Genomic DNA, 72,089 nt, shown 5'->3' on the forward strand with positions numbered 1-72,089 from the left:
AAGGAACCCAGTAGTAAACTCACCCGTTGGCGGTTAAATCTCCTGGACTACGACTTCGAAGTAGTCTACAAAAAAGGGAAACAAAACTGTAATGCTGATGCTTTATCTCGTATTAAAATTAACGCATTATCCGATAAAGAATCCATGAAAGTAAACTGTGATAACAAGGAGATACAAAAACGATTGCGTCGCGATTCACAAGAGTCAAGAACAATTTCAATTACTGACTCTGAACATACAATCACTATTTCAGACATAGATTCGCAAAAATCCAATGAATCTTTTGAAAAAGATACAAACCCGATTCCATCTCTTTCGAGTAAATCAGAAACTATACATTCAGCACAAGACCTTGAGTCACACGGTATTCCTATTTTAAACGAAGCAATTGATTCGAAGCCTAACCAAATATTAGTTTTCCAATGGTATAAAAACAGCATTCAAGTTCGTGACGTGTCCCGTGAAAAACAAAGAATCTTAGAAGTTTTTCTACCCATAGATAATGAAAATTTAATCAAACAATTCCTGAAAGAATACATAAAACCCAAAAAGAAATATTTTATATATTTCGAAAATACGGAACATCGCAAACAATTCAGCAACATGGTAATTAGGCTTTTTAAAGGTGGATCAATTCAATTTTATGAGTGTACGGAAAGAATCGTTTTTATTGACGATGAAAATGAACAGAAAGCCGTTATTCTGAAATTTCATCTCGGAAAAACCTGTCACAGAGGTATTCAAGAAACTTTTACACACATCAGGCGACACTTCTTTTGGAATAACATGAAAGAAACTATATCAGCAGTAATTAATTCTTGTGAAGCCTGTAAACAAATGAAATATGACCGAAAGCCTTTGAAACCATATTTACAGTTAACTCAAACGCAAGATGCCCCATTCCAGGAATTATTTATAGATATATTTAGTATCGAAGGAAAAACATACCTCACCTTAGTTGACGCTTTTAGCAAACTAGGACAGGCGATTGAAATTCCTAGTAAAGGCACACCTGACGTTATCCGCGCACTAATAAAATACTTTTCATTTTACGGTATACCTAAGAAAATAAGCTGCGACCCTGGTACTGAATTCAACAACGATCTATTGAAAGAAATGATGTCACTCTATAAAATCCAAATACATATCGGCACGCCTAGGAACCCTAATTCAATGGGAATAGTTGAACGTTTTCATTCCACCTTAATCGAAATTTACAGACTGGCAAAATACGAACAACAATGTACCGACGCCGCATCTATTATGACCTACTCTATCATGGCATATAATAATGCGATTCATAGTGTAACAACTTTAACACCGTTTGAAGTAGTGTTTGGCCATGTAGATTCTGAAAACCCATTCAATATAGACTTCGAGAAACAATACTTGCAAAAATTAATTAAAGACCACGCCAAAAGAATAAAAGTTTTATACAAATACATATCTGATAAAATGTTAACGTTTAAGGAAAACTCTAGAGAAAAACGCGGTGGCGAATCCGACGTCCCGTTACCAGAAGGGAAAACCATTTTCACAAAATTAATAAACACTCGTAGAAGTAAGGACAAACCTTGTTTTGAAAAGGCCATAGTTACAGGAAAACCTGAAAGAAACACCATCCCTATTACAATTAGAGGTAAACACAAAAAGGTAACAATTAAAAACATAAAACGACCTTCAAAGGTGGTGCTTAGTGATCATGATGACACTCACGAGCCCCAGCTTGGGCCTTCAACTTCAAAAGGTTGAAAACAATTCAGGGATCCGTAAGACAGGGAACAGCCTTCATCCAACAGGATAACTGGCTTATTTTTAAGGTATTAGATTTAAATGGCCTACTGATGGAATTAGAATAAATCAATAGGAAATATAGTAATTTTAGTAAGATAGTAAGTGATGATAAGCCTTAGTTTAAAGAATTTTTAGGAATTAGGGAACAAGTAGAGTATTTGGAAAGAATAACTACTGAAAAAAAAATTAGGCAAATAATCCCTTCACACCGAGTACGAAGAGGAATATTGAACCCTCTAGGCTCTATTATTAAAATTATAACTGGAAACTTAGATCAGGAAGATGCTCAACGATATGAACAGTTAATAAATCAATTAGGTAATCAACAAAATTTCCACAAACAAGCGTTTAACGGTTTCCAAAATGTTAGATGGACTCAACTAATTCATCAGAAATATTACACAATAACTCAAAAATTATGGACGAAAGACTAAAACGTGTAGAAAAAAAAAATGTTAAAAGACATTAGTACCAAAGAAAATAATGCAGTATACTCTACATATGTTTTAAGTTTATATAATCTTTTTGTAAGTAATTTTAGAACGCTTTATATAAAAATAAGCGAATTAGAAACTGCTTTGGCTTTCACGAAAACCAATGTTTTACACATTTATTACAGGTTTTAATTATTATATCACAGTCAGAAAATCTTATGTATCCACCCACTTGGGATAATTTAGTTAAATTAGAAGACGATTAATGTTAAATCATACATGATAGACAGGAAAATAACTTTTGTATTAGAGGTAGCTTTAATAACCAATTCAACTTATAGTTATAATAAAATGTATCCCTTACCTATCTTTCATGACCCTAAAAACCTAACCTTAATAATCATTCCTAAATATCCCTATATCCTGGTGAAAGGTGTAACATACTTACCGCTTATACAGCCTTGCAAACAAGTCTCTGAGGAAAATTATCTCTGCACACAAGAAAACAGGGGCACCGTTTTCTGAAACGACATGCATTGAGGAGCTGATGACCTTCAAGGACAACCCATCCAACTGTGACCAGAATACAGTAATTATAGAAGAGGTAAAGGTACAAAAATATCAACTAATAGATGAATATTATACAGCCGTAATCAAATCATTATTCAAAATAATTGCAAAAATGAGATAAGCCAAATAAAGGGAACATAATATATCATTACTATAGATTAACCCTGCGATCTCAACATCAATAACATCCAATTACATCATCAGCGTTCATAAACAGAAAATATGTCATCAGAACGTATCCCATCCATTAAGCTGCTGGAGTTACAGTCAACAGTGAACTCTAAGGAAAATCAGAATCCAGTAAACTTACAAGGAATGGAGCTCAGTGACCTGCAACACATGTCTTACATGCTGTAACAACTTAACAGAGATAGTGATAGTGAAATGGGCAATTCAGTGAAAGTGAAAAGCATTAGTTTAGGCACTCTTTTATTGTATTTTGCTAATTGTTGTGTTTTTTATAAAAATAAGATTATTAATATGTTGCAGTGGCGAAATAATCAGAATTTGCATGTGCAATCCCCTGATAATTTCGCTCTTAAGGAGGGAGGAGTTATATAATCCCGTGTGTCACCACCATAGGATAATTATATTTTATATAAACAAAAGCCATTGCAACATAGTAGTACAAAGATCCTTTATATTTCAATAGCCTAAGTGCTGTTACATGATTTACGAACCACTCTTACATGATTTACGAACCACTCTTAGTTCTTACTAAGTAACGTTTCCTTGTAGAGCGTGAGAACAATGTGTCAGCACAACGGTCACGTAGGCCTTTAAGAATAGGATATAAATATAATAGAATACTTGTAATATTTAGTATTAAACGGACCTCAAATCGGACCGGTTGTATTCATTTTAACTTTAAGTTTTTAAAAACCCTTTTTTCGCGGACCCACTACTTGACTAGGTACTAAACATTGATACTGATTATTTATAAACAATGGTAGGCAGCGGATGTTCTTCTAACAACGTCCCTTCGTAACATTACGCAAATCGCAATATAACTACTACTGACTCATTCAATCCAAAGGAAGGGCTCAAATTAGGCGCGTAAGAGATAGTTTAATAATTGATATATAAAATACAGGCATGCTAAAGCAATAATGTCACCAGGTATGTCCATAACACCGTATTATTAATACGTAAAAGTAATATATTTATTTGTAGATTTTTCTTTGTTAGTCGCTGAACTGTTCGCTGTTCACGCTTGTTGCTTAATATGACGTTACGTTTCGGCTCCAAATATTAGTATGCTTTTTTCTTAAACTATATTACTTCAATTATATTTGTTTGATAGTGACGCCATTTTCAAATTCGGATGGCGCTGTCCAGTCACGCTTGTTGCACAGTATTCAATATGACTCCCGACCCCTGTACGCTAAAGAATATATTTTGGCCGTATTTGTTGAGTGTTATGCCTGTAACTTGAACCACCGTTGTTGGTAGTACCGGGTCGATGTCAGTGCATTTAGTACACGCGCACTTAAGCCGCTTTGTGAAACAAAGTGAACGATTAGTAATATTATATTGAGTAACTTAAATATAGGTTGAGTGCATAAGTTAAACATGTATCTGTGTCAATTTAAGAGATATTCTATGATGAAACCTACGATTTAAAATGTCAAATCATAAACAAATTGTTATTGGTGTCATTAATAATGACTACTTCTAATAGCCAAGGAGCTATATTAAATAGGGGTTCAAGTTTTTCACAAACCTATATTTACTGGTTAATTTTTTTTTATTCACACAAGTTATGTTACGAGTAAATTTCAATAGAAAAAATAGTATATAATAAAATTTAAAATACTTCTAGAAATCTTTTTTGGGCGATAGAAATAATTATTTCATAAGAAGTGTTCATTTTGAGATAAATATTTAATTTTTTTAATGCTTATTACAGATTTAATGTCTAACAGGAAATAAAGTCAATTTACAACAGGTTATTTCGTAAGAAGTTACATTGTTTACATGCGTCATAAGTCATGCATTGTTGACAATAATGATTTGTATAAAAGCGTCAGAATAATTCCGTTGTTTGTTAGGTTTCTATGTTCTTGAACTTAGAAATAGCGCTATATATTTTACGATTCAGGTGTTTGTGTTTCTTTTCACTAACTAAAAAAAAAAGAGAGAAGTACAGTTATGAAATACTTTCATTTTAGTACTAAGTTCATTGAAAGGTAAATGAAACAAAGTTTCAAAAGGATTTTAATTACATTTCCTTAAACAGCCGTTAGGTACTTCTGACACTTTTTATTCCGTTAATCGCTTGACTGCGTAAAAATAATCACTTTTCTCAACCTCAATTAATTATTAATTATGACATTTTAAAATTCGTCGTTAAAACTTTAAACTTTATCGAAATGGGTTGACTGGAACAAGTCTCATATTTTGATAATTGTATTGTGTAGTTTTCAACTTCTAAAGCCATCGATTTTGATGCTAAATATAAGTGAAGAAACTTTAAGCCTTTCTAAAACTCAAAGAAACAAAGATTTTTTATTATTAGCCAGTAATACAGTTGACGACAGATCTTCAGTAAGTCACAGTCAACATTTTTAGTTATTTCAGTGCGGGCTCGACTCCTTTGTTCTTCGATGTATGAGTTATGACTACCATTCTGCATTGTTCCCCTTTAGGCCGAGACAAGCACTTGTTATATTTTTTTCTTTTTCAATGCATATACGGGTAACTTGTTTTCATATGACAAGAGTTACTTTTGTCTAGTGTTATTTATATCTGATATCTCCATATATATGTTTATGAAGACTTCTTGAGTGCAACCCCGTTAGTATATGTTAGATAGATGAAGATTCCTGAAAATACAGATTATATTAACGAGGTTTTTCAATATCCCAATCCCTAAAATAGTAACTTGATCTAATCACAAGTCAAAATTCAAATTGCAATATAATATCGACATAGACGTCCAAAAAGGCCTTTGTTCGGATTACTGTGATAACCATAATAAAAAAAATATCACAGTCCAGTATAAAGTGGTATATTAGTCTGTTAGCTACATATCAATTGGAGCTAACTGATACTAAAGCATGCTAACAAGGAGCAATTGCTCCAATTGGTGTCAGCGGCCGCGATTCAATACGATGCATTCTTTATAGAAGGTACATGCCACGTTTGTGATTTATGGTCAAAGTATGCATATATTGTACTTAAGGTTATTATAGGCATAGATATATTTTGTAATTATAATAAAGGTTACGTATTTATCCAGTTTTTAGATATAAATTGGGGCTGTAATCGTGAATTTTAGGCTTTTAATTTATGTTGATCGTGTTAAATTTCTTAATGCGCATACTTTTATTAGGACACATAAGGCACATACTAATTATACTTAAATAATTTGATACCACATGGATCACCGTTTGTTCCCACTTTACATTAAAACAGTCGTGGATGTTGACGATCGCCCCAAAGTCTGGAAATGCAGTCGAGAGATTAAGTCGCGTTACCTCTTTATACTGGAGCAATTCATATCCAAGCACTAGGATCGTTTAAACATTCATTTATATTATATAATAGGCCTCAGCAAGCAGTTTTACTTTAATGTACGATTTAAATTTATTTATTGACAAAACTTGTATCACGCTAGGGATTTTGTTGAAAAAACGTATACAATTGCTTTGGAAAGAATTCCTCGTTTTATGCAGCCTTGTGGTTGGTGCGCTAATTTTGTCTTTATTACGAGTACTATAATTATGGAAGCTACAATTCTTTTTAAAGATATCTATATTTTTCCGCACATACAAAATATTCTCATAAATGTATTGACTTGCCAAAGTCAAAATATGTGATTCCTTCGTGTATGTACTCGTATTATGTTATAGGGTTAACGATTAAAAATAGGACGTTTTATATTAGGTACTCAATTACAATTACAGTAATGTACAGATGTCTTTCTGTGTCTCGTTTGTACTTTATTAATCCTAATAGATTAATATTGCTCGTGTACAACATTGTTGCAACTTGCAAGCCGTGTTCTGTATTGAACATAATATATAGATAGTAGTTTCAAAGGGTGTTTTCTTTGTTCGTTTAAAGTCTACCCGCTTAGCAACAACAAGCAATTACATAATAAACCTGTTTTTAAAATAGTGTATATGTATCTAATATAGCAATTTTATTATCTTAATATATAAATGTTTCTATAAATTACGTGTCACGTTGTTTGTCCGCTATGGACTCCTAAACTACCGAACCGATTTCAACTAAATTTGCACACCGTGTGCAGTTTGATCTAACTTAAAAGATAGGATAGCTTACATCTCAATTTATACGCGCAATATTATTTTATTGCAAAATATTTGTTTATTATTTGATAGTCACAATTCTAACAGATGGCGCTGTGTTGAAATTACCAACGTTTCGAATAAGCTACAATTTAACATAACCATATGCCATAGGCATAACCACCAAAAAAGCATGGTGGTCCCCATGATTGGTGTTCTCCTACCGTTTCCTTTGAATAGTTTGCTACTATGTATGTGATATAACAAAAACCTTAGCCACAGCAACGCTTGGCCGGTCTGCTAGTTTAATATAAAAATGCTAACAATATTTATTGTAATAAAATAAACTTTACTAGTTTTTTGTTCTAATACTTATCCTGCTTGGTTTAAAATGTGTTAGACAAGGTTACGACCAAAACTAATGAAACAAAAACGAATGCCACACAAATCTTAGTTATTAGCGAAGTCTGACACCCATACGTCAAAAATGTATTGGATTTTGACATGAGAGTTCGCGCTAAGTCTCGTTTCTGAATCTCACTCAAACCGCTCTCTTTCACTCCGTCTTGCTGCAGATACCCATTCTAAAAGTGTTTGTATGTAGAGTGAAATCGATCGATTATCTAAAGATTGACATCTATGTAGCAAAATATTATTTATGTGCATTATTAATATTCCACAAACTGATATATAAGTAATACATACATGGGGTTTACTCGTGCATGCTAGGTTCAAAGGTTTTTCTTTGTGCTGTAAGTATGATTGCAATGAATCATTAGTTGACGCTTGCTGTAAAATATGATTGCTTTTACAACAAACTGCATTCTTAGTAAAGTAGTGTAAGGTGTTTATATGTTATGGAAACAGGTTGGTTTGATTGAATTCTCAACATTTAGTTATCAAGAAGCAACGCTAGACCTCTATAACTTTACACATATGGAATAGTGGCATAGGTAAGTAAAGGACACATGATTTATATATTGGCCTGAATTTATATTATTCTTTAGGTTTATACATATATATTTAGTATAAAAATGATTACAATAATTGTATGATTACATTAAAACACAAAAACTATTTGTGTTCCTATGTGTGCAGTGCCTGTGCCTGTGTGCATCCGCCAAATACTCTCAGTATAACGAGTCTATAAGTCCCCCATAAAGGGCAGTCATCGTATGGATCCCCATTTTTGTGGGTGCGTTGCCGGAGGTGTATGCTCTCTTTTTTAAACAATCGGAGGTCGTATCTCCCAGATAGGACCTCCACCGGGAGTAGATTCACTACAATGCATTGCTAGAGGAGGTTTTGATTACTAATCTGTAAATAAATAAAAAAAATATTGCTTAAGAACGTGTACTGAAGAAAAGAATCTGAAAAAATACTCTGTAAATATAGTAACAAGCAACATTAGTCCATGTTTGTGATGCGTATTGTGTTTATGATGACGTACCGTGCTTACTTGTTTATGGAATGTCGTATCACTCATTAAGTTCTATTTTATTTCAAATAAATTACTCACTGAAACAGCTGAGCTGTAGAATATTTACCGTGCCTATTTAATTAACATTTTTTCCATCTGGTAATACGATTTACTATCACACGAAACCTAGTCGACCGATTTAAATGAAATCCAATATAGGCGTGTTTGCAATCTGATCTCAATCTTGTATAAAAACCCTAATCTACCTATATATCTTTTTGCGTGTACATTACATTTTCTGCTGTACAGTACCTAAAAAAACGTTTGGAGCTCGCTGTTGGCCTTAACGGCCTTAACTGCTCAGCTCGGACTGTTTTGGCGAGCGTAGCTCGACCGGACTGGGCTTTTTCCCGCCACTAGCTTATTTTTCTTGGAAATTAAATCAGTCTATAACATTTTGACACTAAATTTTGTTTAATATAAATTTGTACTTTTTCATCAACATCAATCAAAGCGCATAACAATATGACAAAGACTGGCCATGCGCTGATGATGATATTATTAAGATGATGAACAGATTAATTTGAGTATCTATTAAATAGTTATCAATGTAATGTACATTCTCAAACGTAGTTGTTTGACGAATTATTTGAATGCTGCCATTTTTACATATTTTTTGTCTTGTCTAATATTCTGTTTAATCTCTTATGTCTGTGTGTTTAATAAAGTCATATTTTGATAAATAATTGTATAAAACGTACCTTTTTAAGTGCTTCTACTTGAATTTAATTATCCATATTACAGAAAAATAACTGCTTAGATTACAGATTTAACAAAATTTCAAGAATTATAGACAAGTTTTTTGTTATCATGAAACTTAATTTAGATTAAACTGTGTGTATCGTAATTAAGAACATTTTATAAATCAGACCTAATAAAACCTTTTTTACCTCTTTTACACTAGTCATTGTCCAGTGGCCTTGGTGCTATGCCTTAGTGGGCCGGCCACATTTGAGTTCATGCCTTCAGGGACCTTCTTGGAACAGAGATCTTGGGAAAGTGTTTCCGCTATTATCTGGCCTCAATTCATCTTAGATGGTAGCAAATCATTATAGATGGTAGTAAATAAATGAACTTTTCTTTACTCTTAAATAAAAAGATCTTGTGATCGGATGAGAAGTAAAAAGCTTACATAATTTTTTTTTGTTTTCGAAGCTCTCAATAAACTTTTTTTGCGACATTCTTGAAAAAGTTGCTTCCTTAAAGTTAATATTTTTACATTCGTAATTATCATTAAAATTAAATATAATGTTATGCTGACAACTTTCTGAAAGCAAATGAACCTTTTCAATCAGATCAAATTTAATGTTTTAAGTTTATCAGTTTTAAACAATTAAACAATATCTTTTAAAACATCCAATGGAAGGAATGTTCGTGATGTTTCTAAAGCAAACAAACAATTTAACATGTGAAAAACAATTCATGATATTCTCTGTTTCTTCTGATTCGTCCTATAGCGTGGTATTTTATAAGTATTAACAACCATTCGATGTGACTTTGTAATGGTTATAAAAATAATATCGACCTTTACATAATATATAGACTACAATCGCTGGTAACAATTCAACGGATACTGCTGATACATACCAACCGTTTTTGTACTAGTAGTTTTGTTATTTGTAACTAGGATAGTACAAATACTAGAGGCGAGAGTACTATTGAGTACTGACGACTACTGAGTGCACAACGCTACTACGTAATTTGATTATATGTATTAATGTTTTTAGGGTAGGGCGTTAGCTTTAAGCTCGATTTGGCATTCCCAATTTAATTTCATGTGTCAAATCCGTCAGTCCTCTTGCTATTGGGTACATACATGTCTGACTCTGTTTCTTTAAGCAAGCGATTGGTTAGCTGTGGAATTGATGTATGGAACCTAAACTACACAATGATATCACTAGGCAATTGGCTGTAATGTATTCACTGAAATATTAGGAATATTCAATTTCTGTTTAGTAGTATCTGTAGGTACACGACGGTAGATAAAGTGTGAAACATATATGTTGCAAATATGGTTTCAAATTACAAAGATAAAAAATAGGTTATCATAATATGTATGTTCTAATTGCAATGTCAATACTGGATATATTATAATAATGAGAATGTAAACAAATGTTTTTGTTTCAACAAGCATCACATGCTTGTTTAATTGTCAGTTTCGCAAATTCGCATTTATTTATTGTATATTGAACTTATAACATTATCTTAGAATATTGTGATCACAGCTAATCATATTATCCGATAAAACACAACTAAAATACGGCAGTTATGATCGTAAGCCTAGTATAGGGATATTTAGATATTGGGAAACTCAAAACAAATATCACTACGTCTTGAGATGACTGGATGTTCCCAAACTAAATTGAAATATTCAACGTAATGTGTATATCAATTAACACGGTGCCCTAATAAATAATAATAATTTTTTTCTTTGTGCTACGAGTGCTACGCTTATATATTGATCCGTAGGCCGAGGTACCTCGATCGGTCAGTGACCTTTACGGGAAACGCTGCTATCGGCTCACTGAATCTTCCACTAGTGCAGGCTCAGGAGTAAACTCACGAGACTGCATCTTATGTTGACTTTTCTGATGTTAATTTATAACATCTGGTTTCCGGTTGGAAAATACAATACTGCAATACACTTTCAACTTTCGTTTCTTTCTTTTTACTTTCGTGTTTATAAATTATTATAGGTTTGAGATTTGTTTGAAAAAGATAAGTTACTTTAACTTTCTCAATGTATAACGATACAGAAAACGAACGAATATTTTTTTTAGAGCCGAGTGTCTGTACTTCAAAATGGTATTTTATAGTGTCCAACAAATAAGGCGGCAGTGTTATTAGATGCGACATTACATGGTCCAACACCACGCAAAACCTAGCTTAGTTACGCGCCATAACACTAGTAACATATGTGATATTCCATGACTATATGAAAGAATTATTTTAATTATAAAAATATTTCCATCTCCTTTATACCTACAACTACTATAACTAAAGGTAAAACAGCTGATAGTTTAATCTATCTTTGCCTTATTTATTTCATTAGTCACACCGGCTAACAAAGAATAATAATAAGAGTACTGATGACTCACAAGAACAAAATATATGCAAATTTAAATTATCTACCCTACTAAACGATTGATAGGAAATAAAAACATAGTTAATGTTTTGTTTAAAAGGTAGCATTAAAATAGGACAAATATTTACTGAATCCCATCATTATAAACACCTATGCCCGCAATGCGCGAATGAATTAAGAGTAATAGTGAACCACAGAGTGTAGATTGACCGAATCAATGTTAGAAGAGAGCGCACAAGATTAGCTATCTCTTTCTCCGCCAGTACACACGCACCGAGAATGCACCGGCGTGTTTTGTCAATCGGTACTTTCGCGTTCTGTTTTTGAACCAGTAGTTAGTAGTTTCTTCTGAACTAAAAGTAAGAAAACTACATAATAACATATTTTTGTTGTTGATATAAATAACATTCATTTTCAGCACTGTCATAAAAATAATTTAAAAAGTTAGTAATAATCTTTACAGGAATAGCCCTTCTGTTTACTATGATAACTTTGACATTTAAATGTACTATTTAATAATTATAATTAATTAAAAACAAAAAATAAATGAGCAATCCTTCAATGCGGATTTATTTTTTCATTGGATTCTAGGAACATTGACATTAAAATATGTATGTATTACAAAATCTTTAAATATTTCATAAATAAAAGGCTTGGCCTTTCAAAAATAAAAAGCACCAATAACCAGATTTGTTACATACAATCGGCAACAGTTTGTAAGTGCTCATTACGTCACATAATTAAAATCGATTTGCAATTGTCTTACTAGCTAGACGATGTCGAAACAGGCTATGTATTGTATGCATTATAATAGTGTACGATGGTCGATGATGTCGTCTTCCACCGAAACTCGAATGAAGATGCGCTGACTGCCGAGTTCGTTGATACTTTGATCTGTCTATAGAGTATAGAGTACTGAAATATCTACATGTCTATCTATAGCTTGCTACACAAGAGCGAGAGACCGCTGTTTCTACTTTCTGCAATCTGTTCATTGTTCACGCCTGTCTTCACGTCAGTAAAACAGAAACGTTGTTAGGGTGTAGACGTTTTTTGTTTCGTCCTTTACAAAACAATAAGCAAAATCTGGTATCCAGTGTGTAACTTCGTTAGATTTCTTGTGTTTTTGTACTGTGTTGGTGATTTATCATCGCATATTGTGGATTAAATTTTTTTGTAAGGTGAGTTGGATAAATTAATGCTTGTTCTTAGAATAAACTTTGCTATAATTTTATTATTAATTAAAATTGTATATTTACGATATATTATACACAGGAATCAAATCGATTATATTTGAAACATTAACTATAATTTTGTACTAAAATAAAAGCAATTAAAATAAATGATTATTATAGTGATATTATTATACTAATTCATTGGCAGACTACTAAATTATCTAATAGTATTTAATACAATATTGGATTTATTTTATTTCTTGTTACATGCAATGTAATAAGTGCCAAAAAACAACAGAAAATGTAATTAATGAAATTATGATGATGGTGCTTATGTTTATTTATGCTACAAATATAATATTAATACATCTACATGCATATTAGATACTGTCTATAAATCCCAGTTTAATAAGTAGCAAGGTAGTAAAATCTTTGTACTCAAACTGGTTTATGTTGAATAAAATATTCCTACAAGAGCATTGAACAACAACAAAAGGTATGATAAAGGACAGTTGAAGGATAATTTGAGTTAAATTTTTTTGCCTTTACAAACATCTAAACAGGACCCTAACCTTATACAAGTACATACATTAGGGCTTCTTTACTCTTTTATTAGAATGTCCTTATTACATCAATTTCTGTACTGGTTTCTTAACACACTGTATTATTAGCAAAAAAATATAAAAATAATACATATTTCGCTAAAATATTGTAGTACCTTAATTTTTGGGTTTAATTAAAAATGAAGTTACTATTACTGAATTTTACATTCTATTATCTATCTACCTATCTATTAATATAATAATATTATTTAGAAATTAGAATTTGGCCGGCAACTTCACTGAGCACAAAAGTAACAAATTTTATTTACAAATATATATGTGAAAATATAATTAATAATCTAATATAGTACATAAGTAGTATTTTTTATTCTCATAGCAACAACTTTCAGCCAATAAGACTAAAATACCAAATAGATAACTATCTGTTATGTTGTACCATATAATCAATTATGATTTTTTAATTATCCTAAACAATTTTTTTTATGATATAATGCATAATGATCATCTTAAATTGCCCAGTTTTGCCATCTTTTTGAGATAATTTGCTAGCAAATTGACTTGAAAAACAACATTTAAATTTTATAGTACCCAAAATTAACAGCCATTTTTTATGATGGATGATCAAAATTTACTATTACCAGTTATGTTTCATGTTTTTCATAATATTTTCATGAAATGTTTATATTTTAGTATCAAATCTTACTTCAACCTAACAATATCAGTTTTTGAAATAATTATTTATGTTTATGTATTTTCCATTTAAAACATTTCTCTCCGAATCTCATCATTAGAAAATATATGCTTACGTTATCTGACTAACCTAATTAATACGTTGATCGTCATTTGTTTTGCAATAGCAGTATTAATATTACTGAATGACACAGTACGATGCGTTATCCCTAACATTATAGTTCCCTCGATTGATTCAAAATTCCTAAAAACAGATTCGTGGGAACGTAACGTAAATTCTGGTCTATTTTCGATTCTTTTTATAAATGTAGTCTTGTTGATGCATAACTTTCTAAACTAGAATGGAACATTTCTAATTTGGAGACGTGTTTTAGGTAAATTGCTATAATTACATTCCTGTTAAATATTTTATTTTCAGCACATTTTGTCACTCTTAAAAAGTTATAAAACTATTTAATATAGTCAATTTATTTTATAGTTAACGTGAGCGTATCTTATATATATCCGTCTATCTAACCTCAAGGAAAATAGAATATTGTAAAACATAATAATATACATATATTATAATTATATATTACATTAGGATTTATATTAAAATCCGATCCAAACACTATTTTAACGAAATAAATGTGTAGTTCTTGAAAAAATGTTTTTATAAAACTCGTTGGAAAACCCATGACGCCTCAATGTTTTCGTTAGTTGTTTGGTCTAAAAATATAATGGTGTAAAGGTGTCATCTATTTCAGTCGAAGTTAATCCATTTGGGAATTTAATACTATTGATTAGATTTACTTATTCTCAACACTTGCTAGAGGTTTAAGTTAAATTATTCAAGAATTAAAGTTCAAAGAAACAAGTTTCAAATTATTATTAGAAATGATTATCTTACAATCTCTGAATTTTTATACGTTTCTATATAAAAAAGAGTAAAATATCACTATATGTAGAAGGCACTTTCAATTTAGAAGTATAATTGTGGGAATACCTTTTATTCCGTAAATTAATTGATTGCTATTAATCAATGTTCAAAAGATTGTTATAGCAAATATACTAGACTATTTTTATGTAGAATATTAAGTTCAAAGAAAGAAATCCGCATGCAGCATATTCATGGTTTTCTTCTTTGAATTATACAAATTAAATTAAATGTAAAATAATAACATATTAATTACCATACACTATTGTTTATTTCATGTACTTTGATAATTTATAATCTAATATATAAAATTCCCGTGTCACAATGTTCATTCCTATACTCCTCCGAAACGGCTCCGAACCGATACCTATGATTTTTTTATGCATATTTAGTAAGTCTGAGAATCGGCTACTATCTATCTTTCAAACCCCTAAGTGATAAGGGGTGTCCACCCCAAAAAATGTTTTTTGTTTTTATATTTTTATGATACCTGCAGCATACACAAATAGATACAACCCTTAATATTCACCCCCTTACGATCTACCCCTATTTTTTTATAGCAGATGGTTATTTTTATTGAACCAAAACAATGTTTCTTAGAAACAATATGTACATAGCAAAACAACGTTTGTCGGGTCAGCTAGTAATATATATTATTCTATGCGCTATTTTTTAAAGTAATTCTCATTCAATAAATCGCGATAGTAATTTGCATGTGACATAATCAAAGTTCATTATGGTCACGGACCGTTATAAATGACTCGGAGATTATCCAGTTATATGCGGAAGCGAATTGCGTTGCTAAACAGAGGCTTAACAGGTTTCATGTTATTTCTTTGTTACGTAAACGAATGCCTCATACAAGGTTTCTCTGTGCTGGAGACATTACTTAAAGAATGGTTAAGTCGCATTGAGATCTCATACTAACTAATGGACCTAAGTGCAATTAATACTTGCTCAAACGTAAAGGAAAACAACGTGAAGGGCTAGTAGGCTGACCTACTTGACTGTAAAGAAAAATTGTCAAGGATGTACAGAAATCTGACGCCCATACCAAGGGTTGTAGCGCCTATAAATTTTGATGCAGTCTGTGCTTTCCGATACAGATTTTTAATAAGTGAACGACAAGAGTATAATTGAATTTTCTATACTAATATTATGAAGAGGAAAGTTTTTTTTTGTTTGTTTGAAATGAATAGGCTCCGAAACTACTGGACCGTTTTCAAAAATTCTTTCACCGTTGGCAAGCTACACTATTCCCGAGTGACATAGGCGACATTTTCAAAAAAATTAGGGATGCTTACTAAAACTTGAATAATCTAACCCAAGGTGTAAAAAAATAATCAAAAAACTTCCTTCAATCGTGTGCGCTGCGAAAACTATTAATGATAGAACAAAATGATGTATTACAATTTTTTAGGACACATTACTATCTATAAAAATTGTCGCGACAGCATGTCTCTATCTTTTATAGTTACGTCACAATAAGCGTCCTTTTATTAATTTTTTTTAATTAAAATACCACCGCTAGAAAAGGCTCTTTATTCGTACCTAGGTATTGATCCTTATCAAAATAATTACCAACTTTTCACATAAGCTACAATTTAATGGCATAACCACCAAAAAAGCATGGTGGATTGGTGTTCTCCTGCCTATACTCTTGAATAGTTTACTAGTTACTACTATGTAATACATATAACAAAAATCTTAGTCACAACAACGCTTGGCCGAGTATACTAGTTGTAAATAAAATTATTCCTATGAAATATCAATGCCCTTCAAGGCTTCAGGTTTTGTGTATCGTGACACAATGAAATTTTAATAATAACTTAATTTTTAAATTTGACTATCGACTTTATGCCATCTAATTACAAATGAATTATCATTGTTAGATTAAAGAATAATTAAGTAGCAAACTGATATTTTTTTAATCTACCAGATAACATGATTACGTACACAGTTACATGAATTTTTTTGGTCTATCGTGATATATTACCTTACATAAATTCCTTTGGCTAAGAGTTGTTGCCAACGGTGATTTAAATAATTAATTTTACTTACCATAGTTCGTTTGTATAAAGACACCTGATTAATGATAGTCACAAAATTTATTTGTAACTACATATAAGCTTATTTTTTGACAATCTGACCTAGCAAACGATTTTCCATATGAATAATATAACTTAACTTTTCTCTAGTACTCAATCATATATAGTTGTTGCTAAGTAGCGTTTGTTAAAGTTTTTTCTCAGTCTAATGGCTTGCTTAAATAATCAAAATCAGTTCAGTAGATTCAGAGATTACCTCAATTTCACAAAAATTACCTCTTTGTTATAATATTATACGTACCCATCTAATAATTTATTCGAAATATAAACAACTGTATTTTTAAACTCTTATGGCATTCGGAAGTAACCTTATATGTTAACAAAGCTTTTTAATCACCTTAGCCTTAATAACCATACAGAGACGTTCGTGTTTTATATAAGATTTATTAAATTTAAGGTTTATTAAATTCAGTTTCGCAGCCTCTTAAGCCTATGATCGACGGGCGAGTAAGACCGCGGTTTTAAATACCGACGAACCTGGCTCGCGGCTCGTTGGTGCTGATCGATTAGCAAGCAAAACAGTCGCAAACATGTCTTGTTCTCTTTCCGACACACGGTTTTGCATGGCGAGCCGAGTAAAAAATATAGCACGACGACGAGCCGCGAGCCAGGCTCGGCGGTATTTAAAACCGTGGTTTTGCAATGATACACCGGCGAGCTTTACCGACGAGCCATAAAACCGCGGTCTTACTCGTCCGTCGATCAGGCCCTGTATAGAGCGAATTGCGTCCCAATAAAATTGACCTACTTCATCGCTTGCACTCTTAACCTAAATGCCAATTAAAAGCTCTATGTAACTTTTATTTTCGATTATTATTAATTATACCTTTTATACATAGTTATAAAAATTTCCCCTTTCTGCATTAATGGTGGTAGCTTACTTCGCATATATTGTTTTTCGTTTGAATGGTATGAAAACGATAACTCTTTAGATAGGTGTATAGACTAAGTCTTAATAAGTCTAAAATGTATACACCCACGTACAAAATAAGCTTACCAGCTTTAATATAAGATTAATATTCAAGAATAATAAACGATTGTATAAACGAATAGTCTCATATTTTCTAATATCTTTTGACGCATAACAATAGTTTTTAATTTAAAAATTACTTTACAAGACAACACTTGTTCAATGTATCTATATATATAAAAGAAAGTCGTGTTTGTTACAACACTTATAACTCGAGAACCGCTGTACCGATTGCCATGGTTTTTGATTTGTTGGATTTGTTTCCGTCCCGAATAGCAGAATAAGCAATAAAATATCGGATAAGTTATCGAATAACAATAAATTAATTAATTAATTTTACGAATGCAAAAACCATATGGTGCCATCTGTTGATAAAACTACGCATCATTTTACGTCGAATTCGTGTCAGTTCAAGAAATTCCGATCTTGAGGTGAATGAGGAGATGCATAACCATGCTTTGATCCTGATCAAAAGATGTTGGATATCAGAAAGTGCTTAACATGCAGTATCGCCATATTAACGCTAGAGATGCCTAATGTGTAAAACTGCCATTCTTCTTTCGCAATGGCAAGCAATAAAACATTTCTGTATTTGCAAAAAAGTTGTATTAATGTAATACTTAACATTAATGAAATCCTAAAATAAGTTAAATTAAAGTAACAACGATATTATAAGGTTGTAGGGCGGAACGAAGTTAGCCAGGTCAGCTAGTAGTTTATAAAATAACCTTTTAGAAAATACACAAAAAACACAAAATGGATAGATCCAACTCTAAGCTAAAACCAACTTTAACTATTTCTTCCTTCAATTAATATCTCGAGCATTATAGCTTGGTTATAGCGTTCTTTAGATATACATACCTATCATAATTAAAAAAAAAATATGTCCCGTACCTGGACACGAAATTGTAATTTATTATGACAAAAATTAATTTACTTGGGTTTGTAGTATCTGTTTCCTCTCAAAGGAATATTACATACGTAAACATTACTCACAGTTTATCGTTAGACAAATATTTTTGTATGAAAGTGTTTGTACATGTGGAATTTGTTCAGTCAAGGTTTCAAACATATTTTTATCGACGCACAATAGTTTACATCTAATGTTGTTTATATTACCGGGCTCCTTTTATGAATATATATTTAAACACGGTGACTCTTTGGTTCGTATTATAATCTACAAAATCAATGCGTTCGAGATCCCGTAGGAATCTGGTGGCAATTTTTTAAAGATATAATTGGTTACAGAAACGATATAATCACCACATATGTTTTAATAGCTTTGTTTTGTTCCATTATTTATGTCTTAGTAATTGTACATATATGTATTATGTAGTTTGCACTACTTGCGCTCGCCTTATTTTATTATTATATTTTCCATCACAGTGGTTGCCTGAAAGAGATCGCCCGAAAGCGTTAAGGCCGACAGTTGCCCTCAATTTTATTTAATTGCACTATTTCTTGTAACGAAGTGTAAATAGTAAATAAAATAATTTTTTACTGGTTTTCTTTTACCACCAGCTCCTAGCTATCAGGAATCAGCATCAGATACTCGAAAACGTACTGAAGCTGAACGGAAACCATACTAAATTGAAACAGGTTAAATAAGGTTAACACGGTAAGAACCTTTACATTGCATATTAACATTCGAATGGTAAAATTAACGGCGGTGGCAAAATATTTTGATCACGATTTTACCAATGAATCACATTCATTATGCGTTTTAAATGTGGATAAATAAAATGAGCAGAGCGTAGTGTTGGCCTAGTGGCTTCAGCGTGCGACTCTCATCCCTGAGGTCGTAGGTTCGATCCCCGGCTGTGCACCAATTGAATTTTTTCTATGTGCGCATTTAACATTCGCTCGAACGGTGAAGGAAAACATAGTGGGGAAACCGACATGTCTTAGACCCAAAAATAAAGTCGACGGCATGTGTCAAGTACAGGAGGCTGATCACCTACTTGCCTGATAGATAAACAAATGATCATGAAACAGATTCAGAAATCTGAGGCCCAGACCTAAAGAGGTTGTAGCGCTACTGATTATATTTTAAATGAAATGAGCTTGCTAGGTGCGCATTATATGACTACCATAAACTGGATAGTAACGCTACAGAGATCATCTGCGTATTAAGGATTTAGTATTGGTTAATGATGGACGCTTTTCATACAGCACATGTCTTTGTAATAAAGTTTATTTATAGTAGAATTTTCTATAGTAAAATCCTGTAGAACCAAAGTGCATTGCGAAAAAAAAACTTCAATTAATCTTTTGTCCTCGTTTTATAAAACGGCCGTATCATGTTTTCAGTCACAGCTGCCACTTATTTTAAATGTATATCGTGTAATTTGAAATATGTATGTGTAATGTTGCCAGAATAAAATACAATTACTAATTGTAAAGAGTTTTGAGTATAACAATGACATCTGAGAAAACAATGAGTGTCATTAAACCATTGTTAACTGTTTAATCATATTAATATTTCTTTATGTAGATATATTTAAACACCTATTTAAATTGCCTTTATTAGAAAGTTATATCTATGTGTAGGAAAACATGATACGTCAAGTTGTTATTCATAATTTTGAATTGACTAAACAAATTAAATCCATGACTACGACTTAGGTGCCTTCAAGAGAAGAAAAACACAACCTTAAAGGCCGGCATCACACTCGCAAACCTCCTGGTGTTGGCGGTGGTAAGCACTTAACTTTAAGCGACCCGCCTGATAGCTTGCCTAATAAAAAAAAAACACTGAAGAAATATTTTCCACTCATTGTAATGACAATGAATTTATCTAAATCTGTTGATGTATACTACACTTTTGATATTTCATAACTTCGCAATCACGTATAAAGCAGATACATATAGCTGATTTACTAATCATTTCAGGCCAGTTTGATAGTTAAACTAAAAAGTGAAACAAGTATGTCCTTCGCCCTATGAGTTGAGGCTTATATCTAGATATTGGTACAAAACAGTAGTTACAACAGTTGTCTTATCATCATTATCATAAAGCAGCTGCATGTAATTAGATCATATATATATATTAAAATGAATACTTTGTTGTAATTATAAATATTATCAGACAACGGATAAATCCTTTGACTTTATTCTGACCGATTATTTCTTTATATGATCCCAATCTCTGATAGTGTTCTAACCTCTACTACGTGAGCATTTCTGTTTTCTTGGTAACGTTCCGTGCATTTCAAATTAAGAATATTTTTTTTCTAATAAATTTTGTATTTTGACAGCTGGTCCACTGGATGTCTCGTTCGATTCCTGGTCAGAGCGCAATTTTTTGTTTTTGACAGGGCTACAATTTCTAGGGCAATTGTACTGTGGTAAAAATTACACTGTTTGTTACTTGTACGAGTCTTGTCCCCTTCAGAGACTGAACTGCCTAGAGCCACTCCAAAGGGCCCTTAGAGAAGCTAGTGCGAACAATTTTTACTAATAAGTTGTATGGTAGATTATAATTTAACTTCCTAAATCATAAATTATGTATTTGCAAAGTGCTATGTCGTGATATTGTTGCTTCTCCACTTCTCCATTTACTTAAGTAAATGTTTAAGAAACGAACAAAACAGATATTATTTGAATTCATAATTAATGTATGCAAAAAATTCTTGCGTAATCGATAATGTATGGCAGACCGAAATAAAACTATGCAAATCGTAATAAAAAGGAAGTTGCTGCTGTCGAGACTTTTGACCTTGAAACATGGTACCTGACATGGCAAAGATAAAACACGAATACTTATAGGATAATTTGATTTAACATACTTTGAAGATATTTTTATATAATATATTTATGCTATATTCTTTTACAAGGCGCACCACGTACATATAAACATTTTATACCAGCAATATGATATAGCTTCAAAGTGTGATGTATATTATATATAGTTTTGTCAGCTAGAAAATGTTCCATCAACTAATCTAATCTAAAACAGGATTTCTTGACGTTCCAAAAAATAGAACTGAAAAGTATTGAAATTTTAAACACGGTTCTGTTGCTAAAAACCTAATGTTTTGTGAGAGATAAAAGACGCCCTAATTTACGATTCTTTAAACAGCCTTAGTTTGACCTAAAAACCTGAAAAGTACTGAAAAATTTACATTTAATACTTTGCAACCCATGTCTAAATATAAGAAGTTCTTAACAGTATTACTTATAGACCTGTAAGTACACAAAGTGATGTTCATCCTTCTGACAAGAAAAGGCCTCAATTACGTTAACGAGGACAAATTCGTCTTCCTAATATGCAAAGGTTCAATGTTTGTTATTCTAATCGAGTAAGCCGATAGTGACAATTGTTTATTAGGAGGATAATACTGATATTCAACTACTAGAAGGTATTTGATCGTTAAAGCTTACGAAGTATATATTTGAATACGTAAGTATATAATTAATACGTGTTTATATAACAGGGTGCAACGCGCTCATCTGATGTTAACTGACATAGATACTCACATTTCAAATCAAAATCATTTATTCATATAGGTAACACAATGTACACTTATGAACGTTAAAAAAAGAAATACGTATTAAATGCTTCTAATTTAAGATTTACTGCCAGTTTTCAAATCAAGGGCGTGGAACGGAAGAGAACTGGCAATAAACTCTCCGCCACTCTTTTTAATCGCCAAATTTTTTGTTTTACACAATGTTTGTAAGGAGCTGCAACCATTACTGCATGACATCTTAAGTAAGTGCGGCCTTTTAAGTGTGTCGTGCACATACGAATGTTCGTGTCCAAAACTACCAAATTTGACAAATAAATAATTACATTGGGGCAAAAGTTTACTAAAGATATTTCATATATTTTTGCACGAGTATAGATTTTCACGTTAAAACTACATCGTAATAAAATTTTCATGAGAATATTGTAACTCTTTGTTAACTGTAGAGCCTAGTAACAATTTATTCGTAGGCTGATCTGTATCGATCGGGTTAATACTATTATACCAGGGTGGATCTTTAGGTACGCGAGTACTGGTTACATCACTGTTGTATAGGGGTTGACAATATGCTAATTAAGCTGTTGTATAATATACAACACGGCATATTTTCCAAAAATATATGTTTGTCTTTCAATAGTTTTTGGATGATTAAGTCGTAACTAAGGATTTCAATTCTTGGAATAATCTGGCCTAGAGAACCTCTAATCATCAGCTATGAGGGCTATAAGGGTGCCAATTGACAGAACCAAACATCGCCGAAAGTGGAAGTGGGTGGGCCATACGCCTCGGAGGGATTCAAGTCACATGGCCAACATAGACCAGGCCGAATAGACCTGGCAACGAAGCATCATTACAGAGGTGAAGGAAGTTGGAATGACGTGGACTGAAATTAAGAAAGCTGAGCCAATCAGTATGGTTTTCTACGCTGGTAGCCCTCTGCCCCTCTCCCCCCCCACCTGCGGGCACATAGGAGCTCAAGTCAAGTCAAGAATATGTATATAAACATTATAATTGTAAGTGATTGTTGAATCCACGTATGGCTGTAACATCAGCTATAACTACGTACTAACTACCGTACAAGTTTGAATTAACAATTCTTTGTTACCATGGCAACGGATCCGCAACTTGTAAGTCACTGATATTAATTGACTTTTAAGGTGGGAACTGACCAACGTTACGAGGTGTAATGTAACATGTAATGTAATGTTACACAGCGAGCATTCGTGCAGTCAGTACGTCGTATTACGTCGTGTTTCCCCGTAACACGACGTACTGACTGCACGAATGCTCGCTGTGTACATGTTACATTACATGTTACATTACACCTCGTAACGTTGGTCAGTTCCCACCTTAATAGAAATTCCGTTCTATTACGTTCAATTCACTTACAATGATCGCGTTCTTAGAACACTTCATTAATTTTGTTGCAATGAGAATTGAATATTCCATTACGTGTTTATGGATATTACAATGAGTAATTTTAATATTCAATTATTATTGCACTATTGATAAAAAACAATACCTATTTCTACACTATCAATCCTTTGTTTTTTACTCTAAGATTCATTGTCGAGACTTATGCGCTAAGTAAGACTCCCGAAACACCGATCCACAGAGAATACGCTTTTGACAAATGGGATGTATATTGTACGTATATTAAATGAAATGATACAGAAGTTAAATCATCACTTTTGTAGCGATCTTAAGTTTACCATCTTTGATATATATTTAGTGTATCTGGTAATGATACCCGGCCCTGGTTTCTATAGTAAAATATATCAGAATTTTTAGGGTGTACAAAAATAACATTATTGTAATATATTTAATAACACACAATTATAGAGTATTTACAATATTATTAAAAATTGATAAATTGAAAACTATCTTTAATGCTGGCAGGATTTCCTCGGTTCCTTTATCCCTCGCATTCTGATAAACAATAAACTACAATCTCCCTCCTTATCAGAATGCCAAATCGTAAAATGACTGCTTCACGACTGATTTGAGCGCGACCGCCGCTGCGAAAACAGAATCGCAAGGCTGGTCTGGTCTCGTCGGTTCTATCTACCTGGTGCCAAATTAATTTTTTAATTAGCGCCTGTGTAATTCCAAAGGAAACAAAATCAAAGTTGTAGTAAAGTATTTTTTTTGCGCCTGCATTGCGTACGCGCCAGCTTTTCTACTTGTCCGAGGGAAATAAGTCGGGGCTAACGTGTCCAAGTATGAACTACAATTGCTAGCAATATTTTCACGATATTGTTTTATCTAGTCGATAAAACTTTATGCTTTCATTATTCGACGTTTCGTAGAGTTTTTAAAACGCTTTTTGCCACACACTACCACTATGTAATATATTTTATTATATACTATACTAGCAGACTCGGCCAAGCGTTGCTGTGGCTAAGGTTTTGATATATTACATAATAGTAAACTAATCAAGGGTAACGGTAGGAGAACACCAGTCATGGGGACCATCTTGCTTTTTTGTAGCTTATGTGAAACGTTGGTACTTTCAACACCGCGCCATCTGTTAGAATTGTGACTGTCAAATAATAAACAAATAATTTGCAATAAAATAATATTGCGGGTATAAATTAAGATGTAAGCTATCCTATCTTTTAAGTTGGATCAAACTACACGGTGTGCAAATCTATCACAAAATGTGATCTATATCGGTTCGGTAGTTTAGGAGTCCATCGCGGACAAACAACGTGACACGTAATTTATATATATTATAAGAAGATTACAATTACTGGCATCCATAGTCGAATAATTAAATAAACTTTAAAGAGCCTGCCTGTTGAGATATTTCCGAACACAATTTAGCCTAAATCCAGAGCGTACAGAATTTTAAAAGGCCGACAACTTGATCCTTCTCTCCTCTGTTAACAATAAATTTTGAGTTTCTACATGATGGATAAATTTATAAATTGTAACACCACTCATATTGCTGAGAATAATAATTTGGAATGGCCACTTTGTTATCCTAATTTTATGTATTGTTTTTGTATAAATTAAAACCGCAATACACGTGCGGTGGCTGCGGTTTGAACCAATTATTGCGGCATCGTCGCATGAATGTTCGTGATTGTTTGTTTATATGACAAATGAATGCGATATCTTTTGTTTTGCTCTGCGTTAAAAGTCTTCTGTACGTATTGGTCTATAATGCAAATCAAAGACATCTTTCAACCATTACGGATTAAACATATTTTTATAAAAATTAAAATTTGTTGATGAAATGCTAGGAACTCTTTAATCAACACATTTAGGATCGATGAAGATGGAGATTTGTTCACCCAAACGCGAAAAAATTGTTTGGCTAGGAACCAAATTGACGTCACGGACGATAAAGCAACCGATAATCTATAATTTTACGATAAACTTAGTATTAAACCTTCGCCATGAACTGATTTGATTTAAATATGTGTATTATCGATCATTGATATCGTGTGAATGCCACGACGATAATTGTAATTCTGAAGGTTCTGACTCTAGTAACCCTCCCGACGTTGGCTTTCCAGAAATTACAAGGTCAAGAAAAACCTTTCTATTTGCTGGTTACATTTAATTTTATTTATTCTGAATTTATAACGGTGAAGTAGAGATTTCTTAATATTATATTGACTAAAACGCTTAGCGTAGTGATTGCACTTATTAAAAAAATCGTCGGTATATCGAACAAAAATGTTAAAAGAATAAAAAAAATTATAACTCATTGTTACTGGAGTCTGTGAAGAATTTCTCTGGCTCTACGATTTGTCCGAAACGACATACATCGCGCCATAAACAAATTCCTGTCATCATAAAATTAATATTCAAATATTTCCCACTTTAGGTATTGAAATATTCTCATTATCAAATACATAGTAATTATCAGGCGATATCCTAAATGAAGTTACTAAGCCGGTAATTAGATAGAAATCACTGATTATGGATTACGCAGTGCTTGTAAAAGTTTTCAGTGCAGTGGTCGTTTTTAGTGATGTTAAAAAATAACCTTCGAGTAAGTTCAATGCGATTTGTAAGAAAAGACAAATCTATATATATAAAAAGAAAATGGTGTTCGTTTGAGGCTCTTTCACGCTTAAACCACTGATCGTATCGACATGAAACTACCACCATTCGATGCGAAATTTTTCCTAGATGGTTTATGGCTATTAATTCCAACGTTCCTTCATTTTTTTATTTCTGTTTTACTTTTATGAAAAATTTTCCCGCTAATAAAAACAAAAGAGGCTTCCTAGAACCGCAAAACGTCAACATCTGTTAAAAACTCGATTTTCGAAATATTTCAATTTTCTTAGCGGGAAGTTAAAAAGAAGAATAATAAAAATATGAAAAAAAAAAAAATAATGAAACATAAAATTTATTTTAATTCGTCCAGCAAAGCGGGCGCGAAACGGCTAGTAAATAATAAATACCGAAAACCTGTGAGTCATACTTAATAGATTCTAAATATAAAATGGTAGAAATCAAAGCGATTCGATTATAATTGGTCAAAGACAGTTTTAAACTATTTCGTGGACCATTTTATGAGGACTCTTATTAGTCTGTTAAGAGTAGTTGCTTTATTGTTCTAGAATATGATTATACAAAAAAAACCTGTGTTTGTAATTTTTCTATACATTTCGCGGTAATTTAATGAATTTTGGTTTTTAAATGCAGGAAGGCTATTTACTTTACTAGGAGCGGATTAACGAGTGAATGCAGGAAGCGCCTATTAATTATTTGACGACTCATTGGTCTAGTGATTAGAACCCCTGACTGCGAAACCATGGGTCCCGGGTTCGATCCCCGGCTGAGACGAACATCGATGTGATGAGCATTATTTGGTGTTGTGCTTCGGTCTTGGGTGTTTAAATATGTATTTATATGTCTATCTATCTATTATATATATGTATATCCGTTGCATAGTACCCATAACACAAGCTTCACCAGCTTAGCATGGGACTAGGTCAATTGGTGTGAATTGTCTTTAAAAAAAAAAATATAGATCATATATTTGGGACATTTCGTGTGAAACTCCATAAAGTAAAAAATCATTTAATCATATAGGTAACATAATACACTTATGACTCGTCAGTAAAGAAATACATATTAATGCTTCTAATTTTACATTTACTGCCAGTTCTCAAATCAGCGTAGAACGGGGAAGAAGAACTGGCAATAAACTCTCCGCCACTCTTTTTAATCGCCATTTTTTTTACACAACGTTAGTAAGGATAGATAGGCATAAAGGCTGATAAAAATAATTAGACTTCATTTCTACTACTCAGAGTATTGGGTAAAATTGATTACTATTTGAACATTATTACTGTACCAGCCCTACTCTTTATACTTTTATTATACGACAAAATTTAAATTATGTTGTGTATGTGTGCCTTGGTATGTTGACGCGTTTCCGCAATAAGAATACTGAGCAAGAATCATTCCTTTGTTAATTCTAAGCCGTCTTTTGGAACATTTACTGAAACTACGTAGGGTTTTGCAAAATTACCTTTATGTTGCTTATCTAAAAATTGTTTAGTGATTAATATTTATAAAAGTTTTGTCTATGTCTTTTACTTAACTTTATCGCTAATTTATATTATATTTGAGGACTAAGAAATCAATTTTACTTTTTTAATACTGCTAACTAGCGGTCTAGCCTGGCTCTGTACGGCTGAACATTTTTTATCATAAATAACTCTCCGCACAACAACGAAATTCTTGTGACAATATAACGTGGTAACACACACATCCTTCACCTTTAAGCATTAAGCATTGAAAGTTGATAAAACGAAGCGAAGATAAAGTCATTTTATAATCGGATATTATGTGATCAGAAAGTGATTTTTATATTTCGATAATAAACATTTTCATATTCGATCGAAAAAACGAAGCCGATTACTTTCCGTATCTATTGCATTATTATGTTCCATATATGTAACATGAAGTACATACGATTACAGTGTTCAACGCAACTACTTTTTTAGTTAAATTAAAGTTTTTTTGAAAGATAAAAAATAAAAATTCACCATCCCTGAAAAATATAGACAAAAATATTCATACTAACAAAGATTATATATTATAGCTAAAGTTTCCTTTTGGATCTCAGAGTCGTAATGTTTTAATATGTATACAATTACTTCAAGGATATTAAATGTTAAGTGCATCGATATCAGAGACTTGCCCGACCGAGGAAATTTTTAAACACGGTTATTCACCTTTCCATGCAAATAAATGCTGACCTTAATAAACGGCTTTGCAGACAAAATCTATGTTTTATTTAGTTAACAGGGTTCAATGACCTGTCTTTAAATTGAAACGTACTTTTTGCACCCAGTCACGACTGTTAGAAGACTGCAAAAAGTACAAGGATCAAATCAATCAAGTCGGTTCTATAACGCGATGAAAAAGAAAATCCAATTGTATAATTCATTTATAGCACAGATAATACTCAACATACGGGCTCGAACGAAAATAAAATTATATTGAAATCAAAGCTGGAGAATAGAAGTATTCATTTGAAATATAGTCAAAATCTGTTATAACATCGAAGGGACTACTCATATTTTGTCGTAAAAACCGATAGTCGTTACAGCCGATGACGTTCTTATTAAGAACCTAATAAAATAGAATTCAGTCGGGACCTTTGATTTTGGTCAATATAACCGGTATGTTGTTCTAAACTATGTCGTCGTAAACGGTTTTGACTGTATATACACATTTATAATATTAATAAAGTTAACAATAGGCTCATTCTTCTAAACAGAACCTTCGTTATTCGTAACATCTTATCTTTAATGAACATTTACCCCGAAAACTCATATTAATTTGTTGTTTTATTATCGTTATTATCTTAATTATAAGTAGCCTTACAAACTACTAATTATTAACAATTACTAACTTGTGCTTGTTTGAGAGCTTATATAACATGGTTTAAAAAATAATCACTCTTAGTTTCAAACCTTGAGATTAAGAATTGCCTCTCGTCCTGAAAAAAGAAACAGGTTTATAAATTTGGATCTAAATTGTAATCTGTACCAAATCCAGTTTCTGCTAATGTAAAATCTGTGACAGAACTGGTTCCATTTTTAAATGTATTCATAATTAAGTCAATATTAGCCTTTAACCCTCCTCGGCAGTCAGGTGACCTAAGACTTGACCTTTTGTGTGAGAATATTGTGAATATATGGAATAAATGCAGCTGTGTATTTTATAATAGAGTATAGGCATATAGAGATAGATAGATATCCCATATGTTAAGTTAGGCCCGTGTTTCAGAATGTATAACGAATTTCTGTCTAGTTCTCCCTAAACATTTTTGGCGCTTACGGGATTAGGCTATAGTTTAAAACTGTCCTGATGTTTCGCGTGCTTTAGAGCCTGCATGTCCCTCATTTTAAAATATATATTTAGTTTATATATTATTTAAGTTACGTATTCGAAAAGATATAAAATTAAAAAGGTATTTTTGTTAGGTACCTGTAGTAGTACCAATTAATAGTACAGAACGAGATAAGACGTTGGTTCTATTCGAAACACGACATCAGTTAATTATGGTTTTGCCTTGACTTGAATCTAGATCGACTTCAATTAATCTAGTTATATGCCAGCTTTAAACTCAGCAAGAATTAACTCAAAGTTTTAATAAGATAATCAAAGCTAGGTGCCTTAAGTTGTCTGTTGAAGTACTTAAGTTTTAAGCAATTTCAAGAGAAATGGGGTATAATGATAATTAACTCCAACTAGTGTGATTACATTAACGTTTAAACAACATTATCCCTCATTTCAAAATTATTTTTTTTACTTGAGAAACTTAATACGAACAAGGTGCAGATTTTAATATTCTAGGCTCATTCACATGTGTATCTTAAATGCCCTTTTAAATTGATTAAACACGCTAATATTTTCAATTTTAGACGGTTTACAACATTGTAATTTTTAAATTACCTGGAGTGATATAGATACTTTTTCTGTAGTACGCAAAGAAAATCCAACATGTCCGTTTTTTGCCGCCTTTTAGTATGAAACTACATAGATATTCTAACTCTTATTTAACCTGCCTGATTACTTAAAGCCACTTTGTAAAGAGAAATTTCAACGTGGGCGCAACCTAGGCTTATACAAAAATGAATAGCACAGATGCAATTCCCCCGGATGGCAACGTGGGCGAACACTGAACTCATTTCAAATCCCCCTCATAAAAGTTAAGTTTAGAACAATGATCGTAAACCCCCACCTTCGTGAGGTTACGTAAGACCTCTTTTAAGGTCGACGCTTTTATACTAATTGGCTCTTCGTGTCTAATAACGACAGGGTACATTTTTGTTCTATCATAACGAATCAATTGAGTCAATATCTCATATAATTGTAACTCATTAGTGCCGGGTAGATTTCAATTACTGGATCAATGAATGCCATGAACTCATGAAGAATACTTCGAATCGTAACAACAAAGCAAAAGTAACAATGAAATTAAGTTTAAATGTTTCTGATTTTCGATGTCCCCAGTATATGGTGAAAGCTTTAATTCTGTGAAGTTATATTCTTCACTTAAATATTGTTTGCCTCGTTTCAGAATTACCAGGATGATCTGGCAGCGATGACGTCAGACAAGAAGATGGAGTCGAAAGGCACCCAGATCCACTTGCCGCTGATCAGCCGCGGTAGCCGCGGAGAGATTAGCGACAAAGTCACTTTCTCACAGGTGAAGTCGCCGCCGGAACAGCTCAATAATGGACAAGTTTTGGGGTCAGTTTTGAAATATTTATTATTTTATTCTGGACTGGATCCAAAGCGGAGTGGTATTACTTCTACAGCTAGAGAGACAGACTTAATTTAATGATGGTTTATAACGAAAGCATTTAAATGCTACTAAACTTTTACAATAGGAACTAACACAGCGCCGCTAATATTAGATTTGACGTAATGCGAGGTAATTACAATAAAATATATTATGCATAAAAACTATAAAATGTTGTAGTTTACGAATTTATCGTGTTATTGTGTGTCGCCTGTACTATGACACACGCAATTTAAAACAGAACCTTCTTGTAAGGATGTACTGAGAAAATTAGGGCACGACGTAAACAATGCTGCGCGTTTTTATTGTTTACCGTAATAACGGAAGTTTTTAATATACTAACTTCAGTCTCTTCAAATAACATCTCGAGAACTTACAGTTTACTACAATTACCCCTTAGCAACCAATACCAGAAAAATTCTTATTTATTCATGAATTTGTGAATTTTGATGATTTCTCTGACCGTGCTGCTATAACGGAATTTACGTCACCTGGCTAATTTTAATATTCAATGTAGGTGTCTAATACTGTATGTTTATTCTGATTTTGGTTGACCTTTTTGTGGTGAATGATAACCACATTTTATGAATACCGTTAAATTTTGCGTGGTCAATCATTCATTTCTAGAAACAGTGTGCATAAACCCGGAATGATTTCAATGTATGGAAAAGTAATTGAGAGCAATTTAAAAGAAATAATGTTCAACATTAGGTTAAGACACATCTTTCTGGAATTAGCTGAAAAGGTCATACAAAAAATTGTTAAAAGAAATAGGTAGTTGCGTTTAATTATCCGGGTCACCAATACCATTTACGTTAGTATTTAATACCTCCGACAACAACATAGTCGGGGAATTATCCAGAAAATATTAAAACCTGCATGGTCCATAAATTATCATCTATGAAAAACTATATTTTTTATCTGTGAGTCGACGAACATGGAAAAATTTCAGCAAGTTCTATCGTAGTATGAATAATTGTGATATTTTTTATTAATAAAACATTTTTATCTGGAATAAATGAATTGACATCCGCTCACCGCGTTTTGTTTAATCGAAGCCAATTTCCATATTTAGAAAAATATTCTGATATACTTCAGCAAATATAGCAATTTCATTAAACTTATTGGATTGCAATCGTCCATAGACAATTGTGATATTGGCATTGACAATCGTAAACAAATACCCATTGTGAACAGAATCTATATTGAATTATGAGACTACGTCTGGAAATATTGTAATTTGTAAGAGTGTATAATTTTATTGTCAACGAGTTTTATTAAATTTAAAACGATGCGAACTATTATATTAAAACTAGATAATAATTTTTCTAATAACAATAGTAGTTATATTCTCAACGAGCACGGAACTTAGTTTAAAATTTAAATGACAAGTGAGTGATGATCTGTGCCGCCCGCCAATTTAATTGTTTATCGGGGAATCGAATGCATGTGTAATGTTTAAACGAAGTTCTATTAACCAAGTCATAGTACCTTTTTTATCCTGGGGAAACGTGATTATGGGTCCCGTGCCAGTGCAAGATGGTAAAGTGGCGCGAGGAGTGTGTTGGGGGGGGGGTTAAGTCCACCACCAGAGCCTACTGTTCGCTAAAGGATGGGGGGGGGGAAGCATCATCATCTAAGCTTTATCACCGCATACCCCGCGAATCTCTTTATTCGCGGGGTATATGTTCCATAAATATGCCGCGAATACAGACACCGTGAATACAGAATGGTAATTTATATGGGTTTATAAATTACCATTATACGTTCTTAGGTGCCAAAATAAAAAACACAAATATATAAGAAAATCAATTTTATTCGTAAGACCTTGAGTCTTTACAATATAATATAATTTGAATAAAGTAAGAGTCGCGATGTTGCTTTTGTAGTAAACCGTGTCCTTATTTTTGGTATAAATAATTGAATTCGTGATAAAACATTGTCAAAACCGGTTTTATCGGATTACATTGTCTAAATGCCTAAATAATGGAATTGTTTTAATCCTAATTACAATGATGGTGACGATTGTTTTTGTAATTCAGCCTCTCATGATACCATCGCCTTTGGATGTCGATTTATAGTAGGTTAATTAACAATATTTTTAAAACCATTACAATTGGTATTTTAATATTTCAAAAATTTTAACAACCCGCCAAAACGCTTGTCTAGGCAAGATGGCGTCGCACCAGTCCTTGTTGACATGCGTCGATTAATTTTATACTATTTATATTTCGAGTTGTATTCTTATGTTGCTATACAATTTAAAGAGTAGCGTAGAAAGTAATAATAACACAATAACATTCCGTGATTGTAAGAGGTCCCTTATTTTACTAATTAATCCCAATGGTATAACGGTAATTGGTACTCATCTAAATTGCGCTATTTAGATAGTGTGCTTCTGGCAGGAGACTGAGAAATTTAACTCCAACTGGCAATAGAGGTAGAAGATAGGGGTCCGGTGCCCTCGACATTTTGCTAATACTAGTGAGAGCACTGCCTGAGACTCGTCGCGGAATCTACAAAATCCTAGGACATTCTCGTACTATGTAATGACTAAATATTTCATTGAGAGGAAACGAAAATTGTGAATACCATAGTATTGTTATTTGCACAACGGTGTGGGCGTATACAATTACGTTTAGAAGACGTCACGTGGCTACTACGTACTGTCTCTGGTATTGAGCTTCTACGTCACAATGCGGCGTGCTCCAATTTCTTCTAGACTTGATGCCAGACACTAGATGACTTATTTCTCGTCCCAGTACGTGATTATTATTACCACGTATATATTTATGTTTAAATACCTTTATGATACAGCTAAAACCAGTGGTGCTACCTTTCAGTCTGAGTCTTAGAATTCTGTATCTGTTTCTTTTGTTTTTTTTCTAAAAGGCAAGTGGGCGATCATCCTTTTGTGTCTGACAAACGCGGTCGAGTTTTTGGGTTTCCTCACGATGTTTACCATCTCCGTAAGAGCGGGTGTTCAATTCGCACGGATACATATAACCATGATAAACAGTATTTAACAAAATTCTCCTTCAATAATAGAATACTACCAGTCGGATCAGATAGTTGCAAATATGAAAAAAATACGCCTTTGAGACGGGTTTGTAGTGTAGGGTAATTTTTTGTATGAAGACCTGCGTAGTCAGCGCATGTCGTATCGATTTTTTAACACCCGACACAGAAAAGAAGGGTGTTACGAGCTTCATGCGACTATAGTTCGTGGTAAAATAATATAAGTAAATGCTATATATAAACATGAATCTATATTATCCTTGGTCATCGCATATCGAAAATCTTGCCTTAAGGCGAAAAGAGTGTTTACGTTATATGAGTATGAAGGTAAGGGTAGACGATTGTTGAGGTTTGGTTTGAAGTTAACCAATTTCAGCGATTGAAGCGAATCGCTTAAGTCTTTAGAAACCCGCTGAAATTAAGAATAGCTACGCTTTCACGCTTGAACTGTAAAATAGTAGGGTTTTTGTATAAAGTTGCGTAAAGCGATGATTGACCTACTTGTGGGTGTAGTTAGGTATAGTTGGCTTTTAAATGTATACATTTTTACAAATAATTGACATATTTTATGTAGGGATTATTGACAAAATTATGTTAGAATCAAATTTGTATATATTGTTGAAACTAAAGCATCTCGTATTGTAGCTAGGTACATCTGTTTTTTTGATTGAATTCTATGTTAAAACAGCATCATATTATGTCGATCCGTTTTGGTACTACAATGCCACAAACAGATACACACTCTTAGATCAATCCTTGATAGATTACGATAAGATCATGTCCTGTATATTAAACATTTATTAACTTTTACTCATGCCAGCCAGACAGGACAGGTTTTTACTAAACTAAAAAATGTTTTGATAAAATTCTTGGGGTACTGTTTAAAATTTAACAAATTTTTGCATGTTTCGATAAAATTACCTCTTTAAAATTGGGGTACTGTTTTTAAATACTGATCATCTTCAAACACATGGTGTTAGAATAACACCACAAAACACGTGAGCGTGTTACATACATGTATGTACTATAAATACATTGCATACGTAAGGTTGTGCATGAGAATGTTGGCTTTCTGCCAGCTCTCAGTAGTTCATATTATACCGTCATGCTACATTTCGACATGGTAATAAGTTGGAAAGTGATTATGTTTTATATGCAGAAACAAAAAACTATCGTGCACGACTAGACCTGTGCGCTGATGGATTTTTCTTTGCAACTTCTTTGCAATTATTTCCACTGTATATTTACCCCTCACATACAACAAAATAATTAATATGCTAAATGCTATGCTTATAATGCTGAAGAGAGTGCCTGCGTCTGGCTATACTCTCGGGGCGTAACTCCGACGATGTAGGTAATCGCCACGCTTTTAAAACTAAGAAAGACGAGCAAAATGACTTTGGTCGTATATTTGCATTTAAATATCGAAATGTGTCAGGTATTGGCTGATTAACTACAAGTCAAACGCGTGCGCCAAATTTAGTAATTATTCGTACGTTAAAATTTCTTTTGTATTCTTATAGTTAAAGATATTTGTCTAAATATGACTTTTTTTATTTAATTTTATTAAAATAAATAAATACTTTTTATTTTTAAAACAGCCTCCTACTAATGTAACACATTTGTATTGGTTGAACTTTTTGATAATTTCGTAAGTATGGAGAATGAAATCTTATATATAAAATTCTCGTGTCTCAATGTTAGTTCCATACTCCTCCGAAACCGCTTGCCCGATTTTTATCAAATTTTATATGCATATTCAGTAGGTCTAAGAATCGGAAACTATCTATTTTTCATACCCCTTACTGATAAGGATTGTCTACCTCTAACTTTTTATTTTTTTGACAAAAGGTTTTTTTTTTTAATGATACAGCATACATAAATACATACAACCCTTAATTTTTACCTCTCTACGATCAACCCCTATTTTTATTTTAGTAAATAGTTTTTTTTATTGACCTAAAAAAATGTTTCCTAGAAATTATATAGTATAGCAAAACAACGTTTGCCGGGTCAGCTAGTAGACTATAAAATGCGACTAGGAGTAAAACAAAGAACATACAGCCTGTGCTCAAAGTCCAAAAACTTAATATTTTAGGTATTGTAGGAAATGTTTAATGTTTAATGGTAATAAAAAATAAATTTTCAGTAAAGATCCAGTGCTTGTCATCTCTGAACACCCTTATGTAACATACAACTTCAATTAGCACGAACTTCTATGTTAAATAACATCCAATTAAAAATATACCAAGAATCCCAGCTATTTTCAAAGAATGTTACGTAAGCATTTCTCCAAGTTCAAGGTTAAGCAGCCGAACGTGCCTTGTGGCTGATATCAAATAATTTGTGAGCCCGTTTAATCGTATTCCGTTTATAAACATGCATGAGTAATATTTTTTTATTCTTATCTTACATGTTATAAGAGTTATTGGCAATTCGTCTGCGGAAGAAGCGCTGTGGGTTTTTACGTCGCAACAATTACCTTTTTTGTTATGTTGACAATGCTATATAGATTATTCATCCAGGCCGGCTTATTTTAAAGATTAGAAAGCCTTAATATTTGTATAAGGCACTAAACAAAAATGGTACCTACTGTGAAATTTATATAAAAACATAGCGATACATAAAAACAAACTCAGTGCCCTAGTTAAATTAATTCAAATGACAGATAACAGACAATCAACACAGAATACATTTGATGAGTCGTTCATTGGCCTAGTGGTTAGTACCCCTGACTGCGAATCCATGGGTCCTGGGTTCGATCCCCGGCTGAGACGAACATCGATGTGATGAGCATTTGGTGTTGTGCTTAGGTCTTGGGTGTTTAAATATGTATTTATATGTCTATCTATCTATAATATGTATGTATATCCGTTGCCTAGTACCCATAACACAAGCTTCACCAGTTTAGCATGGGACTAGGTCAATTGGTGTGAATTGTCTTTAAAAAAAAAAAACACATAAAACCAGTAACAGAAATAATACCTAATATAATAAAATAATATAAACCTTGAATTTATCGGATGGAATTTCGGGTTAAGTTCGTATTTAATGTAAACAAAAAATGTATTTTTGGGTAAAGCCCAACGGAGAACGCCCATTCTTTCTAAAAACTATATATTGGGTATGCCCTTTGATGCTCATTTTTTATTTACGTTTCAGTCTGAGTGGAATTCTTGTTTAATTTATAAACATACTTAATATAATTGAAGTGATGTCTAATTTGAGTGATGGTGATTCCAGGGGCTCACAAATTAACTTGTGCAACGGTGGAGCTGGAGCCATGGCTCTGGTCCCGAAGATTCCCAACGGTTCTGCGTGCCAGAAGAAACCAATGGCCACCCTCACACATCTGCCCAAGCGACCGCCTGTGGACATAGAATTCTCAGATCTCTCTTACTCAGTTAGTGAAGGAAGAAAGCGAGGGTATAAAACTCTACTGAAGTGCATCAATGGTACATTCAGGTCCAGTGAATTGACAGCTATTATGGGACCATCTGGTGCCGGGAAAAGTACCCTCATGAATATCCTTGCTGGATACAAGTAAGTTTTTGTGTATTAAATTTTATCCTAAAACATGATGGAACTAAACACCACTATGTGGAACCAGCTGCCCACTGAAGTATTTCCGAACCAATTCAACTTAGGGTCCTTCAAGAAAAGAGCGTACCAATTCTTAAAAGGCCGGCAACGCACTCGCGAGCCCTCTGGCATTGAGAGTGTCCATGGGCGGCGGTATCACTTAACATCAGGTGAGCCTCCTGCCCGTTTGCCCCCCGTTCTATAAAAAAAAAGGGGCATGGGTGCAGTTCCTTACAATTCCCTTGTAAACCAGAAACTTGGCGATTCAAAAGAGTGGCGGAGAGTTTCCAGCTCGCCCACTCTGCGCCCTTGATTTCGGGACTGCCTTGCGATTCTGTTACTCACTTTTCGATCTCTCGATAGTAAACAATAAACTACAAGCTCCCTCCTTATCAGAATGCCAAATCGTAAAATGACTGCTTCACGTCTGATTTGAGCGCGACCGTCGCTGCGAAAACCGCTGTGTGAGTTCGAAAATTGAGTTACAGAATCGTAAGGCTGGTAGTAAATTTAAATTTAAACCGCCTGTTTTTATCCGTCCATTAGTGTTCCAATATGAATAAATGATTTTATCATTCAATTATACACTAATTAAATTAGGTAAGGTATAGAGTAATCAATTTTAAAATTGTACCATTTTATATCTATGTAGACTGTTCTCCCGCTCTGATAGTAGTATTCATAATGAAATATTATTAATTTATTTTTTAAATATACAGCGAGCGTCATTTCCGTTCGACAATTCGCTAATTATATGATAACATGCGAGTGTCTGTTATGTTTTCAATACAATTTATCTTTTTGTTTTTAGTGTTATGTGTTAAACGTTTTGATATCCCGAGAACAATGATAGTAAACAATTGGTTACAACTTACATTGTCTTTGCATTGACAACATTTTTGTTTGAGGCAGGTGAAATTCATAAAAGATGAATTCTTCTATTACTTATAATAATTTTATGGTAGTTTATGTTAATTTATGTTAAGTTAGTAATTCTTTTTTGGGGAAAGGGATACTCTTCTTTAATAAAATCCCAGAGGCTCTTTTACCTCTGCCTTTCAATAAATTTAATAAATGTTTTAAAGAAAAGCTGTGTAAAAAGGCTTACTATAAAGTCAACGATTATCTAGTTGATAAAAGGGCCTGGGACTAGTGCTAGACAGGCTACCTCTAATTAATTTGCGATATTTGTTTTAAAATAAGTGTTGTTTGATGATTTGATATTTTAAAAGAGTACCGAGAGTTTTTTACGCCGGCTTTTTCTCTCGGCCTACACCCTCTGTCTTCTTTGCCGATGAGTAGGGATGCCTACAAATTTAAATTTAATGACGTGGAATAAGTGATACATGTATCTTATTTTCCATAATAAACATATTTTATTTTTTATTTTATGGTATTCCAGAACCTCAAACGTGAGTGGCTCAATTCTAATCAACGGCAAAGAAAGGAATCTCCGACGCTTCAGGAAGTTATCCTGCTACATCATGCAGGATGACTGTCTTCTGCCCCATTTAACAGTCCGAGAAGCAATGACGGTGTCCGCTAACCTCAAACTCGGCAAAGACATGACTGTCAACGACAAGAAGATTGTCATAGACGAAATCCTTGTTATGTTAAGTCTAAAAGAAGCGGAGGATACGCGAACAATAAATCTGTCTGGCGGTCAGAGGAAGCGGCTTTCCATCGCTTTGGAGTTGGTTAATAATCCTCCAGTGATGTTCTTTGATGAGCCAACGTCGGGGTTGGACAGTTCCTCTTGTTTCCAATGTATATCGTTGTTAAAGTCTCTAGCTAGAGGTGGAAGAACCATCATATGTACGATACATCAACCCTCTGCGAGGCTGTTTGAGATGTTTGACAATTTGTACACGTTGGCGGAAGGACAGTGTATATATCAGGGTTCTGTTAAGGATCTAGTTCCTTTCATGTCGACGATGGGCCTGCATTGTCCCAGTTACCACAATCCAGCTGATTACGGTAAATTATGTTTTTTTTTATTTTAACTCGAATTTATAAGTAAGAAACCACGAGCTAAGTAAATAATCTGAAGAAATCGGGATTAAATTTGTAAATTTTATTTAGATCTGTAATTATGCCGCATTAATTACTTGTCAAAGCCCGGTAAGAAACTAATATTCTTTTAGCTTTAACAATTTAATGTAACTTGTTGTAGTTGTAATTCTCTCTTTAATAGTTTGTACTGGAGACGACTTGATTGTAATATAGAATCGCAATTCTTCAGTATTTTTCATATACGTGGGTAACACTGAAAATGTTTAGAATTGGCCAGTTAGAAACATTGCTAATGAAAACTTTTTTGAATTTCAATTTTAGAACTCATTGGTAACCTAATGTAGTATATTGCATTCATTTGTCATTTGTTTTTGTGAATGGGCGGCAAATCTAAAACTATGTTACACGTGAAAATAAACCTAACGCGAGAATTCTTTCGGTCAGTGTTTTATTACGACTTGTGTAGAGAAGAACGGAGATTACTTCGAAAAGCAATAAAAGTATTGACAACTTTCTACATTAAGCCGTTTTTAATTTTCTAAACATGTTCAGTGTTACCTAGGTATATATGCTCTTTGTCTACATTATGAGCTAAAATTTCAATACTTTAGTATGTGCTACATGGCATACTCATGCGGTGAAGTTGAACATCGTGAGAAAACTTGCATCTTCCTGATCCGAAATACTTTCCTAAAATATAGGCACACAGTTGTTACTTGCTTGTAAAAACAACGTATACAGATATTGTGAAGCCAAATCGCATTAGTTGTGGTTCTACTGGTTGTGTAACTCTATTCTAATTTTAATATCAATTTTCAGTAATGGAAGTGGCGACGGGTGAACACGGCGAGTGGGTTCATAAGCTGGTGCTAGCCGTGAAGAAGCCTGAACGGCCTCACGCCTCTGCCTCTGCCTCCAATTGTGTCTACAACAACCTCGCTAAGAACAACATTCAGAAGGAGGCATTGGAGATTGTTATCGGTAAGTACAATTTACACTATAAAAGCCAAAAATATACATTTACTAGCTGACCCGGCAAACGTTTGTTTTGCCATGTATTATTTCTAGGAATCATTTTTTAGTTTAATAAAAATAACTACATATCTACAATAATAAAAAATAGGGGTTGATCGTAGAGGGGTGAACATTCGGGGTTGTATGTATTTTTGTATGCTTTATCATAAAAAAATAAAAACAAAAAAAAATATTTTTTTTTTGGGGTGGACACCCCTTATCACTTAGGGGTTTGATAGATAGATAGTAGCCGATTCTCAGAATACTGAATATGAATATAAAATTTCATAAGAATCGGTCGAGCCTTTTCGGAGGAGTATGGGAACGAATATTATGACACGAGAAATATATATATTAGATTTATTTACACTATAAAAAACACCAAACTTAACTATTATTACTATTTAAAAAAAATCTTACATTCGTCTCTCAGTCTTCCTAAACCAAACATAGTGGTGAAAAACTGAGGAAATATATAGCAGTATATATACATAGTATATCTATAGACCAGCATCTGTAAAATAATCCCCTTATTGACATGAATAACTGCACTGTTTTAATTAAAATACTCATGTCTCTTTTCATCACAGCGTAAGCATAATTTGACAGAATGAGACGGAAGTTATAAAGTTCAATAAGATTGCTTAGTGTTTAAAATTAAAACCACAAGATACATTATTGTGTACTACGCATGAGTCATCTAACAATTGCGGTAAGAAATAGGTTGTTGACCTGATGTTGCGTACTTACTAACGCTATGATTGCGGTTATCTATCCATAATTAATTTTCGTAATCATATTATTTATTTGTCTTTGACGCCAATGCATATTAAAACAAAACTGTAATGCATATAAACGAAAGATGTGTCAGATAATTTGGTCTGCACGTATTCATTACTGTATAAAGTAAGGTGCAAATCTGTTGGTTATATTAAATAAACATACGCGAATTCTCCAAAAAATACAATGGCACTACAACCTTTTAGTAATGGATCCTAATAGGAATAGTTGGTGATCAGCCTTCTGTGCCTGACGCATGTCGTCGACTTTTTGGGTCTGAGGCATGCCAGTTTAGTGTCTTCCGTGTCAGGGAAGGTAAATTTGAATTAAGAAAGTTCAAGGCAGCTTTTGCCGCGCACCACCATTTTGTGGAACCAGCTGCCCACTGAAGTATTTCCGAACCAATTGGACTTAGGGTCCTTCAAGAAAAGAACGTACTATTCTAAGAGTACATTGTCTTCACATATAATTATTTAACAAATGTAACAAAATATTGTAAACCTATTTTAAAAAGAGTAAGTGTGGAGTTTCTTGCCCATTCTTCTCCACACGAAACTACCTTTTGGAAGGGGCAACTAGAATCTTCTTTGTATTTTTTTTTGACGTTCAAAAGTGCCATTTTAGATGGTCTAATTGAAATAAATGATTTGACTTTGACCAATTCTTAAAAGGCCGTCAACGCACTCGCGAGCCCTCAGGCATTGAGAGTGTCCATGGGCGGCGGTATCACTTATCATCAGATGAGCCATGCCCGTTTGCCCCCTGTTCTATAAAAAAATAGGCACATAGACTGCCGTGCACTGGAGCACAGGGATTGAATCTACGACCATAGGGATGAGGGTCGTACGCTAAGGACACTAGACAAACACAGCTCTTCAATCTCACGAACCAAAATTAAATTATTATTGTCCTAAACAGCGTTTATATTGCGTAAACTGCTAACTTTTTCTAACAATTTCCAGACAAGCCCACCTGCACAGTGCTAGATCTCTCAAGCTCGGAACCAGCTTCCGAGAAACCACCGATCCCAAACTCGAACAACCTTGCGCCAGTCACCTGTACCACGTCTCTTCTCGATTCCAACGAGAGCTTCAACAAGAAACCTCAACACACCGGCTTTCCAACCTCGGGGTGGAAGCAATTTTGGATCTTATTGAAGCGGACCTTCAAGAGCATTATAAGAGATCCAACACTCACACATTTAAGGCTAATTTCGCATACAGTCGTCGGGTTGCTTATTGGAATGCTGTATTATGATATTGGAATGGATGCTGCGAATGTTCAGAGCAATGCTGGTTGTATTTTCTTCACTGTGATGTTCACAATGTTTACTGCTATGATGCCTACTATTTTAACATGTAAGTATATTATCTTCTTACAGAGAAAGAGAATCGGCGTGGCGGTTACCCGAATTAATGCATGCACAGTATAAATTTTTACAAAAATTATATACAATATTTTTTTTCATTCCGAAATATAATGGCGTAAAAACTCTGATCTCAAATCCCAAGTTGACGGTTTTATTTCCGCGTAGACTCTATGAAGACATATTTCGATAGATCTACTACTATTTTTACACATACGGTTAGTTTTAGTTAAACTAAATAGTTAAAAAAAAATCGAAAAGTACCCTTTGTTCATAGCTGAATCCGTGGTGATAAATAAATCTTCTAATAGGTCTTTAAAAATAACGGGTTTTGTGTTATTTTGAATTCCCATAACAGGTCAGGAGGCAGACACTTTTCACCACGATTTTCAATAAATTTAATTTACTTCTATTTTTTTTATTTATACTTCTAACTAGTTGACTGTTTTGCTTTTTCTTTCCTTATTTAAAACGTTAACTTTGTTTGCCTACCCATATATGTATGTACTTTTTGTTACCACTCAGTATGACTTTGCTGTGGAATGGAAGCCTGTTTATCCATATCACAGGACCTTACCTAGCTTGGAAAGAAGTCTCCCAATACCTTCTCAACTGTAATCTTATTGTTTGTTGCAAACGTTATACGGGAGAAAATAAATTATTATTTAGTAAATAAAAATGATTCGAAAATATGATGTTAGGCGATACTAGCCCAATTCTAGCATTTTTTCCTTGAACAAAGAAAAAAGGTATAAGAATATTATGGTAAAAGGAAGTTCGCGAAACGGCTAGTGAAAAACTGTCCATACAGTAAATAAAGAATACAGTAGTTAAACTTCCCATTTGTATTTCAGTCCCAATGGAGATGAGTGTGTTTGTGAGAGAGCACCTGAATTACTGGTATTCACTCAAAGCGTTCTACTTCGCTAAGACGATAGCGGACTTGCCTTTTCAGGTATGCTTTTTTTTATTGTATTTCTTGATATCAATAATCTTGTATGTGTGTGATTTGTTTAGTTTTTTTCATGTTTTCTCTCTGCACAGTCATCATTTATCATTATGATCTAGACTTACTTAAGACTATATAAAAGGATATTGAATTAAGAAAAAGACACTCTGTTCTTGTGTACGATTTTTGGTATAGTTTATAAATGGGTATTGAAAAATTAAATACTAAAGATTTGATGTTTAAAAGTATTAAATAGATACTGAACAATTGTACTTTCATATAGTTTCAAGCCTAAGAAGAATAGACAATCTTAAAATAGACATAATAATAAAATAAGAAGTACCGTTTGAATATCTAAATGAAAACCTTAATGTCAATGGTTATTTTTACTTTAATTTAATTCCCCAACTTTTAACCACACAATTAAATTTCAGATCGTATTTAGCGGCGTCTACGTAATAATCGTGTACTTTATGACGAGTCAGCCGATGGAGTTGGATCGAATATTAAAGTTCGCGGCCGTTAATATCCTCACGGCGCTGGTCGCCCAGTCCCTAGGCCTTCTCATCGGAGCCGCTATGAAGATTGAAACGGGGGTCTATCTCGGGCCCGTGACTACAATCCCAGTGGTCCTATTCTCAGGTTTCTTTATAAATTTCGACGCCGTTCCCGAATACTTATCTTGGCTCACATATGTCAGTTACATTCGATACGGATTCGAAGGTGCCATGCTATCCGTATATGGCTACGACAGAGAAAAACTCAAATGCTCCATCGACTTCTGCCATTACCGAAAGCCGAGCCAATTCCTCAAATATATGAGCATGAATGACGCAAATTTCTGGGTAGACATCGGTGCTCTCACCGTGTTCTTTATCGGTATTAGAATAATCTCCTATCTAGTTCTAAGATTCAAGTTAAAAATGATGCAGTAGAGCACAAACCGCTTTGTATTTACGGTGATAATTCTTTCCATTTTATCGAGTTAGCAACACTGCCGTGTCAGTTGAAACTGACAATTGTCATCTGACAGATGACATGTCGGCTGACAGCTGTCAGTTTTATTGTTTACGCCGGCGCAATTAGTGGTCGACGTAGGTTTATATGTAGTTTTCGAAATAATTAGCTTTATAGTATGCAGTTCGACTTAGTCGATGGTTTATAAGTAATTAGGTTAAGATTTTATAGATGATCGGGCCCATGACTTAATTTTAAGTTAAATATTGATATTATGTTCATGTAATCATTGCATTCGTAGATGTTTACGTACGTTTAACGGTATTTTTGTCTCAGTCTGTCAAAATCACATTATTGTATGAATTTATATTAACACATTGAGCTATATTTTTTTCATTCAGCTTCATAAATATACTTTACTATTTCATATTACTTTAACATAATACAATAGGTATTTTGCAAATCAATAGTATTAATCCTTTAAAGTTCGTTGCCATTGAAGGTCACGCTCGGTCATGTGACCAGTGACCAGTTCGTAACAATGCCATTGAGTACACGTACGTACGTATATGTTTCGTCTCTTTCACCTTAGAGTAGATAAGATGTGATGAAAGATTTATTAGGCTAAGATGTGCAAATCCGGTAACAATTGGCCTTGTATTTTTTGTATGGGCTTTAGAATAAACAATAGAAACCAATTCTCTATGAAATTTTAGTCTGTTACAATACGAATTGCGTTTCCATATTTCTTAGTTCTCGTCATTAGAAGATTTTTATTAGTCTGCACTTGTATTAGATCTTTCACTCAATTTTTATATGAGTAGGAACTAGACAGAAACTATAAGAGAAATTAATCCTTTCTAGACATCTTTTAAGTCACATTAGTGCTTTAATGTGTTAAACTTTTGTTAGCCTTGTGTGATAAACAACCTAATATTTGTTTGCATTTGTTTTAGTATGTACTACATTTGTTGTAATTCATCACAACCGTCACAAAATATCTTAGAAGTTCCCTATTGGGATTATATTTCTCGTATTAAGACCAGGGCTTAAGACAAAATCACTTCTCGATGGCCGTTACCCACTAACTAACGCTAAACGAATTTGTATGGGAAAGACTAGCTCACGCTTTGTCACGTGACCATTTTTATGGGTCCTGCCTGTCGAAAAGTGATTTTGACCCAAGCTCTTTAGCCCTTACTCTATAACTTCCAATAGCTATCCCGTCTAAATGATAGGTTTTTGTTCCGCGCTATCTAAAGGTTAGGACGGATATTGAGAGAACTATATCAAACTAGTATACAAAATGTAGGGGTCGGTATCGCTTTCGTCATTGGAAGTTACAGAGTGAGGGCTCAGATTTCGTGATTAAGTTAGTACAAAAGTTTGGGCAGTAGTTTCTCTGTTCAGTAACGCTTAATGCGCAATAGAAAAAATGTTATGAAGTCTATTTAACAAATATCTATACATTCAGAGTCGAGACTTAGGACTTAGTATGACTACCGCAAGTCAAAACTATGTTTTTGACATACTAGACTAGGGGGCGTTCAAATATTACGTAACGAATTTGGGGGGGGGGGCGGGGGTCCTTTTGTAAAACGTAACGATGCGGGGCGGGGATTGAATTACGCGTTATTGTTAATATTATTTTCGACTTTCCAGTACTTTACACCACATAATCGTAACTTTTAGGTACAAAGAGTCACTAGGTGGTCACGAAAAGTTTTACTATACTTGGGTACAGAAAAACTTTACGGCGCGTTATATGGGGGGGAGGGGGTCAATAATATCCATAATTTGCGTGACGTAATACTTGAACGCTCCCTTAACTAGAGTCATACAGCTACGATTCCCATATGTGAAAATCTAATACAGTTTTCAGAGTCATACGTTAAGTTTCGTTTCTAAACCTTACCCTTAATAATATAAAAATTGCAAAAATAATATAATAATTAGTAATATATGACAATAGTAAAAATATTTGTATTATTGTTTTAGTTATGTATTGTATTAGTTTTAATATCACTTTTACATTTCTCTAAATGTATTTACCAATTTAGAATTTAATACTCTATATTTTCGTTAGGTGTAATTGGTATCTTTAATTTTATTATAAAATCGGACTTATTATAAAACATGGACGCATACCATATTTCTTCCAAGTAAAATGGTTACCATGGTAACAATGGTACGTAGTTTAAGATTTATAATAAGGCCGGTTAGTTTATATGTGATATTTGGTTTCTTAAATGTTCAATGTAGTTATGAAATAGGGTGCCACTGTCGTGTTTTGATTATTTATAGTTATATCTTACATTATTTGGGAGCCTACCATGAGTTAACACATACGAAGTACCGGTCGTTTTTATATAGAACTGGGCCTTTACTTGATGTTCAGTGATATCCATGGATATTCACACTGTCAAAAGGCTCGTGTTGGCCTTTTAAGGGAGCGTTCAAGTATTACGTAACGAATTTTGTTACTTTTGTAAAACGTTACAATGCGGGGCGGGGATTGAATTACGCATTATTGTTAATATTATTTTCAACTTTCACTTTAATGTACTTTACACCACATAATGGTAAATTTTAGGTATAAAGAGTCACTTTGGTGGTCACGAAACGTTTTACTATTGGGTACAGAAAAACGTTACGGCGCGTTACATGGGGGGGGGGGGGGGGTTTTAAATTAAATTGCGTGACGTAATACTTGAACACAGGGAGTGTTTCGAAAATTTCTTTCGTGACTTTACCGTGCCCTTTGGTCATATATTTCCCACTTACATCGTCAATGATCTATAAAATGGTCTTAATACTATATTATCTTACTGTAATAAGTATTTGTATTGGTTTTTAAAAACGTCAAAAACCTTGTTAGTGAAACGGGGTTTTTGATTTCATCGCTTGGCTTGAGTCACGTGATTATGACGTTTGCATGTTTAATTAGTTCATTAAGACGTCAATGTAGGCCGGGTTCTCTTTTTAGTGAATAATGTAGAAAATGCAAGTATATTTATGATATAATACAAGATCGATGAGTAAAGCTTAGGTCTCCTGGAAAAGCGGTGCCGTTAACTAACGGCCGTCATTTTAGGGTGGTTAATAACGGCCGTCTTTACTTTTTAACCTAATGCAAAAAAACAATCATTTTCGCTCGTCCAAGACACGTTTCCACTCATTGTATTAATTAAATATGGGCACCACAACATGCGAAAAACGTTGCACTAATGTTTATCACCGCTGTGACGGCCGTCATGCACCGCTATTTGACGTTACGGTGACACTCAACGTTCTCTAGAAAACCTACTCCTATGTTATTTATAGACAACGTATGGGTGTCGACACCCAACGTTTCATTACGGCCGTTGGATAACGACACCGCTTTTCAAGGAAACCTAAGCTTTAGTGTATGAATTTTATAATTCTCTTATGAAGTATATAATACACGTTATAAATGTTTTTTAAGCCTTCGCAATACATTAAGAGCTGTTTAATTTTGATACGTTCCGTTTCTCGCAAATAAGTTTTCGATTTTGACAGACTAAGAGCAAGAAATGGCAGGCGTACATATCTTATTCGCCGTTCACTACATTCTAGTTGTAATAGTTAAATTTTAATTATGCTATCTTTCATAATTCTCTTCGTCGGTATCTTAATTACCAGTATTTATGGATTATTAATAAACGACTGTGATTTTTATAGTGAATTGTTTGTTTTATTTTTGTGGGTAAAGATTTTCCTTTGTCTTTTAAAGCATTATATAATTATTAAAGTCTAGTAAAGATATTATGACAATTTTATTAAAAGGCAAACAGATGAAGGGCGTCGCCAAGATAATAGATAAGAATTAATTATGACAAATTAATCAAAAAACAAGGATTCAATTCTTTAGTACTGAGAAGCTGCCCCATCCTTTAAGCATATGATAACCTTTATAGAACCATTCTATTGGAAATTAAAATTATTAAAAATACGTTAGGTACGTTATGAATACAGATGCTATTTGTACCGTATTTTTTTTAGTTTAGTTTTCAATAATACAATATTTTATATATGTCCACTAAATTTCTTGCCTTTTTTCGTTTCGATTAATAAATCACACTCAAAAAGTAGTTGTTTTATATTCATAAAAACTAAATTAGTCCGCACTCTTCACTAAAGTACTCTTTCATCTTTTTCTCTCAAATTGTGTTAACGGTGTGATGAAAAAAGACTTGATGATATGATGAAATTATGGCAAGTTCTTATTGAGTTTAATAAATATTATTTATCGGGTTATTGTGTGACATATTTATTAGGTATTTATTTATTTTAAACTTATTTTCTACCGTTACAGCTTAATAACACTTATTGGATTGAGAAGAAAAAAATAATAACCTAAACTTTCTCATAACATATTGGACAATGCCACTCTCTTGAATTTAGTTAGTGCAAATTAAAGTGTCTAGGGGCTCTTTAAGAAAAGAACTTTAGTAAGTATTCCTAACTTATTTCTAAATAGTGTATTAACATCAAATTTTAATGATTTGACATAGACATAGACATAAACACACAAAATAACAATACTTAAAGATAAAATAAAACAAGACATCAAAAACAATAAAAATTGAAAATTAAAAATTCCGTTTTGCCATTCGGTTGTAATTGGCCCTGGCTCAGCATTATGCTGAGGAGCAAAAAGTTCCACAGCGCTGGTCATTCCGCCAGAAACCACAGCAGCTAGTTTGCGCCTCTAATAAAATAAAATAAATAATAATTTAGTATTTAATAATTTGGTATTTAATAATAAAAGAATAACTACATATTAAACCATTAGGATAAAACGGTGTGGATTTAAGAACCGTATAGTATAATATTCTGAACTGCAAACATACCTTTTACGGGACTACATTTACTATCTAACCCTACGATGCGCCCGTGCCATCTAGTGAATAAAAAGCGAAACGCCGAGAGTGCAACAAATGCCTTAGATCCTAGTAGATATTTGCAATACAACCCTGGATAACAATCATATTCCTGGGTTTAAGCTTAACTAGGGTTAACCTTCTCTTATTTTGGCGAGCTTGCTACCTATTTTCGAATTTGTTGTCTTAATGTGCAAGCAATAAACCATGGAATTAAGTGGCATTTAAATAAATGTAGATACAGTTTCAACGTAAACAACTTATTACAAAACAATTTAAAAGTATGTATATCGTATATCAGGTTTATAGTATGGTATAATTAAAACGAGTTGTTTTTTATAAGGTATCGGTAAAAAAATTAATAATGCAATGAAATATTAAAAAGAAAGGCACTCGTATTTAAATAAGTAACACCCTGCCGTTAAAGTCGCGATGGGAAAGCTCCGAATATTAGCTGTTGAAAGAAAACGGTGCATTGCCTAGTGGTAATTACCCTCATTTAAATATTGGGGGTTATAGTCCCGCTAGGGAGTCCTGTCGCCCACTTTAAAATCAACAATAGTTAGAACGTTCAGGATGAATGGTCAGTACTAACTAGAGATACGCAGCATTATACTTAATTCAATGTTTATCCATTAATCGTTTTTATAAATGTTTATTTATTAAATTTGCTACATTCAAAAGATTTAGTATTGAATTGAAACATTGGTCGAATTACCCTTGCCCTTAACAAAGTGCTCGCGTAAAACATTTTAAACTGTTTTTTTTATAAAATAAAAAAAGGTTTTTTGTAAGCCTGATGTTTTTTATATTTCAAAAAGTTTATTGGTCTGTTGCTATATTTAAGGATTCAAACCCTGGCTCGGGCGATTTTTTTTTTCTATAACGTTAATCTTAAATAAAGGGTATTTCAACAAGAAGTTTGTTTTTCAATTGTGGCAACACCGAGAACGTGATAGTTTTGACATTTAGTTTTTGGCGGTATTCGTAGCAGGTGCTTTGGCAATTATTACAATGAATTCAATTTCGCTCGAAAATCGCATTAAAATAATTCAAATCCACTATAAAAATGGTGGTTCTGTTAAAGTTACATTTCGTAAAATTCGTGATATTTTCGGCCAGCATAATCGTCCTTCTGAGACCGCTGTTAAGAATTTGGTCGCGAAATTTGAGTCGACAGGCTCGGTACAAAATGTGCCAACACCAACACGTGTTCGACCGGGTCGTTCAACAGAAAACATCGCCGCCGTGAGCCACAGTGTTGAAGAAGATCAAAATTTGTCAATTTCACGACGTTCTCAACAATTGGGGTTATCCAAAAGCACAACATGGCGAATTTTGCGAAAGGATTTGGCTTTGAAGCCTTACAAGATTCAACTGGTGCAGGAATTAAAGCTGATCGACCATTCAAATCGCCGCAGATTCGCTCAGTTCATTCAGGAACAACCTGCTGGTTTTTCTGAAAAAATCATTTTTTCAGACGAAGCCCATTTTCATTTGTCAGGGTACGTCAACAAGCAAAATTGTCGCATTTGGGCTTCTGAAAATCCTAAAGCAATTATTGAGAAGGCTTTGCATACTCAACGTGTTACTGTGTGGTGCACTATGTGGTCTGGAGGCGTGATTGGGCCGTTTTTTTTCGAAGATGAGGCTGGAAATGCGGTAACAGTCAATGGATCACGGTATCGCGAGATGTTAACCACTAAATTTTGGCCTATTATTGATGACATGGATATCACTGAAATGTGGTTTCAACAGGACGGTGCCACATGTCACACAGCCAATGAAACGATCAATTTATTGCAAACCAAATTTCCCGAGCGCATAATTTCGCGAAATTCAGCTGTTAAGTGGCCAGCCAGATCGTGTGATTTAACACCACTGGATTATTTTTTGTGGGGCTATGTTAAAGACAGAGTCTATACGGAGCCAATCGAATCGATTGCAGCCTTAAAACTCAAAATCCGTGATGTCATTAACGAAATAGACCCTCCATTTTGCCAAAAAGTGATTAAAAATTTTGATGAAAGAATCAACATCTGTCAGAGTGGTCGTGGTGGACATTTGCCAGATATCATTTTTCATTCATAATTGCCAAACTTTTCTCTTTGTAATACAATAAAAATTTTATTCATTTTCCTCTAAATTCTTTGTTTTATTTTGTTTTAGAAAACAAAGTTCTTGTTGAAAAACCCTTTATATGTAGTTTCAATAGCTGTCGGACATATTTGACAGCCCTCAATACGAATTTGGACTTAAGATACGAATTCGAATATGCACCTAAGAGTTAGGGAACAAAGGTGCAATACGTGCATCTTTTGCGTTATCCGTCGTGGCCGGAGTGGCCTGGATTATTTATAAGGTTTAATCCGGAAAAGTACCTACTCTTATACGTAATACATCTCTTGCCACGTATATGTGTTTCTAAAGAGAATAACAATAAAGATACATACAGCTACGGCAAGGCAGCTCGAAAATTACTTCAGTTATTCATACGTACTGATATTACACCCAAAACTATATTTATCTAATTACTTAACCCTAACTATCTAATTGTAGCAGCTGGAGGCACTTTCCTATTTATATTCACTACACAAGCACACATCAGCTAATTGGTCCGAACTTCCAACATATTCGAAGGTCTCTCACTAACAACCTCTATTAACACATCTCACTCATGGTATAAGTTGATTAGTTTTTCACGTTATGTAGCTTGTATAGTTAAAAATGTTTACAAACTTTATTTTTAGATATATTCCTCTATACAAAAATAAATTTTCTGGTTTTCTGGAAAATATATATAAGTATACAAGTAAAAATTATATTTATCTTTCATTGTAAATGCTGTTTGACAAAGTTCTATGTCCGATTCAAACATTTGTAAGAAAAAATCTTGTTTTCCGCGAAATTATTCATACCTAATTCCTGTACATGTTTTTGTCGAAGATCTTTTTTTTGTCAGCTTTGAATACTGTTAAATGAATAGTAAAGAGACGTGTTGCAATGTAGTGTAAAAAGTCATATTTTAAATAGATAAAGCAACATATTATGTCTTATAATACAATCTGAACTTCTATTATATAGTTTCAGACTTCAGTGGCTTATTGATGCGCGATGGAAAATCAAATTGCCTTTGTGTTAAAATGTCACGATTCTAATAAACCAGTTTAAAATTGAATTGACGCCTAGATTTGAATGCCTAATTTAAATTATATTGAGTATTGTTTTTATTACACCAGATATTGAATATTTTGTAAATAGCACTAAGAGACAAAACACTATCATGTATTTTTGCCTTATATGAAGTTTATGAATAAAATGTTGGCACGTCCAGTCATGAAAATAATACCTCGGAGATTAACGTAAAAATGAAGAGGCTATTTTAAAAAATCGATTTAAAGTTATGAAACGTTTACACTTGAAATAAAAGTAGGTTTTCTTTATGCCCAATAAAGTTATCCGTCTCTAGGGAGCGAGCGGCCGGCACATGTCGGAACGCTTATCTTACAAATAATGCCTTATAAGTTCCATGTTTGTGAATTATTGGATATTTGCAAGAGTTTGGGATGTTGTTTATTAACTTTTGACCGCAGAATGTTCGCTTTAATTTTGGAAATTGTTGTTGTTCCTTTATTACAATTTTGGTTTACGAATTTTTGTGGAAACAATTCATGTGATTTAGAGTGAAAGAACTAAAATATATCGCTTATAACACTTCTTGAAATAGTTACTTGGCTTTCGCTCTACTGCACTATTTATAAACAGGAATGACCTGATATTTTGAAAGACCAGACCAGATATATATAAGACACTCAGACCGCTCTGAGGTGTCGAAACCTAAACTAATTCACTTAGAGAAATTTTAATAATAATATTCTCAAGCCATTGTTTACGCAACATTTGGTTCGGAAGTCGAAATCATTTATCGTTCAATACGACCTTGACACTCGCTGATTTCTCAAATTGTCAACAGTATAAAATATCTTCAGCGCTGTAGTACGGCACAGTCAGAACAGCTGCTTGATACAATGAGGGCTTTGGTAGTTCTGGGGTTGGTAGCCCTCGTGGCTGTAGTCTCCGCTAGAGACATGAGGGAGAAGAGATCAGCTGATCTTGAAGCAGCAGCGTCGGGTCACGGCTGGGACAAGGGTGGTGGTCATGAACATCACGAGCATCATCATCATGAGCACGGCGACAAGGGACATAAAGGACATAAGGGTCACCATGAAGATTACCACGGCAAGAAAGGTCATCACCACCATGAAGGACATAAAGGCCATCATGGTGAACACGGAGGCCACAAGAAACATCATCACCATGATGATGGGTACCATCATCACCATGAACACGGTGAGAAGGGTGAACACGGTCACGGACACGAGGAACATGGCCACTGGCACAAAGGACACGACACAAAGGGACATCATGGTGTCGAGAAACACGACGAATTCAAAAAGGACAAGCACTTCCATGATCATCACGGAAAGAAGGGGCACCACGAGCACCACGGAGGTCACCACGAAGAGGGTGGTTACAAGAAGGGAGGTGAATTTCACAAGGGTCACAAGCACGGCGGACACCATGAGCACCATCACGGTAAGAAGGGTCACCATGAGAAGGGAGGACATCATCATGACCACAAGGGTCACCACGGTGAAGGCGGTCATCATGAGCATTGGCACCATCACCACGACCACGACAAAAAGGGAGGCCACGAAGACCATAAGCACTGGGGACACAAATCTAAGCATTAAGGATATAGTACCAATTGTTTTCTGTTTTGTTATGTTTTTACCACAGATAATAAAATTTGATTAATTTTTATACACAGGCTTTTGTTTAACGTGACAATTTTCCTTGTCCCCTTCAGTTCTATATTAATACGGCAATATTAAGTATCTTACTAAATATTTTATTGTGGAATGGAATATAATCCCAAACAAACGAAATAATATATTAACATATTAGGTACCTACGCAATCCTTTCTAAAAGTAAACGGGATATTATTACATATACGATAACTGACTAGCGAGATTAACAGTTTCTTAATAATATTAATGTCATGTCGTCAGATCTAAATTGTATCTTAGAATTGATAACAACTAGGCCTGAATTTGTATGCGAGATGTCGTCGCTCTTGATGGATACTGATGATAAGAAGGTTTTAACGCCATACGATTATATTTACTTATGATCTTATATCGTGTATATGAAATTATACCAAACCGACGAAATGGAACAGTATAATGGTTAAGCATTTCATTCTATAACCCAATGTTTCCCAACCTTTTTTGTGACATGCCCCCTCCTTAGCCATTCTTAAATTCTTATGACCCCCATGTAACATATATTTTTTTTAACCATCTGCATACAGCCTTTTGGCTTTTATCTGATTTTATGACATGATACATACACACATTATTTTTAATATATATAATTGAATTGCTCACTTGAGGAACTTAAATTTTAGGTTTTAGGAAGAAAATAAAAATAATTAAAAAAAAAGGATTGTGTGGTTTCATGAAACCACGGTAAAAGTGAAACTTTTTTTCATTTAGACATTTACCTAAAAATTTTTGAATAATATTCCATTAATATTCTAATTTAAAAATCGCTTTATCAATCTTAATACTTGGAAAGTTGGAATGATAATGGGAAATATTAAAAGTAGACTAAGTCTCCAACTAATATTTTGATTGAACTCTGTGTCTTAGAGAGTACGACATACATAATACTAAACAATTATTTAGATTATATACACATTTTAAAAAAACAAACAAAATAGCGTGAAGCACTGGCACAAATGAATATGGCCTTGGCTGCTATGACGAGCGCCTTTCACTTTATCCCTACTCCGCGGCCGACCGTCACGCGACATGCAACACACAGACGAAAAAATTTGAGACGATGTAATAAAAGTTTCACTTTAAAAAACTTACCTACTTAACTATCAAATTGCCCCACTTGGGGGGAATGGGCCAACGTTGGGAAACACTGCTCTAACCTGCTATGGTGACTCCTGACCAATGATTTCAAGTTCTTTACAAAATATTCGTCTAAACTTATGGTATCTGTTGCAAATATTGTTTAACACATTATTATAGGTTTAATAAACTCAATATATAACTATAGCCTAACAATTTAGCATAAATACTTCTCCAAGTCGAGAAGTTTTAATTAATAATTCAATAGAGTATATTTCGCTCGAATGTCTTTGATTATTTTACATTTATGAAGTTAGAGTGATATGCAAAGTCAAGACTTTGCGCAAATTAGAAACGAAAAGTTGTTTATTAAACATAAACATAAAATTCTTGTAACAGCCGTGCGATTCTGTTAATCCGTGAGTTCACCTCGCACTAACAACGCTCCCTTCGTCACTCACGTCATTTTAGGAATCTCATGGTATTCTGTTAAGCAATTTCACATTACGTCTTGACAAGCGGAGGGAGCTTGTAGTTTATTGTTTATCAGAATGCCAAATCGTAAAATGACTGCTTCACGACTGATTTGAGCGCGACCGCCGCTGCGACCCGCTGTGAGAGTTCGAAAAGTGAGTTACAGAATTGCAAGGCTTATTGATCCTAATATAATTTACATGTTTATGGTGTATGATCTAAAAAATGTCGTGATATCGCGACGTCTAAAGGCGCCAAATGCAAAATCCTTGAGTGTTAACAAAGACAACCGAGCCCTATTACAGCAGCGGCTCAAACACGGGGTGAATTTTTCAAAGAATTTATCCAAGTAAGATAAACTCCTCCGATACAGAATAATCAAGTCGTATTAGAAAAACCGACGTGACTTGCTCTTGATCTTGTTATTTTTAAGGCTTTCGTTTTCAGTCGCTCAGTGGTAAAAGAAATGTATGTTTAGTATTTAAGTAATAAAATATTCAACATATATGCAGTTGCATTTCAGCGCTACAACCGAGTGTATAGTCTTGGGCTTAGAATTCTGTATGACTGTTCATATAGTACGAGTAGGCTAGTGATCGGTCTTCTTTGCACGGCGTTGACTTTTGGATTGGTACCATGGATTTCTTCATCTTTCGAACAAGTTTGCGCTCATAGTAAGAGTTCCAGCGCACACCTGCGACTCAGACTTCAGGATTGATTTCATCAGTGAAAAATTTCGGCATCAACTTTATAATTTCACTGTAGTACACTGGTTAAGCACGAACTTTTACTTGGATTTTGGCAGTTGACAGTTGACATTTTTAATGGGTGCAGGAGAAGTAGTTAAATTAGGTAGAAGCACTTAGTTATATAAACAATTATAAAACGTATATAAAATAGAGTTGAATTGGAGTTTACAAATATGAGAAAAATAATTACAAAAGTCCAATTTAAAATACAAACTAGCCATATTTATTATCCCAGTAAATAAAGCTTGTTTACAGTCAAAATTATATTTAAATTTATTACTAGCAACCTTAATCATATTCGCATAAATTGCCAGTCGTTATGACAAGCTCCAAAAATAATGATGCCATATTAAATATTTAGCCAATAGAATAATTTAGTTAATTGCTCCCTCTTGTCACTAAATTATGGCAATGTTATTTATTGTTATTATTATGAAATATATTTTGGTCTTGATTCTGTCATGGTTCTGGTATTTAAAGGGAATCCATGCATTAAATCGTCAATCGGCCTTGCAAATGTTGATATGATTATGAGATTATAGTCATCCAGATATCTGACATATTGTGGGTCAGGATCGGTAGCGAGGAACATTCGGAATAACAACACAGTTTTCAAGTTTATATTTGATATGAAAAATAAATTCGAATGTTGGAAGTAAAAATAATATTTGAATATGTAAAACCCGTAAACTTTAAGATTTTCTTTCATAGCGGACAGTATCGCAAAATTATCAGAATTATGAAGAATATACTTATGAAGCATATATTTATTATAATTGTATATGTGGATAAGTGTATAAATGAATTAATGATTTATAAATATCCTACATAAGTCACCAAGTAAAGATGGAGGATGGGAAAACACACTATTATTTTATTGAAAGTGTTCACATACCGATTGCATTATGAATTGACTTAGACCTTGTCATTGCTTCGTACGAAATTTCTCCGTGATGCTTGACTGACGTTTATAGCGGTCAAGAACCCGCCAATACGATTTTCTATGCCCTTGATATACGACACTTTCAACTTCGAAAGATGTCAATTAATTTTAGAAGGGAAACTTCGCTATACATTTTCGCCTAACAAGAAAACATTAAATTAATGTTCTTTACTAAGAAATATTATCAACTAACGACTATACGCTGGCTTTTTATTTATACTGTGACAGTTTGACACCAATTACTCGGACATTGAAAAACTCAAACAGAACTAAATAAAACTTTTAACTACGCATACAAACTTTATTTATGTTTCTACAAACTATTGAATAAAAATTAAGAATAGTTGACCATTGAGTTGCTAACGATCTGAAAACCACATTCGCCTGAGCATGATCGACTCAAGTTGCTGGTATTAAGTACATTGAAGGGGAGTAAATACATCTTTTCGAAAGAAAAAATCAACATAAATATCTTGATATATATATTTCTAATGCCTTAAACCTGAGCTGTACCCATAGTCCTTAATATAATATAATCTAGTTTATTGTTAGTATTTCTAAGTATTTCTCAATACTTTAGTTACGTAGTTTTACGAAATCGTAAATAATGTATTACGTAGGTTACAAAAAAGTATTTGTTTCTTAAATATTGGGAAACTAAGGTCTGCAGATTCACTGCTATCGTTATTGTTGCAATTTTTTACTGTTATTATACGAGTTGTTGGCAGAGATTGTTTAACAATAGAGCCATTCGTTGCTCTTAGTAAAATGTATTTGTATTTTAAATAGTATGGTATCGGCTTGTGTTCAATAAAATGAAATAATTAAAATATCTAACAACGAACAACTTAAACGCACACTTTACTCTATAGTGGATAAATATGTATTTTGTATATTCGTGCGAAGGATTCTTATTAATAAAACAAGATTAAAATATAAAATTTATAACTAAGGCGTAATTACATTCGAGTGAACATTAACTTTGTCCTCCATATATTATTTCCCACAATTATACGAGGGTAAGCGAAACGAATATTGATAGATGTGGATATTCCCTTAGCGGCCATTATACATTTCCTCGAAAACCTTTTAACGGATTGCGTTTCTTTTATAATATGCACTTGGCATGAGTTCGTTTCACGGTTTTATTCCATTTAGTGCTTAGCAAAACTTTTCATATTACTCATACAAAGGGTTCTATTTGTCGAGTTGACTTTATAAACTTTGATTTTTAATTTACATACGACTCTTGAGAGAGGTCAAGTATATTAGCAATTAAAACAATGCATGTTTTACCACCGGGAAGTATAACGCGAATTACTACAGATTTTGTAAAATACGAATCATATTTCACTCTTTAAGATGGTTGATAATACTTGTTTAGAGCCATTAGTTTTTAAGTTCAGTTACACATTTCTTATAGTTGTGAAGAATAATATATTTTTATCCGAGTGCAATACATTTTACGGTTTTGAAATGATTATTAAATTTCCTTCCATTGTTGTACAACAACAAAGTTGTAATGGCATGGAAACAGAACACCCAAGGGACACCGCAAATATGGACACTTTTTTTATAGAACAGAGTGAACCGGCAGCCTTTGTTTCATGTAAAGTGAAACCATCATGAACACTCACAATGTCAGAAAGATCGCGAGTGCGTTGCTGGTCTATTATTTGGAACGCTGTTTTTTGAAGTAAAGGAATGAAGAGTTCGGTAATACCCCGACGTGTAGTTGTCAAACATACAGCTGGTAGCGGTAAAAAGTGCCTTAAGAAAGAAATTCAAATTCAAACGCGGTATGCGCAGCTTTCGATATTATTTCAAAGTTCAAACTAGCAAGCTTTTACGAGCTCTTATCTCTCGTATTTATAAAGTTTACTGTTACAAGCTTATAAATCCAGCTTTTATTGTACGAGTGTTTTTATTACGGCTCCAGTTAGCTTTATCGTCGTTTGTATTACTTAGGAATATCTTAGATCTTAGTCTACGGAGACTTAATGCCTACGGAGTTTATGTTGCGCCGTTAAGTTTCAATTATCTCAAAAAATCTTTGTTTATTGATAAAAGTTCGACGAATAAAATGATGATACTTTCACAGATATGACAGATAATTTTTTTTTATGTAATAGGAGGCAAACGGGCAGGAGTCTCACCTGATGTTAAGTGATACCGCCGCCCATGGACACTCACAATGCCAGAAGGCTCGCAAGTGCGTTGCCGGCCTTTCAAGAATTGGTACGCTCTTTTCTTGAAGGACCCTAAGTCGAATTGGTTCGGAAATACTTCAGTGGGCAGCTGGTTCCACATAGTGGTGGTGCGCGGCAAAAACTGCCTTAGAAAACGCTCTGTTGTGGAACGACGGACGTCGAGGTGATACGGATGGTATTTTGTATTTTGCCTTGACGTCCGATGATGAAACTCAGCTTTAGGTATTATATATATTTACTTTGATATACGCCTGTACTATATATTTACATGAAATTCCTTTTTTAAATATCTGACGTCGACTACTGATACACTTGAAAGTAAAAATATGAAAGATTAGTTAGTTATAATATATGATATAATTTTTACTAAGCGATAGTATTATTGATGTATAGCTACAGAATAGCGATATGCTAGTGGTTGGGCATTTTCAACCTTAAATTCGTGCGTTTGTTTCCTGTGAAACAATGTTGTGTTTGAATTGAAGTGACTCAGGAAAATCTTGAATGGTAAACGTGAAACTGGCACATAATAATAATAATATTTTAGTTGCAAGAATATGGTACAAAAATGTTATGGTGGTACAATCTAAAGTAGTCTTAAAAGGAATTTTACATAGTTAATAGTTACACGCATTATGAGTCAATTCTTATATTATTTGTAGTGATATAATATCACATGATTAAAATATATCATAACGTTTTAGATTAATATTAATTTATAATGTTAAACGCAAATAATCATTAATAATGTGTTTCCATTAGTAGTACATTAAGTCGATTTTTAAAAACTCTAGTTTAATCTTCACACGTAAATAATGCACCATAGATTACGTGTGTCAAAAGTGATCCATATGAAAAATTAAGAAAAATTTACCAAGGGAACGGACACACATTGAGGTTTCATGCACAGATTGACCGCGTATTAACTGCGCTACCATTTGTATTTAGCGAAGCCTTGATAATAGCCACGAAGGGAATTCCTTCATCCATTTGTCTTCATTTCCCTTACTCACCTAATGTTGTTATAAATAATGTGGAAGATAAAATTGATTTTCACTCCTTGATGGCAAATTATATTGATATCTCAATTAGTAACGGGTGGCGCAAAAGTACTGGCACTAAAGAAAATTTGTTTATTTTTTTTATATGACGATAGTTATCATTCTGTTGTCGAAAATTGTGTAGTGAACAAAATAATAATAATATTACGGAATAATTCATCAGTGATAAAAACACAACGTGAATTTCGTCGACGATTTCCTGCAAGATCACCCGATCTGACGAGTCCACACTTCTTTCTTTGGGGTCTATGGGATATATCTCGACGCTCTAAAAGAAAACATTCATCAAGAAATAAGGAACATATCACAGGAAGTATTACAAGTTATGCAAAATGTCATAAATAGGGCTCAAATGTGCATCAACTCTGGAGGTCACCATTTAAAAGACATCATCTTTAAATCCTAATGGTACGAAATTTAATGGCACAAATATACATTAAAAAAAACCTAAATCTAGTTGTCTAATTTAGAAAATATGTTATAGCTGAACCAAATAGGGTCTTTACTTTTGCGCCACCCAGTACTAGTACTTACACAGGAGTACGTCTTAGAAATGCATTGCAGTATAATAAACCTATATAATATACTGTTTAATACTTGTAAAAATATATTCAGGCTGTGTTAGTTTAGTTTTCATCAAAAATCCAAATGTTTAGCAAATTACGAGTAGCTTAGTTTTTCCGAATTCTTTTAACCACTTAGCATAAAATTCCTTTTTAAAGTTATGTGTTTTTAAAAATATATAAAACATTTCATTTAATTTCGTAATTTCCTAAAAGTATTTACATTTGACGGGTCAAGGTTGAAATTAAATTCTTGTGTAATTTTCATTTAATGTTTCAAACAAAATATTTTTTTATTACGTTCCATCAATGATTTTCCTTTGTTTGGAACTTCGTGTTTATGTTGTAGTCCTTAGAATCGATTACCTCATTAAATTGTTGAATCTTTTAACAGTCAAGTTAAGCGATTTGTTTAATATGCGTTTTTCTAGTTAATAATTTAAAATCTTGAATATTAGCTAATTAAGGATTATAATTTTTTTTGACTCCTAATAGTAGTTTTTATATAATTTATCCATGTCATTTAAACAAATCTATTATTTGATCCTAACATTTCAAATTAATGGGGATGTCTAATAAATCCAGCTCTCAAAATCAAGAATTCGCTTCAGGTACAGTAATCGCAATTTAATTAATTTGTGAAATTCCAAATTATATTGGAATATATTACGAGGCCCCGTTCAAATTTCGTTTTGTTGACGATACATTCTGATTACACACACACATTGCCGTATACTTTGAGGTTCCGATTCCTAATACGATTCCTGTAACACACTTCAAGCCTCTTGATTGGTGCTAAATTGAAAATCGAATGCGCTGTCATACTGTTTGTATGTACGCGAGATCCATTTGGATTTCGGCTAGTATTTGAACTGTTCGCCCGATTTCACTAAATCGGTGGCTCTTAATTCGACACCTATTTCCCGTACATATGTTTGTACATTTTGAGCTACCTTCAAAAATATTTTTGGACATGTAATAAACAATGAAACCGCTTAACTTGTTATGATACAATTCAGTATTGAATAAAGCCTAAGAGCCTATTGATAGGTACTTGTGCGTTTTAATATAACGAGTTAGTTATGAATGAATGAATGAAGGCTTTATTTCAAACAACCAAGTTCTTACAAACTAATCTTATTAATTTAAATATTTTGATATTTAATATTGTAATTTAGATTAATAATTCAGTAAATCTCTTCCTCGATGTTTCCTTGTCTGCCGACATAGGTATGTCTTACTTTTTTAAGATAGATAGATAAGATTTTTTTTTTGTATTTGTATAGGTGTAACTGTGCTTTGTATGTGTTTAAATGTGTATTCCGTTTTTGGCTTGTGTATAGTGTAATATAGTACTTGTAAGTAGCTGTAGGAATACCGTTAAGCAAATTTAAAAAAAAAATATCGAGTCAATTAAGTTAAATAATATTACTAAAAGAACGATTTTTAACTGCGAAGCGTTTTGTCCCTAAAGCAAATAACCAATAAATTTTGGTAAATTTAGTATCAAAACAGACATGCTTATGTTTCTTTTCCTTTCCATTTATTTCTCACTTAACTTTGATGAAAATCACATCAAATACTAAAAAATAACATTACGTAGCTAAATTTTGTAAAAATAAAGCTATATCTGTGCTTTATCTAGTGGAACAGCGAGCGAACGTTCCAGAATGGAGACAACCTAGAAATACGGACAATGGGTGCATTAGCGGGCCAATTTCTTGCCTTTGCCAAAAATAATGGATGTTTCACCAGCAAAATGGCGACCCTTTAAAAGCTTTACTTTAAAAATAGTACATAGTAATCAAACTTTGGAGAAACAAGGGAACAGTGTTGGCCTAGTGGCTTCAGCGTGCGACTGTCATACCTGAGGTCGTAGGTTCGATCCCAGGCTGTGCACCAATGGATATTCTTTCTATGTGCGCATTTAACATTTGATCGAACGGTGAAGGAAAACATCGTGAGGAAACCGACATGTCTTAGACCCAAAAAGTCGACTGCGTGTGTCAGGCACTGGAGGCTAATCACTTACTTGCCTATTTGATTTAGAAATGATCATGAAAGAGATTCAGAAATCTGAGGCCAAGACCTAAAGAGGTTGTAGCGCCACTGATTGATTAATTTTATTTTTAATCAAACTTTTATCTGCTAAAAGACACTCATGCTTAGTGAGTTTTATTAGATTTCTTCGGTTAAATTTGTTATTGCATATTAAATTATTTTTTCTCAAACTACGAAATTCTTAGTTTTATACGTCTTTTCCCTGGACAGCGAGAATGACAATGTTCTGTATAATATAAAAGATTTAAACAAAAGCCAACTATAAATTTAAAAGTTCCATTGAAGAAGGTTCACACTCGCCTACAGAATGGCTTAATTCAACTGTCGGTTTTATGAAAAATTTATTCCAACAAAAGTAGGTTGGGAACTTTGCTAATACAAGTTAGCTTTAGGGGGCGGCACAACTAACGCAAAAATCGCTTGGTTAAAATTATAGTATGGAGTAAACTTCTATTAAGTTTTCATGTAATTATTAAGTATAAGCTTGCAATATTTATTTATTATAATGTATACAATACAAATTTACATTGCAAATATGTATTTGATATTTTATACATATAATGACTGCTGACATATACTCGACAAAACTATATATTATACCTTTGAATACAAGTAATATACAGAAACAGAACATACAAAGAAGTAGTATGAGTTTTGTTAATATTAACCTTTTAGCTTGTTGACTCAGCATAGTATGATGTCGTGAAATTTGACATCTTTAAGAACACAATAACATTTACCTAAACCCTTACACAACTGTTTGTTTTCAATGAGCCGGTCAAGAACTTGGCCTATTTTTTTTTTTAAAGACAATTCACACCAATTGACTGAGTCCCATGTTAAGCTGGTGAAGCTTGTGTTATGGGTACTAGGCAACGGATATATACATATTATAGATAGATAGACATATAAATACATATTAAAACACCCAAGACCTAAGCACAACACCAAATGCTCATCACATCGATGTTTGTCTCAGCCGAAGATCGAACCTGGGACCCATGGATTCGCAGTCAGGGGTACTAACCACTAGACCAATGAGTCGTCAAATTAAAGGTGGACTCTTTTATTAGACCTCCTCATTCATAACTGACAGTTCAGTAGTTTAGCTACTTAATAGCATTAATACAAAACCATTTGAACTAATGAATTAGTGTACGTTAGTATTATGTGAGTGAGTGAAAAAATAGAACACTAGAATAGAGTGTCTTTCCTTTAAAAGAGACTGTAAGTAGTGTTATTGGACACTTTCTTCTGTTAAAATCCTTATTAGTAATCTAAGTTAGACTTAAATTACTTATTAGTCTTAAGATAGGCTATATCGTAATGTACCATGATGTCATAGTAAAGACACATGTTTAAAAAAAATCATGTAGGTAAAAGTAAAGTACAAATATTTTTGTATCGTAATCCCACAATAAAGTACAGACAGCCACATTTTTGCACCAGTTTCGTTGAATTATTGTTCCGCTATGAATGGATTCCAGGAGGGAGCGCAATTGCAATTAAACAGATTTGCAGTATTAGCTGTATTGCTTGTTCATATTCATAATTTGTTGAAAGCATCAGCAATTCATACATTTATTGTTGAACGCTCGTCTCTATGAAACCTTCTCTCCGTGTCGGGATTGTACGCTCAAACTTGATAAGTGTTAGTGTCGTATAGCACATTTTATATTCTACTCGTTAGATAGCGGGAAAGTTCCCAGTATATTCACAGAGTTTGTGATATCTATTCATTGGAGATTGGACCTTGTAATCTTTTAAACGTTAAATTGTGTTACGCGAATAATGTTGTGTTATTACTGTTTTGCGGTATTCTAGTTGTTGTTTTTATTCGATTGAGTATTATTTGGATCAATATAACGTTTGTAACATTTTAAAATGAATGAGACAGTGTAAAATATATTAATTAAATTGATTGTTATAAACCATATTTTAGCAAATAAAAGCATTCATTTCATCTAATTTAACCGCGAAAAATGGCTGTTAAGGTAAACGAGCTCTACTCATTAATATATATGATTTATATATATACAAACCTTGTAAACCGAATACTAATTCGAGACATAAATTACTGTTTGCAATCGTCAACATAATGTTCACAGCATTCCACTTGGAAGTGATCAATCTTCAGCAACGCGTTTACATGCATTCGCTGTAAGTGGTTATTAATGTTTGCATCGTTTAAAGCTCTCACGTTTTCTGCACCTGGCTTTTTAAATGCTTTTAAGCTTCGTCAAGCTTAACATTTGTAGCTTTAGTTGTTTAGCAGTTAAAGAAATTGTTGCAGATATGGTACGTTGACGCTTCTTTTCTATAGCGGAGAAGACATTTTGACAGACAAGAAACTCGTGCAATGAATAATAATGTATTGTAATTTGAATTATGTATTTGAACTTTTACCCCCTTATTCATAAAAACTAAACCAGTCTATTGAATAATTTTAATATAGCCGTCTCTTTTTATCACAGCGTTAAGATTTCTATGCAAGTGACAGAAGAGTACTATAGTGAAACAATTTTATTGAACTGAGCCTTTTTTAACTATGCAGCTTCTTTTAGGTTCTAGGTCTGTAGATAATTTCTTGACATTCAGAAGCAATAGAAATCGTGTCTGCTGTTATAACTTCTTAATATCTTGTAACCCCACTATGGGCTTTAAGTACATCTGCGTCATATTTTTGTGTAAATCTTAGATGTGTGCGGAACGTAGGCGCGAAATCTTTTTCACATACAGTGTCATACTTGATACTGGGTACACAAAAATTAAATCCTAGGAACCTACAAAAATAATTCATATTCTAAATAAACAGTAATCCTTAATTATGTATTTCTTATAATAAAAGTGTTTATATAAAGCAAAGCACACTTCTTGCAAATTGTTCAAAGGATAGAAGCCCATACCAAGAAAGCCCTGTATTTTTTTTTTTAATATAATAGGGGGGCAAACGAGCTTGCGGGACGACCAAAAAGGGCAGTCTACGCAGCCAATAGACACCCATTTTTAGTGGGTGCGTTGCCGGCCTTTGAGAGAGGAGTAGACTCGCTTTGCTGTGTGTGGAGATAGATACATCCCTTGGTCTTGTTCTTAGATATTTTGATCTGTTTCGTCACCATTTGTTTCCTAATTAGGCAAGTATTAAATTTTTATATAGATAGAGAAGCTCACTAGAACAACTGCAAATCGCCCAAGCCCAAGCCCAGGCCAACACTGTTCATCCTAAGTAGTGTGTAGGAGATGTGGTTTTTCCGTCATAGACAAGTAGGTCGGGTGACATATTCTGTGACAAGCTGGCTTCAGGACGAATTGAAAAAAGGATGCACAGATAACAATCCATTAGCGCACAGGTGGATATTGAATTTACGACCTCAGGGATTAGACGCTTAATCCAGTAAGCAAACACCTCTTATACATAAGGGTAAAAGTCGATCAACATTGCAGCGATATTACGCCGGAAATACCAAGAACCTTTGTGAAAAAGTTTTTATGGTCCCGTGTACTAATTGTGATGATTAATGTCTCTCCCGCCACCGAACGAAGGCGTCAAGGGGCTAATTATAAATAATGAATGGCGAGACGGATGAGACCGAATCATTATTTAATTAGAGTACAAAGAAGGAAGAAGAAAGTTACATGCCATATTTAAGCCAAAAAGTATGAGCCATACACTGGATTTACTATTGATTAAAAGGATTAATTTAATTAGTTGTGTGAAACGTCGAATGACATTTTGGAACATTTTTTTTCTAAAATATGGAGAGTAAGTGAAGAGCACTTGCTAAGTATATGATGAATATTTTTTTAAACTGACGGCTTTTGCTTCGATTCACGCTCGTAAATTACGTAACCGGGTTATTGACATTAATGGCCTAGGTTTAACTTTAAAAGCGTTATAAAAATATTATATTTTAAGAGTTACTATAGAGAAAATTTACACTTGACTCGAAATGCTCTCAATATTCATTATAATAATTATTATTTATTTCGACTATGTGTTTGCGTGTTGTTTCCACGAGAATGTAAGTGCGTGCTCCTATTTCACCATGCCTCCTGCTGATAGAGGACAAATCTTTGTTTTTACTTTATGTTATTATTATTAATTACTTAAAATGTCACATGGGACATGGTGTAATGGTTGCAGCTCCTTACAATCATTTTGTAAAACAAACAAAAATGGCGATTAAAAAGAGTGGCGGAGAGTTTATTGCCAGTTCTTCTCTCCCGTTCTATGCCCTTGATTTTAGAACTGGCAATAAATGTAAAATTAGAAGCATTAATATGTATTTCTTTACTGACAAGTCATAAGTGTACATTATGTTACCTATGTGATTAAATGATTTTTTACTTTAACAGTACGATTATAATAAAGACGGTATTGGGAGACTGGTTTCCAAGCTAGGTGCTAGGTGGAAACCAGTCTCCCTGAACCTGTGATATGGATAACCAGGCTTCCATTCCACAGCAAAGTCATAACAAAAAAGTACATATATGAGTAAGCAACAAAATTTAAAGTTTCTAAAAAAGGAATAAAAAAACTAATCAACAGTCTACTAGATTCCTACAGAAATAGAGTTGTATATGTGGGTGTATATATGTGTGTGTGTGTGTGAGTGTGTGAGTGTGTGTATATGAGTGAATATTTTGGAGGGTGTGTGTGGGTTGGTATCAGGCACACGCTTGAGACCATGATATGTATGTGGAATTTATTTTAATACATCTAGCAGATTTTCCGTTTGGTCATACGATTTTGACCTATATCAAACTCACCCTAAGTTACTTCCTAATGATTCTATATACAAAACATAAAATGTATTTAATAAAATGCCCCAATCACTTACTTCTAAATTCCATTCTGATAGTGAAAATTCTTTCCGTATCCACAACTTTTTCACCTCCACGTTGTAGCCTATTCCCGAAGATTCATCCTCATTTGTCAAGCCTCTGTTGCGAGCTAAATCTTAACCGTTTTTCTGAGACTCAAGTGTAACCTAAATAGGGGATTAGTTTTTACACAGGCGTTAACAAGGACCTCAATAAATTATGTAGTATTCAAATCGAGTTTATTTAGGACGAATTTGAATAAGCTTAGTGCGGGAATTAAATGTTATGTTTAGACCTTTATAAAGGACTGAAGTACCAACGTCAAACATTGCTCTTGACAATGTATTTAGCCACATTTGAGCGTAGCTATGAATTATACACACGTATATTTTCGTAAGAAGAATCAATGTAACGGATGAAATCGAAGGTCATATATAGTTTTATTTATTTATTTCTTTTTTTTATTATCAATGGTTCCCGCAAGCAGAAGTTGGCATGCTTTTAATAAAAGACTTTCGCCCCATGTAAGTGTGATCGCAAGAGAAAAGATGGTTCATTCTAAGACGATGCATGGCAACTCTGACACTTATTCTCTAGCGACAGTTTTCGTATAGTATACGTATCTGTTCGGTTACTAAAGGTGATGGTGACGAATTCTCCATGGATGGCAACTGGCAACGCTAATGCTGACTGAGAGCTCGCAACCATTTTTTTATTATTTACATAATTTCCAATTTATATCAGCATATTTATTGTATAAAATAGCCGCTCTCTTGCCACCATCAATGTTCCAGACATTTTGGAGCCAACAGGCATTGCTAGAGGCGATGGCAAGCGGCCGGATGGGATGTTGTTGATCCCTTTGAAGATGGGACGGGCTTTGGTATGGAATACCAGTTGTGTGGACACGTTTGCCCCGCGTTTGGGGCGCAGAGCAGGCAGAAAATAATCAACGGTTCAAAATAAAAGTCGTTCCTCCTACTTCGATTTTGTTCCCTTTGGAGTAGAGGCTCTTCTCTTGGGCCGTGGTATTCAAGTGCACAGGCGCTAATTAAAGATTTAAGTTGGCGCCTGGCAGATAGTACCGGTGACCACTGGTGCTTTCCTCGCTCAACGAATAAGTATCACAAATACAGTTGGGAAATACTACCAGCGTTAAAGGTACACTGCCACAGGGACCAACGTATATAAATTCATTTTAATTTTCTTTTTATTACCTTTTAATTCTTTTTTTTATTACTACATACGTAGGTTAAGTAAATACTGTATATTTGATTATTTTGATTACTAATAAATACGGGCTTTAATTACAGGTGAGAATATCCGATAAAAGTCTTTCCAGCTAGCCAGCCAGTAAATTAAAAAAAATGAAATGAGAAAATATTAAAAGAAAAATTGTATTGAAATATTAAATCAAAATAGAATCAAGTTGAAGAAACTTTCTTATATTTAATATCATATCAATACTTGAAATAAATTTTCCATTTCAAAAGTTTTAACTAATATCTCATAACTTTAGTAATTTCGGTTGGTTCGAGATAAAAAATTGTCTTTTAAACTTCACTGAAATCTATTTAGCTTGAAGAGTTTCAGCTGAAAAGCCTCATTGCTATGCATTGAAGTTTCTGATTTCGGAAAGTGTATTTGCAACTAAAAACCGATTATCCGGTTAGGTGGGTGAGTTTTTATTTCGGTTATTCTATTAAGAGCGTCTCGTTGCCAATTATTGACCGTTTTTATCCGGATAGTGTTAATGTGCTGGCTGAGTTCAGGATGATGTTATTTGAATATGATTTTGGTGTAAAAGATTTTAAACGAATTTTTGCTACTACTCTTGGCGATTTCTTAATCAGTACATAATTTCTCTATTTCTGAAACTCACTTAATAACTTTTACAGATTTTTATCTCTGGAATTGTGGAATAAACAAGGTTCCAACTGTTATATTGAGATATAGATATTATTGTTAGGTTAGCCACCATTATCTATAGAGGATGGTCAAAAAGTCGTGGATCAAACGCAACTAGGAGATAGATGAGGTCATCAGCAGCAAAAAATTGTTCTACGGTAGGTCTCTAAGCTCAACCCCTGCAGAGTTATAATTTATTTTGCGTTTTGTTAGGAAATTGACGTTTTTTACTAAATTTTATAAAAACGCCAAATAAATTATAACTCTGCAGGGGTTGAGCTTAGGGACCTCCCGTAAAACAATATATTTGCTGCTGATGACTTCATCTATCCCCTATTTGCGTTTGATCCACGACATTTTGGCCACCTGTATAATATATATTTAAAATAATTATATCAAAACGCCTACAGCAAGACAAAGCGCGATTGTCAAGCTAATAACCCCTATCGTAATTTTTATTTTACTATACATACGTGTTAACTTAAACTTCTATTGAAACTCTCATTAAGTTACGAAGCTTCTGACTCTGCTTTATGCTTAGAGAGACAATCTGAGCTTCAACGTAATCCAGTTAAAATAACAAACAAGGTCCATTCCTTTACTAAAGAAAGGACGACTTAATCTCATGGAGTGAAGAGCGGTTTGTAGCTAAATTTCCCATTTTAAAGTGCAGTGGGCGAAAATATTGTAGGAAATTGCTAGCGGTCACTGTGATGTAATGGCCCCTTTACACAGTAATCTGCTTTAACTTTTCAAGTTTTGAAGCGGAGATTGCACATTTTAGTAAGATGCTGATAAAATTGGAATAAATCTTTGATTACTACATAGGTTCAGGTTGTGTCCGTTGATAAAACTTCCGTCAAATATTCAGATAAGTATATCAGTTTAAGTAGATTGTTAAGGGATAATTATTTAAATCTTAAAATCTGTTTACAGATAAGAATATCTAAAGTATATGAATATAAGATGAACTATATAATGCATGGTTTAATTGCCATTGTAAGTTAAAACCGTCGTTTTTATTTTAGTAGAATGTATCCATGGAGTTACTAACATTTTGCCTTAAATGAAAAAACAAAAATGCTACTAATGTAAATTGTCAATAGACGTTATTTATTTTAGCTTATTTTTTTTTTAATTTACAAAAGAGGTAGAGGCTTTATTAATTGAACCAATACTAACTTATCGCTGTATTTACTACATTCTATGTTATAGATCAAATGGTGGGTTGACGAAATTCTGTTCGCTGTGAAACTGTAGCTTTATTATTGAATTTATATGTTACTGGAAGAAGTCATTTTTGATATAACAACCAACGGGCAGGAGGCTCAACTGACACTCACATTGTCTGAAGGCTCGGAAATGCGTTGCCGTCCTTTTAGGAATTGGTACGATCTTTTCTTGAAGGACCCTAAGTCGAATTGGTTCGGAAATACTTCAGTGGGCAGCTGGTTCCACAAAGTGATGGTGCGCGGAAAAACTGCCTT

At 33.5% G+C, this 72,089-nt stretch overlaps 2 protein-coding genes and 1 long non-coding RNA gene across 4 annotated transcripts; all 3 read left to right on the top strand.

Annotated features, from left to right (window-relative positions):
• Window positions 1-2,790: 2,790 nt before the first annotated feature.
• Window positions 2,791-3,644, top strand: LOC125052651. Its single transcript, XR_007117469.1, has 2 exons — window positions 2,791-2,832; window positions 3,016-3,644. It is a non-coding gene; the product is annotated as an uncharacterized LOC125052651 (long non-coding RNA).
• Window positions 3,645-12,581: 8,937 nt separating this feature from the next.
• LOC125052394 (ATP-binding cassette sub-family G member 1) lies at window positions 12,582-46,132 on the top strand. 2 transcript variants are annotated; one of them, XM_047653211.1, is made up of 8 exons: window positions 12,582-12,800; window positions 31,077-31,249; window positions 37,554-37,862; window positions 39,304-39,878; window positions 40,734-40,895; window positions 42,671-43,066; window positions 43,929-44,029; window positions 44,458-46,132. In XM_047653211.1, exons 2-8 carry the CDS (start codon window positions 31,101-31,103, stop codon window positions 44,956-44,958), a joined length of 2,193 nt encoding a protein of 730 aa, XP_047509167.1. In that variant the 5' UTR covers window positions 12,582-12,800; window positions 31,077-31,100; the 3' UTR covers window positions 44,959-46,132. The 2 variants fall into 2 exon arrangements, with proteins under 2 accessions (XP_047509167.1, XP_047509168.1); XM_047653212.1 differs by having other exon boundaries at window positions 12,590-12,800; window positions 37,563-37,862.
• A 7,565-nt stretch (window positions 46,133-53,697) lies between these two features.
• LOC125052516 (histidine-rich glycoprotein-like) lies at window positions 53,698-54,707 on the top strand. The gene has a single exon (XM_047653408.1). The coding sequence runs from the start codon at window positions 53,913-53,915 to the stop codon at window positions 54,636-54,638; it is 726 nt and encodes a 241-aa protein (XP_047509364.1). The 5' UTR covers window positions 53,698-53,912; the 3' UTR covers window positions 54,639-54,707.
• The last annotated feature ends 17,382 nt before the right edge of the window (window positions 54,708-72,089 follow it).

The sequence above is a fragment of the Pieris napi genome, chromosome 9 (assembly GCF_905475465.1).
Source record: "Pieris napi chromosome 9, ilPieNapi1.2, whole genome shotgun sequence".
Taxonomy (NCBI): domain Eukaryota; kingdom Metazoa; phylum Arthropoda; class Insecta; order Lepidoptera; family Pieridae; genus Pieris; species Pieris napi.

Coding starts and splice junctions, on each gene's coding strand:
- LOC125052394 (XM_047653211.1), top strand. CDS start 31,101: ATGACGTCAGACAAGAAGATGGAGTCGAAAGGCACCCAGATCCACTTG. Junction 40,896..42,670: donor GGCATTGGAGATTGTTATCG/GTAAGTACAATT, acceptor AACAATTTCCAG/ACAAGCCCACCTGCACAGTG. Junction 44,030..44,457: donor TAGCGGACTTGCCTTTTCAG/GTATGCTTTTTT, acceptor ATTAAATTTCAG/ATCGTATTTAGCGGCGTCTA.
- LOC125052516 (XM_047653408.1), top strand. CDS start 53,913: ATGAGGGCTTTGGTAGTTCTGGGGTTGGTAGCCCTCGTGGCTGTAGTC.